Source organism: Hydractinia symbiolongicarpus, chromosome 3 (assembly GCF_029227915.1).
Source record: "Hydractinia symbiolongicarpus strain clone_291-10 chromosome 3, HSymV2.1, whole genome shotgun sequence".
Lineage (NCBI taxonomy): Eukaryota > Metazoa > Cnidaria > Hydrozoa > Anthoathecata > Hydractiniidae > Hydractinia > Hydractinia symbiolongicarpus.
In genome coordinates, this window is record NC_079877.1 from 14,159,371 (window position 1) to 14,211,066 (window position 51,696).

General features: G+C 34.7%; 5 protein-coding genes across 7 annotated transcripts; 4 read left to right on the forward strand and 1 right to left on the reverse strand.

Moving 5' to 3' along the window:
* The first annotated feature begins 824 nt into the window (after positions 1-824).
* Positions 825-15,598, forward strand: LOC130635884 (uncharacterized). Of its 2 annotated transcripts, none has more exons than XM_057445406.1 (12): positions 825-965; positions 1,632-1,758; positions 5,197-5,253; positions 6,087-12,289; positions 12,738-12,823; positions 12,903-12,951; positions 13,187-13,281; positions 13,421-13,504; positions 13,586-13,664; positions 13,754-13,812; positions 13,895-13,969; positions 14,318-15,598. In XM_057445406.1, the coding sequence occupies exons 5-12, from the start codon at positions 12,779-12,781 to the stop codon at positions 15,596-15,598; spliced, it is 1,767 nt and encodes a 588-aa protein (XP_057301389.1). In that variant the 5' UTR covers positions 825-965; positions 1,632-1,758; positions 5,197-5,253; positions 6,087-12,289; positions 12,738-12,778. The 2 variants fall into 2 exon arrangements, with proteins under 2 accessions (XP_057301389.1, XP_057301388.1); XM_057445405.1 differs by lacking the exons at positions 825-965; positions 1,632-1,758 and adding an exon at positions 2,250-3,079 and having other exon boundaries at positions 6,087-12,080; positions 12,157-12,289.
* Positions 15,599-15,714: 116 nt separating this feature from the next.
* Positions 15,715-20,931, forward strand: LOC130635885 (uncharacterized). Of its 2 annotated transcripts, XM_057445408.1 has the most exons (8): positions 15,715-16,494; positions 16,640-16,708; positions 16,814-16,873; positions 17,812-17,877; positions 18,714-18,891; positions 19,199-19,388; positions 19,891-19,944; positions 20,500-20,931. In XM_057445408.1, exons 1-6 carry the CDS (start codon positions 15,715-15,717, stop codon positions 19,267-19,269), a joined length of 1,224 nt encoding a protein of 407 aa, XP_057301391.1. In that variant the 3' UTR covers positions 19,270-19,388; positions 19,891-19,944; positions 20,500-20,931. The 2 variants fall into 2 exon arrangements, with proteins under 2 accessions (XP_057301391.1, XP_057301392.1); XM_057445409.1 differs by lacking the exon at positions 20,500-20,931 and having other exon boundaries at positions 19,891-20,113.
* On the forward strand, positions 20,255-21,991 carry LOC130635886 (uncharacterized). The gene is made up of 2 exons (XM_057445410.1): positions 20,255-20,583; positions 20,925-21,991. The coding sequence occupies exons 1-2, from the start codon at positions 20,452-20,454 to the stop codon at positions 21,300-21,302; spliced, it is 510 nt and encodes a 169-aa protein (XP_057301393.1). The 5' UTR covers positions 20,255-20,451; the 3' UTR covers positions 21,303-21,991.
* Positions 21,992-25,828: 3,837 nt separating this feature from the next.
* Positions 25,829-28,686, forward strand: LOC130636857 (uncharacterized). Its single transcript, XM_057446707.1, has 3 exons — positions 25,829-25,976; positions 26,715-26,840; positions 27,560-28,686. The coding sequence occupies exons 1-3, from the start codon at positions 25,829-25,831 to the stop codon at positions 28,054-28,056; spliced, it is 771 nt and encodes a 256-aa protein (XP_057302690.1). The 3' UTR covers positions 28,057-28,686.
* A 20,350-nt stretch (positions 28,687-49,036) lies between these two features.
* LOC130635887 (uncharacterized) lies at positions 49,037-51,292 on the reverse strand. Its single transcript, XM_057445411.1, has 2 exons — positions 51,141-51,292; positions 49,037-51,058 (listed from the first exon to the last, which is right to left on the reverse strand). Exon 2 carries the CDS (start codon positions 50,922-50,924, stop codon positions 49,176-49,178), a length of 1,749 nt encoding a protein of 582 aa, XP_057301394.1. The 5' UTR covers positions 50,925-51,058; positions 51,141-51,292; the 3' UTR covers positions 49,037-49,175.
* Between the last annotated feature and the right edge of the window lie 404 nt (positions 51,293-51,696).

Sequence of the window (51,696 nt, forward strand, 5' to 3'; positions counted from 1 at the left end):
ATATTACCCAATATATGTCTTTTTATTTCATTCACTAATTTCATTTGTTAGCTAGTTATAAACTGCACAACAGAGAAGCTCAATTGCACAAATTTTGATCTTTATTTAGGTGAAACCAGTATTAGACAGACAAAAAAAAGTTCTAGGACCAAGGTGATTAAAAGGGTAGAGCATTTGCATGTTATTAAAAAAGCGAGTGAATTACGTTTTTCATGTATATTAATTCCTTTTAATTATTTTTCCCTTTACGGATCTTACACGTGTCCATGACACTGTCAAAGTTTTGTAGTTTACATGTTAGTGGCACTGAGTACGATAAATTTTTAACCTGATATATATTATAAATCTTTATAAAATTTTAAATACACAGGAAAGAAATGTTTATTTGTTACTACGATACGAAAACATAGGAACTCAAGGAGTTTTCAATAAATGTATTCTCTTGTGATTTTGAATTCTTAAACTTTCAATGCACCTTATTCATAAGATTTGTTATTTTATAAAATCTATATACATACAGAATGTAGTAACGTAAAAACACATTTGATTCGTGTGAAGTCATCGTTATCTTCAGTTTCTTTGAAAGCAATTGGTTGAAAGTGACGCAAAACGCTAACAAAATGCTTCTCTATTCAGTATTATCCATTATTTTTGCGTTCAATGCAATTCATGCACACGCAAATGTTAAGGTGGTTGAGCTTCCAAACAATGTAACATTAACAGCAACATACGCAAGTTTTAAAAAACATGAGAATATCACAATAGTTGGAAATGAAATTAAAATTTTAAATGTACAAACCAAAGCTCAGTGTGCATCTCACTGCATAAATACAGAAGAATGTAACACCTTTGCTATACGCAAGAACACACCACCACCATTTTATTGCGGGCTGTTCACAGGAAATCTTGATACCAATCATTACTACGTCATGGATGATAATGAATTTGATGTTTATGAAACACAGGTAAACTTAGTTGCTTTCTACACATTTTTTTCATATAGGAATTGGACATATCGATTTGCTTATTAGGTAAACTTTTAGGTGGATTATAAAATGTTGAATGGGTTCTTCCACGGGTTTAAATAGCTAGTTTTATGTACTATTATGCTGACTCTGTGTAACAAAGTCGTTGTGTTCTCAATACCTTTTCTTAAAACACTTGTAAAACATGCCATGTTTTTTTTAAATAATAAATAACTAGAACAAATCACGTGATCAAAAAATGATTTGAATACCTGGGAATTATGACTTTGTTATAAATCAATAAATCGCTGTCGTGTGCGTTTAAAAAGTTTTATCTTCTGTTTTTTTTCATTAAATTGACAACAAACCATTTTTTTAATAATAAAAAAAAATTTTAAGACTTTTTTTACATGGATTCTTCCGTAGATTAAAATTATAAGTGTTTTACTAATTTTTCTTCGTTTTTGCTTTTTTGAAAAAAAGAGACTTGTCCGGAAATTCATTATTATGAAATATTTACAGCTGAATAGTTTTTTTTTACATATATATATTAAAGAAATCAGTGTCTCTAACGCTGAAGAGGTTAGGTTCACCTATAGTTAAACATCCTTGAAAATTTAAATTCTCGTTGACTATGTAATCACGAGAGTTGTACATCACATTTAGAACATGTGTACATTGAATCCATTGATTTGTGAACATGGAAGTGTGTGTATTCCAAACTTCAACAACAACACTTACTTTTGCCAATGGTGTTTTCCACCATACCATGGGAAACATTGCAATCTGACAGGTACGTCCGAATTATTTCTTTTCTTATCATTTATGTTTTGACAGAAGCAGCCCGAGGAAAAAGATCATCTCTCTTCACCTGGCCTAGTGGTCATGTAGTTTGCGTCATAATCACGAGGTTCATGGTTCGGTCCATAGCGTGAATTTGGTTATCAAGTGTCTTTAATACAGCTACGGATCAGGAATGCTGGTGCATACCTAATGTATACATTCAAATAGCAGGACCCCGCTGACAACAGTGTTTTACACACGGAAGTGGCTATCCTGTATAAATATTCAGAATAATAATAATAATAATAATAATAATAATAATAATAATAATAATAATAATAATAATAATAATAATAATAATAATAATAATAATAATAATAATAATAATAATAATAATAATAATAATAATAATAATAATAATAATAATAATAATAATAATAATAATAATAATAATAATAATAATAATAATAATAATAATAATAATAATAATAATAATAATAATAATAATAATAATAATAATAATAATAATAATAATAATAATAATAATAATAATAATAATAATAATAATAATAATAATAATAATAATTATATCAATTTGGTAGTATAATTCCCCTATTAATTTTTATTTTGCAATATTTCACAATACGCTGATCGGAAGAATTATCAATGCTTGAAATCCATTTTAAAAACTAAGTTAGCCTAAATGAAGATGATTTGAAGTCAAACCAGCCCTTGAAACCCTTTTATTTTGGAATAGATTGCTATTCAAAGGGAATTATACTACCATGTTTAGATTGGGGTTTTTAAGAATTCGGGATATTATTTAAGAAAGCAAATGCGTTTTTACAAATTGTTTTAAGAACACTTTTCTTCACTCCAAAAATTTTCAGCAACTTTTAGTATTAAATTATTAAAATTTCGACTTCACCAGAACGTCGAGCTGACCTGTCCCAACTAAACTCGTCTCCGCTCGCTGACACTCATTCTAACAACAGCATGCAGAAAAAAATATTATGACTTCCCGTAAGTGAATACATTTGTGTGTATGTATACACCATCAGAAAGGAAACGAGAGCACCAGTAATTTGGGAACAAGTTTATTAATTTTTAATAATTTCTTGGAGCTTTATAAAAGAAAAGTTTACAAAATTCTGGGAATTATACTACCCTGTTGCAAAATCTCATACACCAAGCGGGCCATTCAAGCCGAAACGGCAAGGGGCCCAAAGCTGTGTGTAGCGCTAGCTTGGTTCATACAAAGCTAAACAGACCTCGCCAGGTCGTTTGCAGGGTTGTGCATCGTAAAGCTGTTGTTTGTGGCATGTTTTTAGGTAAAACATTAATTTTTAAATCCGAAATACACTAATTATATTGTTAATTGGTCGTTTCTTTTATCTATGCTTTTATACTGGTTTAACTAGCTTGTGCAAAAGCTATGTTTGTACTAGGAGAGCTCCCAAAGCATACTGTCCCTTTGTTTTGTACTGTAGCTAATGTAGCTAACCAATTTAAAAGTGCTAGCTAAACACCTTCCTGCACAGCATAAAACAATGTTTTACTCTGTTAAAGTGACTTCTTTTTAAAATAATTCTAGAAAATAAGTGGGAATTTCAATTTTCTGATTTGAGTTAAAGACCTTTTGGGAAAATTTAAACAAGTCATGGAAGCAGTAGCTACAGAATAGCAGTAGTATCCTGTATATGCAATACAAGGATGCTATAAGACAAAATATTGTTTATCTGTTTATCCTTTAAGATTAATTTTTTTATTTTTGAAGATTTAGCTAGGTAGTGAAATATAATGGTCTGAAAAGGCAATGACACTTAGCTACATAGTGAGTAATCTATATGTCACAACAAACATTTTGTGTATTAGTAAAGTGATAAACATAGAAAAAATGACAATAAATGTCCAGATAGTGTGACTATAGCGGTCAAATGTCCATAATGAAGCATCCCAGGTCCTTTTCGTGGAATTCAAAAATTCAAATATTTTGCGTAGAAAAAAGCTTATGGACTTGAAAGTTGTTATGGAGTGCATATAGGTCAATGTAATGAAATTAGCATAAAAAATGTTTTTGCATTGGCTATATATACTTCCTGAGTTTCAGAATTTAGGCATTTCAAAGGACACAGATGAGACTTTTTAAACAAAACAATAGATTTTGACTAAAAATCAAGCAAATAGGTACCAATATTTTTAGCAAAATGATTTGTTTAAAGTCTCTTGATATGCTAAGAAATTTGATTAAGAAATGTTGATTAAGCTCGATTTGGCACATTTTTATATTCCACGACAAGGTATGAGTAGGTTAATACACAAAAACTCAGTTCATTTTGATACTGTTAGATACTATTTTTTTTAAGTATATACCAGTAAAATTTAACCTGAACCTCACTGTTTCTGAGCATGAAGCTGTTCTTATTTCATCAATGACATCAGTGACGTCATGACATCATGACTCACAATTTAAAAGTATGGGTACATATATAGTTTTTAACAGTAACAGCAGCATCTCCAGTATGACAGCAAGCCTGTACTTTGATTGGAATCCTGCTTCACAACCCTATTTAAGATAATTGCAATCTGAATGCATCAGCAGCTATGGACCTCTTTTTAAAAATTTCTCGTTTTTAATATGCACTGACACATAGTTTTGCATGTTACGCTTCACCAATTTGCAGAGCGGAAATTTCCTATGTTTGTTCTCTCTGCTTGCTTAAAAAATCTGCTGATGTGAGGCAAAAAAATATCATATTTGGCTATGTTGCATTGATTTTGAATGCTCTTGTGGTAAAATATTGTAATATGGCACAAAGATAAATTTCAGTTACTAGCAGGTCAGAGAATCCTGACCATCTCTAGTTTATTTAGTTTGGCATGCAAAAACTTATCCACAACACAGTATTTTCAAATTTAATGATTCGAACATAGTTTTGATCAATAGCAACGTAACAGATAAACATTATTTAGTGTTTTATTATTGACAACAAATTAAAAGCAGTAAAAACGAGATTATTGTAGACGTAAGCCTGCACATTAGCTTCCCAACTTCTAAACTGTAACATGACTATTTCTATCCTGAAAGGATGATAGCCAATGTTGTCCCACATATAAATCACTATTATAATATTGCACAACTTAACATAATGCTTTGATTACTGATTAGTGTTGTCATGGCCACACAATTTTTTCTGGAAAATATTGATAGATATTACAGATCAGCCTAAAAATGTTTCTCATATTTTTCAACACTTTTTCTTCATTGGCATTGAAACAATTTCAAAACATGTATATATATACGGTTATTTTATACTGTGCATATCCTTTCATTAATTAGTGATGCACGGAAAAGGTGAAAATGTATATACTTGTACCAAATTCTTGTCTTGTTTGCACATTATTTATCTGAGCTTTTGACAAAATCATTGCATCATTTTATCTTTAGGTTTAATTAAGAATGTTCAAGAATTTACACTAATCTGCGAGATGTGGCAGAACTAAAGTAGGTTTGTTATATTGTAAGAATTATTTTGTGGTTTTTATGTTGTTGTGAATTGCTCAAAGATTGATGATTGCATATACACAATTCTCTGTCCTTAAGCAAGATCTATTCATTCTATTGTTCAAGAGTAATGAATCATAACATTCCTGACTATGGTACTTCTGAGAAAATTACAATTTTATCGCTGGAAAGTTAATTATATATACTTCCAAAAAAAACCCTACCCAACCAATAAGTAATCAGATCACATTGTTTCAAGAAAACCGAATAGCAGGACTTTTAGTTTCAAACTTTTTTTACTGTTGCTTTTTACACATAAGTGTATATATATGTAGTAGGTTGTTGTAGAAAAGCACAAATACATTTACTTGTCCTTAACAAATTTCTTTATAAAATGCTGTAATATCATACAAATACGTATTTTTTTTACCAAGAAACCTATACGTTTGAGGTGTTGTCTGCATGTTTCTTATACTTTTTAGTTTTCCTCAAATTTGCTAAGCCTGACCCAAGAGCTCTGTCAATTATCAGTTTTTTCAATATATTTTTTTCAATATTTCCATACCCTTTGCCTTAGCTTTATGCTATTAGGTATGGTCTCCCTTCAATAGCATTATATATTTTAATTTTGTTACCCTGACTAATTATGATATTTATTTTCTTTTTCTTTATATTTATTTTCTTTTAATTTTAATTGTATATATATAACTGCTATTGATAAATAAAATATCTATCTATCTATCAGGTGTAACAGTTAAAAGTACCCATAATCTCAGCCAGATCTTGTATGAACGAAATAGTGAAATAGTGAAACTCACTTTGTTTTCTTTTAGGCCACATACTCGACACCTGCTAACACAATGTAACCGTTTAATTCGAATATTTGATGAAATAGTACCCATATTTTATGGTTTATATATCAGGTTTAATTTTATTTCTTGGTGTTAGGTATCTCTAATATCAAACAAAATTATTGTGTAAGTTACTGTCTGATTTACCAATTTATTTGGCCGCACCGTGCATTTTGTTTCCATGAATCTATTGAGATGCTTATTGTATGATTTTTTGGATGGCCGCACAGGTGCATTTTGTTTCTTGAATCTATTGAGATGCATCAAGACTGTATTTATCGATCTTGCTCAAAATGGACCATAAATTTTCAATTTGATGCATGTCTGTAGAATTCAGGTCTTATATTGTACTCGATTGTATGATTTTATTTGGATGGCCGCACCGTGCATTTTGTTTCCATGAATCTATTGAGACACATATTGTATGATTTTATTGGATGGCCGCACAGGTGCATTTTGTTTCTTGAATCTATTGAGATGCATCAAGACTGTATTTATCGATCTTGCTCAATATGGACCATAAATTTTCAATTTGATGCATGTCTGTAGAATTCAAGTCTTATATTGTACTAGAATGTATGATTTTATTTGGATGGCCGCACCGTGCATTTTGTTTCCATGAATCTATTGAGATGCTTATTGTATGATTTTATTGGATGGCCGCACAGGTGCATTTTGTTTCTTGAATCTATTAAGATGCATCAAGACTGTATTTATCGATCTTGCTCAAAATGGACCATAAATTTTCAATTTGATGCATGTCTGTAGAATTCAGGTCTTATATTGTACTAGAATGTATGATTTTATTTGGACGGCCGCACCGTGCATTTTGTTTCCATGAATCTATTGAGACACATATTGTATGATTTTATTTGGACGGCCGCACCGTGCATTTTGTTTCTCTTAGTCCAACGAGATATATTAAGACTCCATTACTTGATAAAAAATTTTTATAATAATAATACCCGTAATCTGAGCACGAGAAAAAAAGTTGTGCTACGCACATATGAGGTAGCACATGCGATATATTTTTATCGACTTTGTTGCAAGAATTTATAGGACGGAAAAATTCGTGGATTTTTCCACGAAATACCGATGCAGGAAATTGTACGACAGGCAAAAATTTGAGTGCCGGCGGACGAGCTAGCTAACGGCTAGTCTCAATTAATTGCGCACATTTAATGGACTGTGTTGTGTATGGATAATTTTTTTTCACTGTCTACTTCGCGGGGCACTTTTACTCTACTATCCAAGTCGGCTCTTATAACACGACCTGTGTGTTTTGTACTAATAAGACAAAAACTTCAGCAAAATTTTTGTTAAAAATGTAATTGACACGCTTTTGTTATGGTAATAGGAGTTTGTTTGCCTCGTTTAATCTAAAAGCCTGCTTAAATATTGCTGCAGCCCACGTGAATTTATACTCAAGAAAGTATTTGTTGTTGTTTCAACCACGTTGCTAAACTTTTTAACAGTAAGAAAGTAAAGTAACTACTTATGTCTTATATGAAATTATACTCAGAACGCATCCTGGCGTCGATCCAAAGGCCTATAGCTGTTTCCACGAAATCACGAATTGGGTGAATATATTTAAGAAACAAATTAGTTTTGTTTCAATCATGTCATTAGCCATCTTAAGAATAAATAAAATTGCCAAGTGAGCAATTTGAGAATTGAGATCGGGTTTTTTTCATTGGATATAAAGGGGTTCTGTGACTCTTAAATTTTCTTTTGTGTTTAACGTTATCTATTATTTTAAATCAATTATTACTATAAGTTGAGAAACATGACTCGTTGAATATAAATGTTTTCAGGTGGCCAGATTTCTCACCAATACGAATGCTATCACAGCCAGAATTAATTATGAATTAATTTAGAGCGAAGGGTAGTATAATAAGAGAAGTACTGTGGAATTTTAAAAATGATTCTAATGTTGACTTCAGGTTGTACACTAAACAAGGTTTACAATAAATCAAACGGCAAAAAAGGCATTGATTGATGCAATTTTATATATTTTGATATTTTATGTATTTTCTGTTCCTTTGGGCAAAACGCTTGTCAACAATCCTCCATTAGATACATTTCTGTTCCCGTCATCATGCAATCACATAAAACACCACAATTTTTCATTTTAAATTTCTATCCCTTTCTGAATTAGTAATTCTTGCTATTAGCATTTTGGGGTGCATTTGTGGTAACTATGGCTAGTAATATCCGTATTCTGTCTGTGGGTGAAAACCAGGTCGTGCTAACCACGCCCAAATAAGTGATCCATAAAAACACAGGCGGGAACTTACTTACTTACTTACTATACGGAAAAGATTTTTAGAATCCGTATTCTGTCTGCGCACGTGAGAAAAAGTCATGTTACGGACAAACGAAATAGCAAATGCGATATATTTTTATCGACTATACTACGTCGGGTTTTTCCCCGCGAACCTGTGGGATTTTTGGCACACCAAAGACTAGTATGGTCAAAATAATTATTTGCGAATGTGCACTTACACCATTTTTTTATCATTTTTATATTTGATTAAATGTTTTCACAGGTCTTATTCAATGACAATGACTGAACAGATAAGTGGTAATATTTTTAAAATAAAGTCCTCGGTGGTTTTTTGTAAGAAGAAAACCTTTCCTAAAAATTTAAATACCCTGTCTAAATTTTCTTATCTTTTGATATATCCTCCTAGATAATGCAAAACACTGGAACAGTAGTCACAGTAAGCACCTACTCACCCAGCACCCCTGATTGTAATGAAAGAAAATGCCAAACCATATAGTTAATGTGTGCGCAAGTATCTGGAAAAAACATTCTATAAATTCTATTAGGTTATTCTTATGTCAATTGATTTCCGTCGCCGCTACGCTGGGCTGAATCTTTGAAATTGCCTGATGGAAGATAGAGATATACATATGTATATGGTGGGCTCGAACCACCAACGGGGCTCGATCCTGTAGTGAGAGAAAAGGCAATTGCAAACTCGTCTCACTATCGGAACGATAGCTCAGTTGGCAGAGCAGTGGGGCGCTAACCCAATGTTCGCTGGTTCAAATTCCGCTCGGTCAGGTTTTCACTTTCGCCGATAGAGATCACCTCCGCTTCTGAATATTGTATAATGTATATGTGCCCGGTGCTGTGTTCTACTGCTGTTGTTCTACTACTGTTCTATAAATTGTATGATATGTAATACTACTGTTCTACTACTGTTCTATAAATTGTATAATGTATAATACTGTACCCAGAATACACACACCTTTTAATTTCTGCCAATTTAATGACCAATCTAAAGACCAATTATGTAGCTAGCAAACCAGCTAGGTACACAAAATAGTGCTTTGATTAGAGTGCCTTCTTTTTCTTAAGGAACCATAAACAAACAAACTTGATCTTGCTTTGCAATTTTTTTCCATCGTGGCTGGTAACCTAACTCCTTCTTTGGGAAAAACAGGAGGCTAAAAATAAGTTCCAAACGACACTTTGTGTGTCCATTTATAGTTTAAAGTTGCGGAAATAGTGCCTGTAGGTAAATAAGTGGATGTGTTTGTCATCTTTTAGCAACACGCTTATTCCAATTTAGTGCGGAAGGTCTATCTAGGCTAAATTGTGACGGAAAACGGTACTATAGCTTGCCCCTCTAACCTATGAGTAAAGTTACACTTGCCCCATGCGCCCCTCATTCCTATAAAAAAGAATAAACACCCCTGCATTCGCATAGATGGCTTCAGTGTTGAACGGTGTCTTTTTATGTCAAATGCACCAATCTCCAGTCCAATAAGCGCATTTCTACTATGTATGGTTGTTGAAATAGTGCCTGCAGATAAATTAGTGCGTGCGGTTGTTATCTTTTAACAACACGTTTATTTAAATCAGGTCCAGAATGCATGTATAGGCTAAAATGTGACGAAAAACTGTACTATAACTTGCCCCTTTAACTTATAAGTCTAGTCACACGTGCCCCGTGCGTCCCGTCATTCCCCACAAAGGATAACGATAGGACAAACGACCCTGTATTCTGATGAACCGTGTCAGTGCTAAACAGTGTTTTTATGTCAAATGTACCAATTTGTAGTCCGATACGCACCTTTGCCTCCCAACCAACCCGTCCAGCAACTTATCGCGAGCGATTGTAATTATGGAAAAACAATAAAAAGTATAGCGTTTACATAAGTTATGAGTATAGAGTTGTATTTCGCCTCACAAGTTTGTAGCTTAGAATTCGTGGAGACGCTAAATAGCTTAGTATTTAAGGATGCGCAACCTTGATTGCGTCCAACGAACAAAAGGTTTTCAAATTTGAGCCTCTATATTGGCTAAAACGCCCGTTAAAAGATAAAAAATGTTTGTCCTATGTAATGTGTGTAATGCCTCTTAAGTCAAAAAAGGATGATATAAACTATTATAGGCGGTACATAAATATTGGCAGTCATTTCTTCTTTTTACTTATTAATTTTTTCTTTTTATTTATTAATTTCTTCTAATAATCATTTTTATTTTTTATCTAGTCAGTTGCCCTTTCTTGAGCGTCAAGCAATAGTTAAAAGAGAATTCAAATCTTTATTCCCTCCCCCTGTTTCCAGCTGTGATCATTCGGAAAATTGTTAGTTAATTTCTGTCGATTTAGTTCATTTAATTAGTCAAAACAAGACAGTCCCGACAATTATCTTACTTAAAATTCAATTATTCTCATGAAAACGTGCTTTTTTCTGTATATGTCGTGACCTGTATTTGTAATTACAATTGCAGTTTAAAATAGACAATGGATCAATCTATTGCAAGCTTACTCTCCGTTAGAAAAGATGGTTCCCCAGGAAGAACATATTACCTTCATAGTTCGGACAAAGACTTGCTCATTGGAACCTCGTAAGTCAAAAAAGAATTTATTATTATTTAAACAACAGTCCTCATTTAACATACATGAGTAAAAAAACCGCAACCGCATTTTAATTGTAATTGTAATAAGCGTAATCTATCTACAACCCTGGACACGATATTTGTGGCCGTTTTTTGCTATTTCTCGAAATGGCACAACAGCATGCTTTGGTCAGTCCTTTGCATAAGCTGCAACAGTTTACTTTGCCGGGGTGTAGTAAACAACCTTAGAAATTGCTTGTGATTACGATCTTCGAAGTTACGCCCGCGGATTTTGACTGGAGCCCAAAATAAAACAAGCATAATTCTCAAAACTAGGAACAATCCGAGTCTATATTTTGACGAATGACGCCATTGTTCATAAGCACAATTACAGAGCTGCATCAGCAACAAAAACAACTAATTTTCACATAAACACATAAATTCCAGAGAACTTTAAGAAAACATTTCCATAAATAAGAACAAAATAACGCTAAATTCTGAAGTTGTGCTCTTATACTTCTGGTTAAGAACAAAAGCCAAGATTTCACTGATTCTTATAAAAAAGCGTCATCTCCGGGGTTGGAAATTTATAATAACTTTTGTAACCTCAATTTTTTATACAGAACTTTCTAAACATTTTTATAAGAATCAGAAATTTGCCTTTAGCTGTTTTTTCACATGGTTAAGGTGGGTTTATACTTATTTTGTTTTCCTATCTTAAGCATTTTTTATTCATTTTACAGTACATAACAAATCCTCGCAGTCCGAAAGGTCAATTGATCCCGCAAAAAATAAATTTACCACGGAAGATTTGCCCATGTTTTTTTTTGTTTTTAGGAAGAAAGAAAAATTCAGTAAAATTGTGCCTTCAAATTGTTTTTATTTCTCTCTTTTTCTCCAAACAATCTCAGCCTCGTGTATGGTCTTACTAAAACCCTTTTAATTTCACAATGACTAAAAGCTTTTGTGTTTTTATGTTTTGTTTTGAATAATTGTTGGTACGAGTAAAAAAATTATGATTACCTTTCTTCCATAGTCCTAAAGCGAACATCCAGATAAGCGAGGCAACATATGAAAATATTGACACATACCATTGTAATTTGTCGTTAGAAGATAACGCGGTAATTTTTTCTCATTTTTATTTTCTAATTTTTATCCGTCATTTTACTATCCAATTGATGTAATTCTTCCATTTAGTATATTTTACGTATTACCACGGAAATTTTTCCAACGTTTATCAATGGAGATGAAGTCGCGTGTGCAACACCATTGAAACATGGCGATGTGATTTCAGTAGGAGATAAGAAGTTTAAATTCTTTTATAGCAGAGGTATACATTGCCGCTAGTATATTCAATTTAAAATGCGTGGGTTAACAGGGAAGTATCAGTTGGAGAACTGAATTTTAAGAACCAACTGATAATTTCTTTTTTAACTCTAAATGAGCGATTTTTTACCATTTTCTTTTTCAAGCAGATGTATGCTTTGATACTAAGCCATCTATCATGCATGCTTTTACTATTTATTACTCCCTTATCTATGAAGTATATCTACACAGTTCAAACATTAATATTTAAATTTAACTAAAATTAAGGATAAAAAACCTTTGGAACTAGATCCATTCGTCAGGATTGTTATAAAAAACCGTTTTCCACTGGGAGTTACTTTCAGCAAAAAAACGAAAATACGTACTTTAATCCCATACACCCCATGTGTACTACAGTATGCATCTTTGCACGACTTATGCTTTAAAATTTAATATGTGACTGTGTTCTTTAGATAAAAAATTTGATATACCTCTCGATGAATTGAAATATCTAATGGATACGTTAGAACCGGAGATACACATGATCATGTCGGGAAAGGTAAAAGTTGGAGGAACATTTAGAGTAGCATGCTATGTTGTGCATTTGTGTAATTTGTGTCATTATTTGAAATTTTTAGACTGCGACTGATAGATATACACTGTACATAAATGGTGGCGATGATAGACGTAAGCGTTATATATAAAATTTCATGATGAAAAGTTCATTCTCCAAGATCTTGTTGATAAACATTTCTTTAATGTTAGACATTTTCGTGTTTCTGTGTAACTGTTATCTGTTCAGTTTTGCAAACCTCTATAAACCACACATCTATCGTTATACTGTTTTATGTCATGCTTTACTACATCATATAGTTTTTTATATGTTGATATAAGTCATATGAAGGCTAACTGAATCTTCTAGACTCTCTGGATACCAACAATGGTTTGAACTACTTCTCAGATGGGATGGTAGAATATGTTACTGGCAAATTAATCACTTGGTTTTCTAGCCCCAAGGTAGTTGTTTTGTATTCCTGGTTGCGCAGTTGTTTTTGTCTCGATCGCATTTGACAATCATACTAGTCTGCATTATCTATTTGAGACCGAAAGGTAGTTAAAAAATTCATGTGATGTGTAAAAAAAATACTTGTTTTAGTTCTTTGACGGTGTTATGAAAGTCTTGTTGCCAGACACCCTGGTTTTAGTGTTAAGCAAGATTCAAAACATCAGTTTTAAAAAGGTAATCTGTGTTACGGTATTTATAAAGCTTACAATTAATAGTTACCTAGATAATTAATAATTTTGTTCGATGATTTTGTAGGCGTTGACCCTAACTTTAGATGAAGAAAGCTTCGCAAGTGCTTTATCTGTAGAAGAAAATGAAGATAATTCATCCCTTGGTAAGCAAACATAAGGCTATAAACATAATTATAAACAGGATTTTTTTACCAAATTTAAATTTCACATTATATTTACGTTCTGTTGTTAGTGTCACTTACTACAACTGAAAAACAGTCCATGTCAGAAACAACAAATGCAACACCGGTGGTGAGTACTTTTGTTGATTATGTGATTTTTTATAAGCATGCTCTTAAAAAAAATTGTTCAATAATGGTATTTATTACTACAGCACTGCCCAAGCTCCCCAGACGTACTAATTGGAAAAGACGGGATTGACTTTGATTCCCCGATCGTTGTTAGTAAGGTACAATTCATTTTAATATGCATCTTATCCCTTATACGCAAACTAAAATGCAAGAAAAAGTTTGTTGACGCAGGATTTTGAACACCGCTAACCAATGTTCTTTAGTTCCTTTTTTTTCATGTACCTTGAAATTGCGAGAAGAATTTTGTCATTTGGCACAGAAAGTAAATTTTTTATATTTTCAGAGTAAGTCAATAAATGAATATACCACACGAAAAGAAAGACAATGATCCCTTTACTTACATTTTTGGAACAATATCAATACTTTCTATTTTGTTGCAAATTTTGGGTGCACACTCCTGTCCTTTTTAAGTGTCATTGTGGTTATGCGAACTAATTTTATCATAGGGAATTGAGCCAAAGACAAATCGCATAAAATCAAAAGACGAAGAGAGAAAAAGGAAAAAAAGAAAAGCTGAGGAGGAGATTGAGGATCTAAGAAAACGGTTGCGTAGGGCTGAAAGGGCGGCAGAGAAGGAGTTTATGGACGTAAGCAGCGAAAAAGAAATTTGTCACGAGGAAGCAGAAGGTGAGGAAAGGGTGAAGAATGACCTTAAGTATAAGGAAAAGAAACTTAAGGAAAAAAGAAAAAGGGAAAGGTTGAGAAAAAAAGTTAGAGCAAATTTAGAATTGTACTTGCCTTCACACGATACCGTCAAGCCAAGTCATGTTAAGAAGAAGAGAAAGTTTGAAATGAAATGTATTGAGTGCGGTGAGGTCATGAAAAGCGATAGTTTGGCTGGTCATTTAGTTACTATACATAAGTATAGCAGTGACACAGCTCGCATGAAAGAAAGTGAACTCAGAGTAATGTTTTTATGGGCCTCAAAAGAAAAGCATGGGAGTGAGAAGCCTTTGCCATGTGTGATCTGCAATAAATGGCATATGCTGCTAAGAAACCATTTAAGGTATAAGCACAAGGATTTGCAGAATGAAGACATCAATAAAATTGTGGAAAGTGCAAGGAAAGAGTACTGGTGCACAGCTAAACTTGCTGAAACCGCGAAGAAAGGAGGAGTAAAACATTTAGAACCTGAAAATGATGAGATCAGCAAAAGAAGCAAAGACCGATTTCAGGCCAATTTATATAAAGGACCAGCTGCCTCTTATGCTCCGAAAAATTCTTTTATTTTGACAGAATTCGATAGGCAATTATGGAATTTAAAGGAAAAAGACTTTTTTAATTTTTATTATAAAGACCAAGCATTTCTGATGAAGGCCTTCGAAGAAGATTTAGTGGCAAATGGTAGTTCAGAACGGCAAGCAAAACAACATTGCCAATATGTTGAATACATATGGGATATAGTTGACCCCAGTAGAACAATGTTCCCTCTTCATGCATTTTCTAACCCAATTTGTATTGAGGACAACTACCATCGATTGTCTCTGGAACTTGTTGGAAAAGGAGGGGTTGAGGCAAATACATTGCGCACTAGATTTTCTTCCTTGCGGCATTTTCTGAAGTTTCTGAGACGTCGTCATATCTATGCAGGCCTTACAAGAGAGCATTTTCGTCTTCTGGAGGAATCAATCGAAGACTGGAATATTAGATTACGCCTTCTTATAAAGCAAAGGAAGGTCAATCTGAGACGTTTGAAGACACGGCACTTGTTAACGGTTAGCACATGATAAAGTATGGACGCTCACCATTTACGCAAGATATTGTTGCGAAGCTCAACAATTATAGTACACGTGGCAAAAGCAAGTATACCATTGGCTTTTGTTTGAAAGTACGTGACTACGTAATGACCAATATTTGTATTATGAATGGTTTAAGAGCCTCGAATCTCATAGAATTGCTAGTGAGTGATGTGAAGGAGGCCAGTCGTCACGATGATTATCCTGGACACTGGGTAATCATCAACTCTAATTACAAGACGTCGACGATATATGGGGAGAAGGTTATTGCTATACCAGATGCGATCTTTAATCATCTGAAAATATACATGGACCATTTACGTCCTTTGTTTGAAAATGCATCATCAAAATATCTATTTTTGCCGTCATCAAATGAAGATAAAATGTCTCACGGTTTTGTTGGCAGTGCTTTAACAAGCAGCTTTAAAGATGCCGAAGTTTTTAGCGAGAAAGAATATCAACGAGTTTGTCCAACCAGAATTCGATGTGCATGCGCAACGTTTGCATGTAACCTTGAAGGCATGGACATTGGATTCTTCGCTAAGAACTTCATGAAAAACAAAGAGGAAACAACACAGAGGCATTACAATCTGCATTCAAATGTAAAGCATGCCTTGAGTCTTGCAATGATGGTCGGCGATGGGTTTCAAGTAGGAGGTGAACGTATCACCATTAAACAAAGTGAAAGAGAAGATTTGACAAATCTACTCTTAAAAAAATCCCGACCTTCAGAACTGCCTTCAAAAGAAAAAGTGCTAGAGTGGATAAAGTTGAGAAACTCTGACTTGACAGCAATGGAAATGAACGCCATTGACCAGATATTGGAAGAGCTGTCCGACCCATCCACAATATCTGCAGAAAAAACAGCGAGTTCGTTCTATGGCGATGTAAGTGTTTGATCATTATAGGTTTAAGTAAAAAAAATTGGAAAATTTTGGATTATAATTTAAACTTATACTTTAGCAAACGGCTTTTTTTATTTTTGTTTTAGAATTGCATTGTTACTTGAAAAACTTACTGCTTTAATTATAGTGTCTTGAAAATGAAAATGATGGCAATGTTGAGGATGGCGGTGGAATTGGTGATGATGAAGTTAGAAAGGTAAGTGTGATCAACTTTCTTGGTTTGGTTGAGAATGGCAATCTTAAAGAAGTAAACAAACTGTAGCCTTCAAGATCTATTTACGCATACATCTTTGTTTATTAGATCGAAAATTTCTGTCCACCTACACCTAGTATAAAAAGCAGTAAATCTATATGTAGAGAAGTAAGTATTATAGCTTTAATAATTCTTTAGTATTTATGTAAATTACTAGTGCTAAAACTAGTTTTGAAAGAGACAACTATTGCTCACTAGTTACGTTATGTTTAATAATTTTTTACCGAAAAAAAAGGGAAGAAAAACAAGAAAATCTTTTTGTTTAAATTGCACTAAGACTACGTTTACATGTAGGCGGGATGAAATTTCATCCCGGGATGACTTTCGTCCCGGGATGAAACCTTTTTTGTTTACATCTCTATTTCATCCCGGGGCGAGTTTTGAATAATTTCATCCCGGGATGAAATTATTCAAAACCATTGCGCATAAAGTTCAGAAATAAAGGTAGTTTCATCCCGGGATGAAATATTTTTTCTGTTTACATGGAGATTTGAGAATAGTTTCATCCCGGGTTGAAATTTCATCTCGGTCATTTCGACCGGGATGAACTCGCCCCGGTATGAGATTTCATCCCGCCTAAAACTTGTAAACAGTATAAAGACTTTGGCCAGAGACAGGGATGACCTCATCCCGGGACGAGTTTTATCCCGGGATGAGATTTCCCATGTAAACACCCCCTAATTTAAGTCATTTCTAGTTCTTCCACGAAGATTTATTTTCATGCAAACAAATTTTTGCAAAAATTAACTAACTTATGTAGCATTAATCCTTATTTACCTGTCCAAACAGCTGCATTATTTACTCAATATTTTACGTATACAAATTTTCTTTACTATTTCTGGAAAATATTGACCAAGACGTGTGAAAATTATGTCAAATTATTATCTAAATTTCTGAGTCAGTAGAAATTTCTAGTTAAAATAGTATAAAAACAAGAAAAATCGGCTTCTACAAAATTTCAAAAGTAATATTTTATATAGCGGACATTGAAAATGTGCTGAATTAGCCGAGTATACCCACTGTATAAAGTATTTATTGTGATTTAGCAAGTTAAAGTTACTGAAAGTACAATGAAAACAAGGTCGACGATAAGTATGGAGAATACAGCTTCGGTATGTGCTTTGCTTTGTAGAAATGCAATTTTTTTTAAATATAAACATTGGAATTATTATCTGGTTGTAATAAAGGGCGTTTGATGATATATGTCCTAATAACAATTCATACCGACGTAAAATTTCCATTGTACATTTGATATGAAACATGCTTGCCCCCTTATTGTCCTGTCTTGCTAGCTTGCGAAAAAATGTTAAACTTAATTCAATTTTCCCAGAACAAAAAGTAACGTGATCACCTCTAATCATTGTCTTGTTTCCTCCCTGAATAGAATAAGCAGGATCATGCCTGTTCCAGGCCTTTATTCAGTCTATTTCGTTTTGGTATTACATTAAGTAAAAGAAAGGATTTAGCAAATTTTATTCCTTATCTGCTGTTTACAGAATACTTTTGCTTCTAAAAACCTTCATTTTAAGGGGTCGTGTATTTCAGGATTTTAGAAAGAAAGTTTTGTTTATGACATAAGAACTAATTTTAGTGAGTCTAATCATTAGGTTCTACAACATTAAATTATTCCTTGAATATGGTGGTAGAAAAAAAGTTAGTTAAAATGCATCTTAGAGTTAATAGCTTATGTAAATTTAGTCCGGATTTATAAGTATTGGAGAAGTTGATATGGAAGATGAACAGAAGCAAGCCAAAAGATTTGTAGAACTCGGCATTGACCAAGACGGATTTGAAAAAGTTTTTATTAACGACGACATTGGTATGATAGTTTAGCTTGTGTCAAAGATTAGTTTAATACAGTAGAATATTATTACACGTTACGATTATTATTTTTAGCTTTTTTTTTAACTTCATACCAAGCCACTATGTGATAATTAATTTTTTTTAGGTTTTGGAATATTTTCAACCAAAAGTTTTAAGAAAGGGGAGTTCCTTCTTCAGTACAGAGGGCAGTTACTCTCCAAAGACGAAGCTGAGAAGAACGAAAAGGGATACGAAGAGGATGGTTTCGGCTGTTTTCTCTACTTTTTTGATCATAAAAAGAACGAGAGAAAAGAAACACTATGGTAATCAATGATAGATTTAATTCGTTAAAGAAAAAACATTATATGCTGTACTATACAAAATATGCTACGCTTTACTATACATTATGTGCTTTACTTAATGCTTCTAATCAGATTTCTGTGAGACAAATTGAATTAAATGTTTTAAATTTTTACGGAAAACAAAACAAAAAAACAAACAGTATAAAAATGGCTAAGGTATAAAAACCTTTTTTTGTCCAAAACAAACAAACTGCCTCGGCATCTCAGGGATTTGAAACCAAATCGTTGCATTTGTCTCTTTGAAATATGTTATGTCTCTTTAATTTAGTGTTGACGCAACCAATACGGAATCTATTTGCAAATATGTCAATGATTCTGCGTTTCCGAACTGTGTTATGAATAAAGTCATCGTCAGAAGTTCGCCTTTTTTGTGTCTCTTTGCCGTCAAAGACATACCATCGGGTATAGAATTGCGGTATGACTATAAGGATAGAAAAAATCTCTGGTGGAGAAAAAAGGTAACTTTAATTTGATTTATAACATTGGTTAAAACTTCTTTCAAATGAAGGATATTTTTAATAAAGGATAAATACCGGTAATAGTAACGAAACCTCCCGATATAAAGCTTAATAAGAACGATGTTGATCAAGCATCGAGCCTTGAAGAACACGCTTTGTGAATTAACTGTGGTTCTTCTTTAAAAAAAACACTTAACTTTCGGCATAAATAATGTACATATTACAATATCTTCCTTAAAGCTTTGCGTAGCTTAATTATAAATGCCCAAAATAAAAACTTATATAACTAAAATTCAAAAATAATTTCAACTGGCCAGCTGTTGCACTAAATATGCTTTAAGATACTTATCTTTTAAAATCTAACCTGCTTACTATGTAGATACTTGCAAAACAAAACATATAAGAGATGTAGATAATTAATGCTCATTTGATTATGAAAGTCTTTATCTAATTTTCAGTCGTGTCTGCTACAATTTTTTTAAAGAATTTAATTTTTTTTCAGGAGGAATGTAAATTTCCATTGAAAAAGACAGAGTTAGCTAATGCTCCATCCACGGTTCGTATTACTGATTTCAACAATTACTTAAATACTAGTCGGTGGCCCGTGGAAAAATCCACGGGTTCGCCCGTCCTTTTTATACCGCATTGCGTGCGTCTCGCTACTTGCGGTACCATTTTGCGTGACAGACAGACAGACGTATACGGGTATTATAATATAGACTAGCCGTTAACCCGTGGAAACATCCACGGGGTCGCCCGTCCTTTATATATCGCATTTCGTGTTTCCGCCACGGGACTCGCCTACCGCGGACAGACAGACTAAATACGGCTGTTATTAAAGAGATGTTAAATATCTTAATTCACCTACCTTCGTGTTGATGTACTATTTTGGAGCCCTCTATTTTACGCGAACTCTAGGCCAAGCCAAAATTTTAACGATAACAGAAATCTCAGGCCATTTTTCCATTGCAACCCAGACTTAGTTCAATGCAATCGTGAACTGGTAAACAGCAATAAGCGCTCCTTAAAACTTTTCTATTTTGTACATTTTAAATTTCAGTGCATGCATGTGTGTTTTATAATATTTAATTGTTACTTGCTTAATTTTAAGGATGAGTCAAATGATGCGTACAATCCAGAGTCCCAAAATGTGAGCGAAGACCTTGACTCTGAGAACGACGAGGAGCTTGTTAAGGTGTTTTTCCCCGCACTTTTTTCTCTTCATTTTTTTCTTTTGTTTACAAAATTAAAATAGTTCGGTGGTAATTTGTAAACTTGGAGGCTGTGCATATGGAGGCGAGTTATGGATCGCGCATATGCAGGTTCGGTTGACTTGGCTAACTCGGCATCTTGCTATTGTTCAGAAAACCTTATAAAAAACATGTGTTCAAAAGAGAAGCGAGTCAGCCCGTCTTTCCAAGAAATATTTTGAAAAATTTATAACCACCCTAAAATAATAATTAAAAACTAACTTGAAAAAAGTTTTTGTAGAAATTTATAGATTAAAACTGTCTAACTTTATTATAATATCCATAGCCGTTACGGAAACAAAAGAAGAGAGAACGCCTGGATGACGAAGATATGGCCAAACCTGACGATTTTGTTCCGTCCAGAAGATTTGGGAGAAAAACATACTTGGCCCTAACAAATATTTTTCGTGATATCGTCGTTCGTGCTGATTACGCAAACGAGTATAATATGAAGTCGTTCGCTATTTCAGAGCTACATGACAAATTGGCAGTATCTGACCATCCGTGGCTTGACAACATAAAGAAAATGAACGTCAATGATTTGAAGTACTGTGTGCATACGCTGCGCAATAAATTTAGAAGTGCAAACGCTAAAACGTTGAGAAAATGGGGAAAATGGTGCGAGGATGTTGAATCATTTTATAGGCAACAACAAACCGTTTAAAGGTGTATACCAATGATCTTTCGTGAAGACAATTTTTTTACGGTACCTTCCTGTTATTTTAATATTTATTTCTAGTTGTTACTTTAACGTGAGTAATTTTAAAGATAGGTTCTAGTTCTTCCTTTATTTTGCAAAGGATTTGGTGCGCAGAACGATTTGCGAAAGATAGATCTTGCAAAGTTTGATGAAATTTGAAACTTGAGTGACTCGATAAAATAGCTAATGTTTGCAAAAAAAATTGACATCATGGAAATGCGTTAGAATCCATATACACAAAAACCCCGGAATAATCATCATAATCAGTGCTTCTTGTTTATAGATGGGGCGGCTTACGAAAATTTGAGGAATTTACATGGCACATATTCAAAAGCGTTGGGTGCTAATTCGAATCACTAGAGCCGGCCTCCTCTTACAACCGCAATCACGGCGATCTATTGTTTTTATTTAGCAAAAAGCGAAAGCCAGCGCGCATATTTTGTACGTCTGGAAGTGAAAGTTGTTTCAACTCTTGCGTCGAGACGCTGTCGTGACACCAATCAAAATAAACAAAAATTCCCTAAATCTTAATTTAACATTGATCGCTGTGATCGCGCGTGTAAGTGGGGGCCGGCCTTTACTTTATTTGACGGCTGATGTTATTTTAGTGGTGTTGAATTTTCCATTTAACAGTTAATGGATAAATCAAAGTATTCTAGAAAAATGCCTTTTCTTTTTCTTCGTTGCGAGGATTATCAGAACACGTTTTAATGTCGACTTATGTCGTTGATGGCTTAATGTTTTTTCTGCAGCGGTAAAATTACAAGCGCTCACCAAAAAAGAGAATTACTTTGCAAAAAACGTGCATGTGTGTGTGTGGCCATTTACAGTAAGATTTGGCCATTTACAGTGAGATTTGGCCATTTGTAGTGAGATTTGGCCATTTGCATGTTCAGAGTACCAACAGGAAAGGCTGGGGAAATGTTTATTGATAATCTTAGCATTTGGTTGCAACAATTCAACGCCAATACAAAACTTAATGCAATAGCGATTAAAGTGTTCATGATACTGCCGACGTTGTTCCAAAGCAAAAGACCATCTAGCTTGTTTAACCAGGAGATTGGAGCAATGGCAAAGTGGGAACTTTGAGGTTATAATGCGGGAAGTAAGGCAAATACAGCGAAAATTTGGTACATAAAAAAACCAGAGGACAGCGAATGACATTTCGAGAATTTTTTCGAAATTGGTCATGGAAGGAAAAATATCGGCAGCATTGAAATTTTTAGATAAAGAGTCTTCCTCTGGAGTTCTAAAATATACGCCTGAAATTTTGCAAGACCTCAAAACTAAGCTTCCGGATGCGGCAGAAGTTCAGGAAGACAGTCTCCTTCATGGTCCATTGCAAAACATACCGCCCTACTTCTTCGATGCAATTGACGAAACGCACATCTTTAATGTTGCACTACGAACGAAGGGATCTGCAGGTTCGAGTGGAATGGATTCTGATTCATATCGCCAAATTTTATGTTCCAGGTCCTTCGGAAGTCAGTGCAAAACACTTCATGAAGAAATTGCAAATTTCACCAGAAACGAAGCCGCACGCTGTTCCAACCCGGACTTGTTGGATAGTTATGTGTCATGTCGTTTAATAGCTCTTGATAAGAACCCTAGAGTGGGGGAAGTTTTACGGAGGATTGTTGGAAAGACAATTAATCACCATTGTAGACAGGAGATAAAGGAATCCGCGGGTCCTCTTCAAACATGTGCAGGGCATGGCGCAGAAGCAGAGGCAGCCATACATGTCATGAGACTTATCTTCCAGTAGGATGAAAGTGACGGTGTACTACTCATCGATGCTCAAAATGCGTTCAATTGTTTAAACGGAGCAGTTGCTTTACATAACATTCGAATAACTTGCCCAATTTTATCGATGTATTTGATTAACACATACTGTCAACCAGCGACCTTATTTGTTTCGGGCGGAGATATTATTTTCTCAAAAGAGGGGACGAATCAAGGAGACCCCCTTGCAATGCCGTGGTACTCCTTGAGTACAGTGACAATTATCGATGCATTGAGACAGTGTGAACCATCCATTAAGCAAGTTTGGCTTGCAGATGACGCCAGTGCAGCTGGTAATTTACGTTCACTGCAGATGTGGTACAAACAACTCGCGAAAATTACGGTTACTATGTTAATCAATCAAAATGCTGGCTCATTGTCAAATCTGACGACTTAGCAACAGAAGCAGCTACAATATTCGGTGAATCAGTGAATATTACTACTCGTGGAAAAAGGCACCTTGGTTCCTGTATCGGATCAGAGGACTATCGACGAGGAGATTGTGGAGATTTGGTCGAAAGGTGGACTAAAGACCTTTAAACATTGTGTGAAATCGCCGACACCCAACCACAGGCTGCTTATGCAGCTTTTACGAAAGGATGCAAATCCAAATTTTCTTATTTCATCCGGACAATCTAAGGATTTGAGCAATTCACTGAACTACTGACTCGTTGCTTAGTGACAAATTCCTACCCGCCCTGTGCGAAGTATTTAACAATCATAGAGACTTGCTCTCCTTGAATCCATCAGAAGGAGGACTCGGAATTAGCACCATTTCAAAAATAGCAACCGAACAACACCAAGCCTCCGTTAAAATTACATCATGTCAATGCAATTTTAAGTCAGAAAAATGTAATATCTGAAACCGATGGTAACCGAAAATCGGTAAGCGAATTAAAAGCAGAAGTAAATTCAAAACGTACGATGTCGAAAAAGATGAGGTTAATGCCATTCACGAAAAACTACCCGATAACTTAAAATCACTGGTAGATCAGGCATACGACAAAGGAGCTAGTGGATGGTTGAATGCTTTACCCATTAAGGAGCAGAACCTAGACCTTAACAAAGAGGAATTTCGAGACGCCCTTCGCTTAAGGTACAATGCGCCACTCAAAAACTTACCAACATATTGTGCGCGTGGCGAAAGATTTAATGAATGTCACGCAATGAATTGCAAGACGGGTGGATTTGTAGTAAACAGATACGACAACATTAGAGATTTTTTGGCAGTGTGTTTAAATAAAGTCTGCAATGACGTAGAAACAGAACCGTGTTTAATGCCTATCACATATTAGAAATTTTCCTTGAAAACTGCCAACACCAGCGACGATGATAGGTTGGATGTTAAAGAGAAAGGTTTTTGGAGGAAGGGAGAAACTGCATTTTTCGATGTTAGAGTCACGCACGTTCATTCAGAATCCTTCAGAAACCTTGATACGCAAAAACAATTTAGAAGACACGAAGAAGCCAATAAATGCGAGTACGTTGAACGAGTACTGGACGTTGAGCATGCCTGTTTCACGCCACTGGTCTTTGGGACAAATGGTGGTGTTGGTGACGAATGCGGACGTTTTCTAGCTAGCTTTGCAGCAAAAATCTCTGCTAAAACTGATGACAATTACGCAGCCATAGTGACATGGTTACGTACACGACTCTTTATGGAACTAACACGTGCCTCTTTGCTTTGTTTAAAAGGGTCAAGGACTCCATTCAGATCGTACAATACTGAGAAGACCCGTTTGGACAATGTTGTTAGTGGCTTAGGCTAGCTTTTGTACTTAAGGTGGCTAAAGATTTATTTACCACAACCTGGTTTGTGGTTTCAAGTTTCTATACGCCACGCGATTTGTTCCCTTTCTGATAATCAAGAGTCGTGTGCTTTCACTGTTTTCTCGACTGAGTCCTTCCTGTGCTTCCCTCAGAACACCAAGCTTTTATTTTTATCTAGTGTTTAATCCGTGTATAATTGTGTGTGTGTGGAAAAGGATGGGGAAAGGGGGGGAGGGGGTAGAAGGGGGTGTAAATGAATAAACATATATTGAGAATACACCTCCACGCTTTTTTATTGTCATGATCAACTTGGGATCGGACCAGAATCTTGTGTTTGCTTGCTCAATTAGCCTGGTAAATTGACATTGTCGTTGTATGTAACATGAACTTTCACACAAGGAAAATCTTGGAAGCAATTGCTGTTGTTTAAATTTCTGTAATTTGTCCATTTATTTTTATTTTTTTATTTACTCACTTCGGGATCGGTGTTGGACAAGTTGCTTCGTGTTTTGAAGAATTTGACCTTATGTTGCTTACAGCTTGTTACTTACATAAAAATGCGTGTATTTCCAGAACAATAAATATAATACCTCATCGGGGAATAAAAAAGTAGGGGGTAAAGTTAATCGGTGAAAATTTCACTCACCATTACATAGAATTAATTAGTTTCCCCAGAATAAAATTGGGTCTCAATAAGGAGAAATATATCTACTTCCTTGCTATATTTTCCCGTCTGTAATCATTAAAATTCATTAGTTAGTATGAAAACTAAGTCGATTAAAACAAAATTTAAACATTTCAATACAAAATACGCCGTTAGTAAATTACTTGTAAAATTTTTAGTCGAGGATTAAGGAAATCGGGGAAAAATTAGTCACCAACCCTTAAATTTAGTCACTTTTCCCCGGTTTCTTTTCCTTGATAAGGTATATTTCCAAATGAAATATTTTAAATTTTATCCACTATTTGGTGGTCTAACGAAATTTTCTCAGCCAAAAGATTTTCTAAATATGCATAAATACACATTTTCCGAATTATTTCTTTCATATTTCGCAGTTTTTTCCAACTCTTTTAAGGAAAATGAATGTGATTTTAGAAAACCTTACCTGAAGTTTAAAAAGGACAGAAATTTTCAAAATCATGCAGCAAATAAATAACCTGTTACGACGATTTATTTAATTTTATTACACTTGACCACTGCTTCAAACCAGACGTATTATGAGAAGTCGAAAATTTAGCAGACTTTGACCGTGACAATTACACCACCGAAACAGTAATTCCCAAAGTCCAAATAGGCTTATTTAGCCATGCTTAGTCCAAAAACAATAACATAAAATCATAAATCTAAAGTTTCAAACATATAATTTTAAAAACGTGTAATAATTCCAGAATAAATTAAGATTGGAATAATTTAAAATCAGAATAAATTAGTGAATCCATACACACAATAAAAAAATAGCGAAAATATGCATTTAAATATCTTAATCACGGAGAAATGACCTAAAATAGACAAAAGAGTAATTAGGAAATTATACTACCATTTACGCGTCAATTGCGAAGAGGAATTATACTACCATAATTTCTATACTACCATTTCGGGAATTATACTACCACCCGGGAATTACACTACCTTTTCGGGAATTATACTACCACCGTAATAATAATAATAATAATAATAATAATAATAATAATAATAATAATAATAATAATAATAATAATAATAATAATAATAATAATAATAATAATAATAATAATAATAATAATAATAATAATAATAATAATAATAATAATAATAATAATAATAATAATAAAAAATAATTTTAGATATTCTAACTGGTAAAAAAGTATCCTGCAAAAGTTTACGAAAATATTTTGGTCCACTTGATGTTCAATCTTATGATTCTTATCCATGGCGTGATCTAAGAAAAGTTCGTGTTGTGTGTTCATCAGGTAAAACTATGAATAATTTTTCTTAATTGTATTTAAAAGCAGACGAATGCATCTTCTGTACTCATCAATTCAAGATTGTCCAAGTATAAAGCTGCGTATTACAGTTATAAAAAAATATCGGTAGAAGACAAGTGTATCTTGAAAGATACCAGTGTATCTTTCTCCTTTCAAACTTTTTTACAGGTACAAGATTAAAACTACATTCTTCAATCTCTAGCTTGTTAAGAATATCTCCTGAACGATTTAACCATTTACTTGTGCTAGTTTCCACACTCATCAGAAAAAAAGACACCAACTACAGAGAAGCTATTTCTCCTGCTGAACGACTAGCTTTATGACCTTACATTCTCTGACAACCGGTGAATCTCAAATTTCATTAACCTCTCTTCCCTGAATGGGTATAGCTACAGTAGCAAGTTTTTTCCTGTTATGCTAGCAGCCATGTTTGCTTTACTTGCCAAACAAATTTCTCATTCTGTCAAAACGTCGACGAGATGGGAAAAAACCTTTAGTGTTGAGTAAATTAAATCATTGAAAGCATTGCCGATATATTTTCTCTCAGAGCGCAAAATGTTTTGTTGTTAAGTTTAGTGGGTAAGTCTGTGCCTAAAAGTAAAAACTAAATTTCTTTGCATACAACTATACCTCTAAATCAATTACATTTGGAAGATGTTGAATACGAAGTTAAATGGTGTTCAGTGTTAACCTTTACATTATAGCTGGAAGGACACGGATAGCTAAAATAAAGATGGATAGAAGCGGACCTATTAATGACTCAATTTCAACTCTTAAAAAGCTGTCAAGTATTCAAGGAACACAAGTCAGAATCAGCACAACGGTGTTAAACATGCTCTATAAACTGACGCGGTTTAAAGAGTTTGTATTTTTTTGCGATGATGGCCTGGATTGGAAAAGTTTTTCTGTGCGATCTTTTCCTACTCCAAATCGTGTCCGTATGTTGAAATACTTCATTGGCGAGTTTAAAACTTTACCTGATGCTTGCCACACAATTGAAAACGGCATAAGTTGCGAAGACATGGAAAACGAAAAATGGTCAACAGAAGGTATCGATGTTGAAAGCAGAATATACAACCAAGTGTTTCGATATGGTTCAGATGTGACGAAGGGGTTTAGTATGGCGGATCATAAATATGGATGTTTTAATCAGATCGGTGCTTACAAAGCCGAAAATACTTATGAAATATGGGTTGAATAAATCTAGCATCTAATATTTGACTTTCACATATGTTATGATTTATATTGCATCTTATTTATTACATTATTGCACAATTTAGGCACCTCGTAGCACAACAATTGTAAAATAAATAAAGTCAAGTTTCAACTGGTTCAAAATATAATCAAGCGAACCGGCTCGTGTCCCATCCAAAGCGATTTTCTCATTGGATTAGTTTGCATGTATTGACCAACATTCCATATATAGAGTGACATGTGTTTTTTTGAGCATTTTCATTGGATTCGTAAAATACAAACCTTAGAAAACTTTTTATGATTCTTTTTTTTTTTTGAAAAATTTTTTTATCATTCTCAAGACTTTTGACGTAGAAATTTTAATAATTATGCTGATTAATGGATGACGTTATTTCTTTAATATAAATTAGGCGCTGTCATATTCGGTCGTATGTTTTACCATATCCAGCTTAGTTTTTTTTACATTTTTACGTAAATTAGATATACCTAGTTATCCTGATAATCATTCAGGCCACCAATTGTTTCTCAGCATTTACCTGATGCTGTCATAAGATCTTACCAAAAGATAAACAGATTCACGTACAGAATTTCAAGCTATTTCGCATGGAATTATTTTGTTTTGCTTTTTTCGCGGGAGGCGAGCTTAAATGTTGTAAACATTTCAGACACGAAAAGACAAATTTAGATTGAAAAAAATAATTTCTCTTTAACACTGTTGGGATTTTGATCAAAGAGAATCAAAATCATTTCCGTCGTCAGAAATAGCTAGAGTATATTTTGTGGTTTAGGTTATAATAATTTACCTGTTAACGTGTCAGAATGAATTCAATTTTACGGAAAATAAATAAATTTAATTCGCTTCATCATGTCTTCAGCGAAAAGTGAAGGCTATGAATGTCGCTTTTTTTATCGTGGAAGTGCACAGGTTGCGACAATAAAAGAGGGATTAACATTAACAATAACAAACCTGAACATTTAAATCCTTGATTTAAAAAAAATAAAAGAATAAAATGGTTAAAAAGAATGGATAGCCGTGAGCAAACAATAATAAAGTTTATCCATCAACAAGGTTAAAATTTTATACAATTTCGGACTGGTTAAAAATCTCGCATGAAACGTATTGTTATTATCAACTCTTAGATTGTAAAGTGTCAGAACAATACCTGAATACTCTCGTATTAGCTGTAACTTGTGAACACTTTGGGATATGAAATGCAGGTTTATAAAAAAGAGAAGAAAAAAAAATTACTTTCTGGCTGTGCCAAACATCGCCATTGTTGCAGCAACAAAATCAAGCCCAATGGTAAAAATTGTCGCAAAAGAGAACAGAGATATTTCTATTTTTTCCAAAATTACTCTGGTAATTAAAGATTAATATTAATTGAGCTAATTAACATGTATTTTAAACTGCATATAACAACGCAAATAGATGTTTTTGTATTTAGCTATAAAGTATGGACGAACTTTATTCAATATACTTTTACCATACAGTTTATCATGGTCAAATTAATTACAATCCAGAAAAAAATGTCTTTCAATATAACGATTTAGCATTTCCAAAGGTCTTCCTGTGGCTTTAGCATTGTGTATAAAGAAATAACTCAGTTAGCGAGTATTTGTAAAAACTAACATTCTCTACAACAGTAGCCATTGATATTTACGCATTTTAAACTATTGCGTAATTTTGCCAGTCGTCAGCAAAATTTAAAAAACATAAACGATAATAAATCTAGAAATGGCGAACAACAAAGAGGTATGTGTTTCTCTGGACGAAATGAACTTGAAATGACTATGCTGTATTATCAAATTTGCAGCAACAACCAAACTAGTCTAACGAAGAACAAACTACTGTTGATGTTGCGGCAATAAGACGTCAAGAGGGTTATGATATAGAAAGTTTTATCCTGGATATAGAATCATATCCATGTTTATTGAATACTACCACTAGGTCTTATCATGACCAGAACTACGTAATACTGCTTGGGAACAGTTGTCCAACCGGCTTGGAAAACCAGGTCGGTTTGCTATCTATTTATTCTTAGCCAACCAGCTCTAACTATAAAGTAAAAGTTACACCCAACTCTGTTTAAAAAGAAATAAATGTATAAATGTAAAAATGTTTAAAAGAGAAAACAAAATAAATTTCTAATCATGAATAGTTCACGAGATAAATATATAAAGCCCATCTCAAAGGTTTTAAACTATGTCCCTTTTATCACGGTTGCTTATTTCATTTTAAGGGCGGGAATAATAAAAAAAATAATGAAATAGACATCTATGGAACAAACAACAAATTAAGTTGTACTTTTTATTCACAACACAATAAATTTATATTGAAGAAGAACTACGTAGTGTAGTGGGTTCGTCTGCGGCTCCCAGTTCTGGGGACTGCGGATCGAATCCCGCTCACTGCTTGGCAGTATGTTAGTGATGAACAAAGTAGTCCTTCTTCAATATGACTTACACGCATTATACTCGCCCGTCATGATCAGAGGTCTGATCGGGGTGAAGCATTCTCTGTTGAGAATGAAATACGGATGTGCTATGATAAATATTCACCTATATACAATAAATTTAATTACAAATATTTCTCAATCAAAATTAAACTACACGTTCCTCAAAATCGCAACAAGATTCTTAAAATCGCAGCAATTTCGCTGTGTTTGTAGTGTTTTCTTAGGAAAAATTGTTGTTATAAAAAATACGTGTACATTTCCGTAAAAATCAGCTGTATGGACATTTTCCATTTTTACTTGCCCAATTTTATCAATTTTTTTTTTGATAAACTGTTTATCTCCTTAATTTCTCTTTAGTATCATTTTTAAAATGCCAGTGGAAAAACCTAAGGGACAATTTGAAGCGTTGCAAATATGCAAAAGTCAGGAGCAGCAGCACACACACTGCCAAAGTGAAAGTACTTCGCACAATTGCTGTTTCTACAACAGAAAATTCCGAATAAGCAAACCCACAATGATTTTAACCCTGTGCCAGCTGCTAATCCAACATCACCCTCTTTTCAGTTGAATAGTCAAGCATGTTCTTCTACATTAAACCCACCTGATAACTGCCCAAAAAAGTCAATCTCTTACTACACCCACCAAGCCACAGAAAATAAAGCGTAAAAAACAAACAAATGAACTTGATGGAGAACTAATTAATGTCATAAAAGATATAAACACAGCAACAGAACGTTTAATTACAGAAGGCAGTAATGAGGCACAGGATAACGGAAACATGCAAGTCATAAGGGGTAGAAATGACTTGTTTATTTTTTAATTAAAAATCAAAAATATTCATCTATTACTCTGTTAGGTTAAAATTGACTATGTAATTCCCAGCACACTTTTTTCCAGATAGTAAATAACAAGCGATATATTTATAGACTTGTTTTTACCTCAACTAAACGATAACTAAACTAATTATCTCTGAATGTTTAAAAACAAGTATGGAGCAGTTCTAAAATCCTTAAAATAACCAGTCAATTATAAAAAAGGTCTTGTTGCAAGTAGTCTTACGTAAACATGAAATAGATAGATGATGTTTAGGTTACACCCTTCCGACTACGAAAGACGTCAAAAAAAAATTCTGAAATACTCAGGTAAGTGGTTATAAAGAAGCAAATTTCATGTGACGTAAAGAACGAACAAGAATTTTAGACTTGTGATGAAGGTCCCAATGAAATCAAATGTTCTGGTTATTGGAACTATATATGTTTTTGTTGAATGTCCTGGTGAAATCAATTGTTCTGGCACTCAGTCCTGATGTTCCTTCAGCTTTACAGCGGAAATTTTCCCTCTTTGTGGCTCAGTCTGATGCAGGCTAAAAGGTACGTGCGCTTACAACAAACCCATCAAAACATTTCACTTTTTTTGACGTTTTTCTCTTTGATAGGTTTGATCTTCAATAGGCTATAATTCATGGAATATTTGAATCCATTTTCCGGTATGCCAGGATTATTACAGGTTTTTGAATTAATAAGGCAGAATTAATTCAATTAGATCGAGCGGCGGAGGCCTAAACACAGGGACGAGCTTCCGACCAACCGGATTTGGTTTGTCACGTCATATTGGCGATGCGGTGGCAGGTATAAGAGATGTGTCGTTTTTTTTCTTTCTGAGTAGTAAAAATTTACAGCTGACTAGCGTTCTAATGTTTTAATGACTTTTGCTTAGGATGACAAGGTTAGGTACTTAATAATAGCGGTACATAGTATCAGTGGGTAACATTGCCATATCCAACCTGAACGCTCAGTGTTTTAGCTACTCCTCAATAAAATCATGGGACTAACTTAAGCATTTCTTTTGCTTTTTTATACTAATAATAAACAGCTAGCTATACCTGCATGCTTCTAGCCTTGGAAGAAGAAATAGCTCTAGACAAATGTCAAATAGGCCGCGCAACCTAAAACTTATTATGCAACAGCCGTCCAATTACCAAACCACAATCATTTCGCAACCATATCGTAAAGACTATTGTATGCAGTGCCGTAATCACAGTTTTAATATTGAGGGGCGCTATATAAAAAATTACGTATATGAAATCGCTTTATATAGTAGCTACCCGAGGCGCCATATAGTGGGCGCAGAGTGGAAAATTTTCAAATTTTACATCTCTACATTTGCGGAAAATGCCCTTCCAGGCATCAAGGATCTCATGGTTCAATGTTGAGAATCACGATAATTGTTTCCATAATTTAGTAATTTAGAAAAGCTGCAGCGTTTAATTGGCACCAAAACTTAGATAAATATTTCCATCAGAAACCAAAAGGTAGAAAGAGATACATATTTACATTACACGACTATTTATGCGGTTGAAAGCTGAAAAACATCGTTCACTAAGATGATTTGTCGCAGGCATAACTAAAATCAGTTTTCCCACTTTTACAACTTCAAACAAAAGTAGTTTTCTTGGGTTATCTAACTTTTGGAGAAATGACACTAAATCTGTTTCTTTCTTTCTTCCTCTCTCTCTTCCTTTTTTTTTTTTTTTAGTAGGAAAATTATGGGGAGGGGCTTGTGGCCCCCTCCCCCCACTTCCGGCGGTTACGGCACTGGTCTATATATAGTTAGAGAGTGAGACAGTCAAGGAAAACTTAAAATTAAATGATAACAGATTATTTGGACAGTTTAAAGAAACATATACATGGTCGTTCAGCATTATATACTATATCGTAATATTTCGACCTCCGTATTGGAGGTCTTCATCAGACTATACAACATTTTTTAACTGTTGTCATTACATTGACATGAAATCGACGTTACTGCAACAACTTCCGTTTAAGGTACGCAAACATTGGCTTCGAGAATTTCGTCGTCACATACTGACCATCGTCTAGATTAAGACCATGTTAACTACGCAGTGATGTGTCCTGGAACTGTATTCCAATGCTTCGCGTACCTTACGATCAAATTTATTAAATTCTTGTTTTAGCATTTTCGCAGTGTCCCAATCATAATCAGCATTACAAGAACTAGAGTGAAATGAAACTCCTGATGCGCTCCACTTTTCTTTAATGATGGTGTCTTTGTGTTGTTCGAAGCGGGTAGCGATTTTCAACTTCGTCTCCCCGACATATTTTTTGCCGCATTTGCATGGGATAATGTATACGCCGGATTGACTTAGTGGTGGTAGTTGGCATTTGTTTTTCGCTGTCAATATTGTCTGAAGATTAGCAGAGCATTTAAAGAGAGTTTTACAGCTGGCTTTGCGAAATGACTTACCTAATTTTGGATTAATCCTGGTATCCAGGGCAATGATACTATCCTTAAATTTTGTTGCTGCTTTCCGTCTATGTTGTCTTGCTTTTCGTTTCGTTTTTGTCGATAAGAACTTTCGATTTTTGTTAGTTCTATTTCATCATACCCATTTTCCGTAAAACACTTATTTAGAAATTGAATTTCCTCTTCCAGATGTTGTCCTCTGCAGATTGTATAGGCTCTGTTAAGAAAACCTATAAAGATACCCTTAAAGAATTTAGGGTCGTGCCCAGAATGCAGTCTCACCTGTACATTGGTAATAGCATTTTTTCTGTGGATCTTGAATTTGTAGCATCCATCACAATTTTGAATGTTTAGGTCTAAGGACTGTCGTGATTTTGTCAGGTCTTAAATTTCTATCGTGTATTTTATGTTGTCATTTTGCTCGTTCAAAATGTTTTGAAACGATTTGGCTTTTTAAGATTTTCAAACCTGGCATGGCAGTCGTCAACATATCTTTTAAACGATTTTTTGTGCAACAGGTGGATTACGTTAGAGGGCAACACTAATTACATTTCTTTCGCTTGGCCAATTGGACCCGAGTTTTGAAGAAGGCAGATTTTATATTCCCATAGGAAGTAACACTTAGACAGGCATAATTCAATTAGGAAACGTATATCTTCCAGATTCAATTTCGTTCTCATACGTATTTCATCATCAGCAGCTATAAATTATATAATTATAATTATATTTCACCGGTACTGAGGGATACAGATATACGAAACTTGTACTTCGTCTGGCGTGATCGTCCAACCTTTTAAAGTTTCGACAAACGTTCTCAAATTCTTCAATCTTGTTTCGTTTTTATTCAGAGTTGGTTGTATGATCTTGACTAGATTGGACGAAATTATTTCTATTTACCCCTATGATGAAGGAGCTGGAATGGTACGAATTGAGAAAAATGAAGCAATCATGAAGATAGAAGAACAAATCGGCAAAACCAAAATAATAACAGATGAACCGACGCCATACCTTGCTCGAAAATTTCGTTCTAGTCTCTTAAAACTTAAAAAACAACTTACTACAAACTACAAACTTAAAAATTTCTTTATAGGTTTCTCTTTTCATAGTTAATTAGCAAATATTTCTTAGGTTTAAGGCAATAAATAACAAATTAAATTTCATAAATTTTCTCCCTGATATTTGTAGAGCATCTTCAGATCACAACTAAAAACGTCTTTCAACATGCATGTACAAAATGTTAAAAATTCTCTTGATGTAAATAAAATGTATAAAAATCGTTTATTAGCAATAAAAGTTGTTAAAAATTATAATATGTTTAATCAGATTGGGGTTGTTTAATCGCTAATGCCTCTTTAAATTTTCTTTTAATAAAATTGTTTTTACTATAGAGAAATTCTATTTTCTCATAGTTCATTATGTGTTTTGTTTCTTTAATGTGTTTGGACATTCCAGAGACTATAAAGAATTCATTAAAAACAAGTATGGCGAGAATATTGTTAAACTAGTTGTTAGCCCGTGGAAAAATCCACGTTCGCCCGTCCTTTTTATACCGCATTGCGTGCGTCTCGCCACTTGCGCAGGTAGCTACCATTTTGCGTGACAGACAGACAGACAGACAGACAGACAGACAGACAGACAGACAGACAGACAGACAGACAGACAGACAGACAGACAGACAGACAGACAGACAGACAGACAGACAGACAGACAGACAGACAGACAGACAGACAGACAGACAGACAGACAGACAGACAGACAGACAGACAGACAGACAGACAGACAGACAGACAGACAGACAGACAGACAGACAGACAGACAGACAGACAGACAGACAGACAGACAGACAGACAGACAGACAGACAGACAGACAGACAGACAGACAGACAGACAGACAGACAGACAGACAGACAGACAGACAGACAGACAGACAGACAGACAGACAGACAGACAGACAGACAGACAGACAGACAGACAGACAGACAGACAGACAGACAGACAGACAGACAGACAGACAGACAGACAGACAGACAGACAGACAGACAGACAGACAGACAGACAGACAGACAGACAGACAGACAGACAGACAGACAGACAGACAGACAGACAGACAGACAGACAGACAGACAGACAGACAGACAGACAGACAGACAGACAGACAGACAGACAGACAGACAGACAGACAGACAGACAGACAGACAGACAGACAGACAGACAGACAGACAGACAGACAGACAGACAGACAGACAGACAGACAGACAGACAGACAGACAGACAGACAGACAGACAGACAGACAGACAGACAGACAGACAGACAGACAGACAGACAGACAGACAGACAGACAGACAGACAGACAGACGTATACGGGTATTATAATATAGACTAGCTGGGAAACCTGGCGTCGAAACGCCGGGATAAGCCACAAGTCAAGGTGTGACCATGCGGTCAAGGTGTGACCTGAGGAGTGCTTAATAAGAGTCGTAAACTGTGCCACACGGTCAGGCGGGTGCTTTATTACAGGTATGCAGTATGCCGTAAATCAAGTAAAGCGCATACACCATTATAATGTTGCAACTGTCACATATTTTTCAAAAAGTAACTTTCCCGCAACAAAAGCTGAAATAAAAACAGAGTTTACAAACCGTTGTTACTCAGTCATAGCAAAAACAATTAGTCAATATTATTTTATTTTAAGTAATAAGTTTCAGTAAGCGTTGAAAAATTAATTCTGGCATCGAGCTAAGCGTTTAGTACAGTTAAACAGAGTTGAAGAGGCGTGTAGGGACAATACCCTTTTGAAAAAACTTTCTCGCACAGTCTGTTTAAATAAAAACACAAGAAACAGTCCATTACCAACACGGGGTTGAGCAGTTAGTCCAGGTAAACAGTGTTGCACACCCGTACAGACGTGATTCCCGAGAAAGTTTAAAAAGTAATTATCACAGTGGGCTGACCCCTTAGTACAGGTAAACCACATCGCACATGCTCTAGGCGTAACAGCCTTTTCCAAAAAACAGTCCATTGTTAACACTGAGCTTAGCACTTAGTACATGTAAAATGTGTCGCACATGCCTATAAGCTTAATAGCTTTTTCCAAAATACTTCAGTTGAAATAAAAACACAGGAAACAGTCCGTCGTTTAACAACACGGGATAGGCATATAGCACAGGTACTCTGTGTCTCATTAATAAACTTCTGACTTTTGCTAAATTTTATATTACAGTAAAGTAGTAGCTAACTACTTAATTGAATTTAGTATGAAAAAGATTACTTAAAAATTCTGTGGCAGCCAACTGTATATGGTTACTTTGACATTTTAACTAGAGGTAGCTAACCCCAGTTCACAACCAAGTAAAAATCAGATTGGCAAAGTTAACACAAAAATCAGAAATGTTAGCTAACATCTACGTTGGTAGCCAGAAACTTAAAATTGGTTTTGTTTAAGATTAATATATGGCTAGAGAACGTGACAGTAAGAGGCAAAAAAAAACTAATAATAAATCTTTAGGTGGCTGAATAGGTAGCTTAAGTAAGGACTAAGTTTTTTTTAAGTAAGAATGTATTTACTTTAACAATAGTCTGTACATTTAAAAATTCATACACGAAAACAACCAAAAAGGCTTTCTTGCCGCTTGTAAATAAAGTAAAATATATATACTACTTTTACAAAACTATTTACATAAAAAGGCACGAAGAAGAATCTTCACGCTGGGAAACGGTTAAGAGAAAAACGGTGGGGCTTATCTTCATCATAGCACATTTGATAGCATTAAAAGAAAGAATGACTTGCTATAATTAATAGTTAATAATAAATAAGCCAAGTCTGTGGAAACAATATATTAAATCAAACAAAATAAACAAACAAAAAACAAAAGAATAAACAAGAAAAATAAAGAAGCAGTCATCAGGACAGTTTAGCTACATGTTTTCCTGTAGAAAACTTTCTTGCATTTTATGTGCCAATAAAGTTTTGGAGGTACAATTACTGATCACTGTATTATGCCTATTCCAGTAATTAGGTCCATAGTAAGAGAGAGGGAAAGTGCCAACGTTTGAGGGGACAAATAGACCCTTGTGTTGTGCTTGCCTTGTGCCATGACTATGAATAGAATTATTGGTTTTAAAGATACTGGTTAGATGTGGTGGTAGGTTATTGCTATTAAAATCAAAAATGAATTTACAACATTCTATAGAGTATAACTGATTATATTAAAGCAATGGATTATAGAACCCTCTCTATTACAATTTAAAAAGATAGGACAAAGAGTTTGTTAATTTGTTACATTGGCTTAGACTTTTAGTTTTTGGTGAACCTCAGCAGAATAACCCATACTGCAAATGAGATTGTACAAAGGCAGAATATATGGCTTTTAGACTCTCATTTGGAAGAGAATGTTTGAGTTTTTTGAGAAAACCTAACCCCTGGGATATTTTGCTTGCCACCAATTTAATGTGCTCTTTCCAGCTAAGTTTATCATCAATGATTGTACCTAGGTACTTAGTAAAAGTCTTACGTTCCAAGGGGACTTTACTTATTTTGATTTCAATCGATTCTGTTTTATTGTTTTTGTTAAAGTATAAGAAATTGGACTTCTTAATATTAAGACTTAGAGCATTTGCCACAATATTAGACATATTAGACATCACATATTTTGGATAATTCTTGGTTAACTATTGATTGGAGTTCTTTTTTTGTATATGTTTGGCAAGTAGCGAAGTGTCATCAGCAAACAGTGTAAATTTAAACTGTAAAGAAGATTCAGTAATATCATTTATATAAATTAAAAATAGTATTGGTCCAAGAATAGAACCCTGTGGTACACCACAAGATACTTTCTCAGGTCCTGACATGTTATTTACTACTGAGACACTTTGATATCGATTTGTTAGATATGATTCAAATAATTTATTCGGAATACCTCTTATACCATTATGTTCAAGTTTTTTCAACAAAATCTTATGGTTCGCTGTGTCGAATGCCTTGGCAAAGTCGAGAAATATAGCACAAGATACACAATCAATACTTTGTGCTTCAGTTATTTTAGCTAAAAGGTCAACAACAGCAAGACTTGTGGATCTACCTGATTAAAAACCATATTAAGAAGGGTTTAGGATTTTGAACTTTTCTAGAAAGGAGACAATTGTGTATGAATTACTTTCTCCAAAATCTTATCAAAGAGAGGAAGAATGGATATTGGTCTGTAGTTTTTAACATCATACTTGTAGCTAGCTAGCTAACCATAAAGTATAGGTGAATAAACATGTAAACAAATAAAAAAAAATACCCGAAAGTAAAAGAAACTGCAATCTTGTTAGAATACAAATAGAAGTATCAGAAAGAAAAATTAAAGCAAACAGTTAAGAAACTTTTCTTTCTCCAGCAATGAGTTGGTTCAATCTGCTTGCCAAATTTCGGACCGATAACGTAAAAATCGTTGCTAAGAAATATAAAGAGCTTTAGTTTCTGATTGGTCATTTATATAAAACTTCGCTCCTGATTGGACCTTTATTTTAGCGGCAATTGTCCCTGTGCCGGTGGGTGCCCGACGGGTTTCTCGTCCCTGCGTATTTTGTATTTCGTGCGTGGTTAACGTGAAATACGGCTATTATTATAGAGACTAGTCGTTAGCCCGTGGAAAAATCCACGGGATCACCCGTCCTTTAAATTTACCCGTCGCAACAAAATGGACAAAAATATATTGCATTTGGTATTGGTGCGCATTTTGAAAATTTCGTTTTCCGTTACGGGACGCAGCTTTCGCGGAAACACAGACAAAAACGGCTATTACTAAAGAGACTAGTCGGTGCCCCGTAGAAAAACGCACGGATTTGCCCGTTATTTTTATACCGCATTACGTGTGTCTCGCTACTTGCGGTACCATTTTGAGTGACAGGCAGACAGATGTATATGGATATTATAATACTAGTTCTTAACCCGTGGAACAATCCACGGGAATTAGCCGACGTAATTATTTCGTGCATCTGTTAATAAAAATTTAGCCCATCTGTTAATGAAATTATTTCGCGCATCTGTTATGAAATTATGTCGCGTACCTGTTATGAAATTACTCTGCGGTAGTCATGGTCTCTAAAAATATACACGGAAGCAGTGCAAACTACAGTAGACGTCCGTTAATTCGAATGCCGCTTAATTCGAACTTTCTGTTATTTCGAACAAATTGCTAAGTCCCTTGAGTTTGGATTAATAAAGTCTTATGTTTTGAGTTGCTTAATTAAAACTCCGCTAATTCGAACATTTGGCTAATTCGAACAATTTTTTAGTCCCAAGGCTGCATTATGCTCGTTAAGTCGAAAGTTTGTGTATCGATAAATAACATCTTATGGGAAAATAAAAAAAACGTTTTCATTTTTATTGCATCAATGGTGGCAAAATTTCCTTCAATTTATCGATTAAATTGGCATTTCCAATAAAATGAAGTTTACATGGAATTTGGAGGCCTTGCCCATCGCCAAGCAAACAACGTTAAAAGATTTTTATAAAAAGTTGTAGCAAAGTTGTAATAAAGTTATATTAGCATAAAACCTTTAAACTTTTATTAAAATTCTTGTGTTTTCTGAACTTCCGATAATCCGAACATTCGTTAATTCGAACAAATAATTTAGTCCCTTGCGTGTTCGAATTAACGGACGTCTACTGTACACTCCCTTTTTTATAGCATAGTTTATCGAAAGTAGTGTTACGCCGCTTTCTCGTAAAATTTATGTATTTGACAATAACTTGTGCATTTTTACGGCCTAAGTTTGATGTAAAAAAGAGGCTCCTCCCTGCAAATAACTTTTAAAAAACTAAATTTGACGTTTTCTTACACTTTTTGTTCAGTTTAAGTTTTCAGCAAAAAAATAAGCACATCCAGCTTTATTGTGTCATTAAAAGTATAAATGGTTGAAGATGAAACAAAATTTATATAATAAATTTCACGTTCCTGTTTAGAACCAACCTCGTTCCCAGGGCATTTTGCCTTGTTGATAAAGCTGATAGCGGCCCGAAATAACGGCTCAGGGGCTAAAAGACCCTGGGGACGAGGATGGTTTAGAACAAACAAAAAAATCACTTAAAAAATCTTTCTAAAATTTATTGTTCTCCTTCTCTTATCGAAAGTTGTTTCTGTTAATTTCCTTGAAAAGGCGCGAATAATTAAAACTTTTTCAATGAAATAGACAACGCATCGACCGTAGTTGTTCATAACAAAGAAATTGCATCGAAGGAACAATAAAAGTTAATTAACTATGAATTTTGTATAAAAACATTTTTAAATTAAAATTTTGTGAAACTATGCAAAAAAAAAAAAAAAAAAAAAATTTTAAAATATCGTAGCAAAAAGATCAAAGAGCTGTGCGCAATTTCGTGCGTGTTTAATACAAGTCGCTTTTGACGCACGAACAGACAGACGGAATACGGCTATTATTAAAATGACTAGTCGTTAGCTCGTAGAAAACTCCACGGGTTCGCCTGTCCTTTAAATTTAACCGTTGCAACAAAGTGGACAAAAATATATCACATTTGATATCGGCGCGTAATTTACAAAATTTCGTGATTCCGTTACGGGACGCTGCTTTCACAGACAGACAGACAGACAAAATAAGAGACTAGTCGTCAAGCCGTGGAAAAATCCACAGGGTCGCCCGTCTTTATATTACACGCTATTTCGTGTGCTCGTTGCACGTCGCTTTTCTCGCGGGCAGACAGACAAAATACGGCTATTATTATAGAGACTAGTCGTTAACCCGTGGAAAAATCCACGGGGTCGCCCGTCGCGCTCACTCGTTCTTTAAATTTAACCGTCGCAACAAAGTGGATAATAATATATCACATTTGACATTTGTTCGCATTTTAAAAATTTCGTGTTTCCGTTACGGGACGCCGCTTTCGCGGACACACGGACGACGGCTATTATTAAAGAGATGTATAAATAAATTTCAGGATGCTGGCAAAGTGGTAAAAATTCTCAATAAAAAATTGAATTTTTGTTAGAATGCAAGAGAGCGGGTATTACACCAATACACTGTAGAATTGGAGGAAGACGATCGGCTTCAACAGTAACGAAAAAGTTCATAAAAGACACTGAAAAGAAATTATTGAATCGTTCGATCGTAAAAAATTAAACGCTGGAAACAACAACAGATGAAACAAAAAAAACGAAACTCTAATAGAAGATACATTATCTCTTACTGATTTTGCAAACCTACTAAAACTCACAAAGAAAAGACATTCAAAGAAAATTGAACACAAAAACATGCATCTGTCAAGAAAATTCGAAATATTACTAAAAAAAGGTCAAACAAAATAATGAGATAACACCAGGAGAGAAGAAAGAACACCAAAAAAAACGCCAATAATATTTTTATGCTATTGAAATTCCTGATGAATTTATTCCGTTATTGTCAAAGGGTCTCGAATTCAAAATTTCAACGGAGAAATTACCTATAATTGACATGATTTGTGGAATCAAAGAAGCAGCAAAATTATTTTCTTCACCTTCAATGGCAAATGGATTTCGATTTGAATGCAAAAGAATTATGGAAGAAGGAAAAAACACTAAAATTAACAAATATTACAAATGAGCTGTGTAATGGGTTAAATGAATGGTTGAAACAAAATAGACTTATTTTAATCAAAAACGACAAAAGCAGAGCAACATGCATAATTTTTTAGTAAAGAACTTAAAGGTCTAACAACATCAGCAAAATCATACATAATAGACACGGAGCAATTTGTTAACAAAGTAAAAGAAATTAATTTGGACGAGAATGAGAAGTTGTTGAGTTTTGATATTGCAGATATGTACCCTTCCCTGTCAAAGTCTGAAGTCATACATGAAGTAGAAAGGAGAGTCAGAGAAGACACTTTTAAAACAATTTTAATAACGAAGCCTTAGTACGTCTCGTGAAAATCTCAGTTGAATTTATGACCTTCAAAATAGGAAACAAATTCTATAACCAGGTGGATGGTCTCTTCATCGGATAACCTGCGTCGCCATGTTTTGCCGAAATCTACATTCAAGGAATAGAAGAAAATAGTATCTACTCAATGTTATACGCACCAAGAATTTGGCTAAGAAAAGTAGACGATACGTTCACTGTTACAAAAAATAAAATCGAGGACACCTTAAATGAGGTGAATAGCATTCATTCAAAAGTAAAATTCACAGCATATGAAGAAAAGGATGACCTGATCCCATATTTGGATTGTTTAATAATGAGAAAACATGATAATACAGTGAAAACAAAAGTGTATAAAAACGTACGCATACGGGACAATACATTAATTATACGTCAAACCAACCTTTACACGTAAAATTATCGACTATTAAAACTTTAACGAGAAGAGCAAAAACCATTTGCACAGAAGAAGCAGACCTCAAAGAAGAATTGAATTATATACAAAAAACTATGCAATTAAATTAGTTTCCCAAGAACATCGTAACAAAAACGACAAAAGAAACATTAAACAAAGAATGTAATGAAGGAAACCAGACAGATGACGACGCGAATTCAATTCGATTGTTTTTACCCTATGAAAAAGGCATCTCAGAACAAACCGCCAGAGTATGCAGGAAATTAAATGTAAAAATAACACATACGAAAAACAAAACGCTAAAAAATGTTGTAAAAGGCAAGAAAATATTGAAAAACGGAAACCAAAACAATGAATCAGGTGTTGTATATAAAGTAACGTGTGGAGATTGTGGAAAATATCTGGAAATACTACATAGGAGAAACAGAAAGGAAGTTGACAACACGAATAAAAGAAAACAAAAATGGCGCAAAAAACGATAAGGAAAACGTCTCTGGAATGTCCAAACGCATCAAAGAAACAAAACACGAAATGAACTTTGAGAAAATAGAACATTTTGTACATGCATGTTGAAAGACGTTTTTAGTTGTGATCTGAAGAAGCTCTGACAAAGGTCAGAGACAAATATTTGCTAAAAAAAACTTAAAAAAGCCTAGCTCTAATGGTTGTTATTGCAGAGGCGTTTCTTCAATATCACGAAAGAAATGTAATTAGTGTTGCCCTTCAACGTAATCCACCTGTTGCACAAAAAATCGTTTAAAAGATATGTTGACGACAGCCATGCCAGGTTTGAAAATCTTGAAGAAACCAAATCGTTTCAAAACATTTTGAACGAACAAAATGACAACATACACGGCGGAAATTCAAGACAAAATCACTACAGTGCGTAGACCTAAGCATTCAAAATTGTGATGGATGCTACAAATTCAAGATCCACAGAAAAAACGCTATTACCAATGTACACCGCCCTCTGGGCACGACCCTAAAATCTTGAAGGGTATCTTTATAGGTTTTCTTAACAGAGCCTATACCATCTGCAAAGGACAACATCTGGAAGAGCAAATTCAATTTAGAATTTGTTAGTAGAACTAACAAAAATTTGAAAGTTGTTATCGACAAAAACGAAACGAAAAGCAAGACAACAGAGACGGACAGCAGCAACAAGATTTAAGGATAGTATCATTGCCCTGGGTACCAGGATTGAGTCCAAAATTACGTAAGTCATTTAGCAAAGCCAGCTATAAAACTGTCTTTAAAAGCTCTGCTAATCTTCAGACAATACTGACATCGAAAAACAAATGCCAACTACCACCACTAAGTCAATCTGGCGTATACATTATCCCATGCAAATGCAGCAAAAAATATGTCGGGGAGACGAAGTTGAAAATCGCTGCCTGCTTCGAACAACCCAAAGACACCATCATTAAAAAAGGTGGAGCGCATCAGGAGTTCATTTCACTCTACTTCTTGTAATACTGGTTATGATTGGGACACTGCGAAAATGCTAAAACAAGAATTTAATAAATTTGATCGTAAGGTACGCGAATCATTGGAAAATCAGTATGTGACTTCTCAGTATGTGACGACGAAATTCTGGAAGCCAATGTTCGCGTACCTTAAACGGAAGTCGTTGCAGTGCATCGATTTGATGTCAATGTAATGACAACAGTTAAAAAATTTTGTATAGTCTGATGAAGACCTCCAATACGGAGGTCGAAATATTACCATAATCAATATAGAAAGTGTTGCGGAGAGGTTGCCAAGGCAAAGCACGGCAAGGAAAGGGCACGGCAAAGGCAGGCAAGGAAACAGGAAGAGGAATCAGCAAGGCATGGGTAGGCAAGGCATAGAGGCACAGGCAAGGGCATAGAAGCCAGGCACCAGAAAAGGCATAGGAAGGGTAGGCAAAAACAGGCAAGGAAACAGGAAGAGGAATCAGCAAGGCAGGGTTAGGCAAGGCAAGGGAACGGCAAGGCAGGGGCAGGCACCTTAATAGAGAATCCCCCTACAACTCAAAGATTCGTATACTCGATATATCTAAGATATGTATCATATTAATCCAGGAGTATAGAAAATATTGAGATGCAAATATTTCAAATTCAGTAGCTCAAACAAAGCTCTCAAATTTATATCCGGTCAATATATATACAGTGAATCATGTTAGCAGAATTATGTGCCAATACAAATATTTAAGTCATAACGCCAAAAAAACTATCAATTTTTAATAAATCTGAGATTAAAAGTTAACTTGGTTCCAATGACAACAACATTAAAAAGTCAAGATATAGAAATAATTAGAGAAGTCCACGAAAAAGGCGAAACATTTACCTGGTTGTTGTAAGTGCAAGATAATTATGTTTTTCCTAGCCCTGTCCAGGCTTTGAACCTGGATCTCTCATTTGCATGAGTGTCATAGCCATTAGACCAACAGGGCATGATTATATATATATGAAAAACTTTACATGTGCATCTTATATATGCTCACAGTCTTTTTACTTAAAAATATGGCACCTAGTTTGGTATATTTAGCACGAGGGTGCCGATAAGCCGCATACGCCGTAAAAAGTGCGGGCGTTTTCGGGCGAGTTCGGCTTTTTTGAAAAAAGGTCAGGTATTTGCCCGAAAAAACCCGCATAGTCCCGAACAATGCCCGAAAAAAAAAAAGATTCACCACAAATGACTCTCGAAGAATTATTTAAAAAAGTATAAAAATTAAAATGAACTAACTATGTGATAGCGAAGTTCTTAAAAGAACTGTTTTTTATGATTTGTGATAAGATTTACTTGATAAATAACTTATATATAAACTTTATTAACTCCTTTCTCTTCAAACGCATTTTTTTAACTGTCGTCCGCCATGTTTATGTTACAAGGTGTTGCATTTCGGGAATGTTCTGGGCAAGTTCGGGAAAGTGCGGGCGGTTTCGACCGACAACCGTCAATTTAATTCGAAAAGTCGCCCGAACTCGCCCGTATATATGCGGGCGTTTGCGGCTTATCGGCACCCTCTCTATTGAGCTAGAAAATCTGAGCCACTAAATTATGTTTTATGCTTTAGTTAGGGAGCTTTTTAGGGGTGTGAATGACCTAAAAGTGAAAAATAGTGATAGCTCTACATAACCTTCCATTTTCACTATATTTTTCAAAATAAATACTATGGACAAGGTTGCAAAAAACACATTATGGAGGTTGCATTTATTCTTTTATTTATAAAAAAAGTCCAGGCTCTTCTGCTAAAAAGAATATATGTCTATACCAATGTTCTTTTGCTGATTTGGCTAAAATTTTGGTTCTTAGTTTTTTGTCTAAAATTGTTAAAACCAACATATTTTGTGGATAATTGTAGATATTTGATGGTACTTTCCTAATCAGAGCATAATTAACTCATTGTGCAGTATGTATGTCTTAAGGATCATTTAAATCTAGCTAAATAGCTAATTTTATGCCGGCCAAGTAGCCAGTTTTATGTCAGATAAGTAGCTAGTGAGAAAAACAGTTTTGTGCTGGTTATCTACCTAGTTTATGCTGCTAGCTAGCCAATTTGGTAGTGTTATACCAGCTTATTTTGCCACATATGTTGGTAGTTATTTGCTAGTTGGGTGTGGGTGAGAAGAGGTTCATTACATGTAAAAAATAGTGATATACTAGCTAGCTATTCATACTTCCCTCTTTCGTTTTCTTGAAAATATCAGTTCGTCCCCATTTTCCGAATTAACGGAAAGGCAGTCATTGCCCTATTTTTTTTTAAATTTTTTTTTGGACGCACGCACCGTGGGCTTGGCCAGATGCGCTTTAGGGGCCTTAAACAAATGCGTGCGTAGCGCGTAGTAAGAAAAACAGAAAAAAAAGGAATTGGAACATTTTACAATAAAGTTAATTTTTTCTTCTTATAATAATAAGACGAATCTCTCTTTTCACCGCACTCCCATAGGTTTAGATATAAAAACAACAAAGCATTTTGTGTTATCTTGTGTTTTAAAAAGTTTAACTAGATAGTTGGTAGATCACTTTATTTTATTTTGATTTATTTCCAGTTAAGCAACAAAATGATGATGATCTAAAAAACATTTAAAAAAATTAAAAATAGTGTAAGGTCCCTAGAAATAACTAGAAATAACAGATAAATGTCATCAGCAACGGACGTTGACTGCTAAATCGGCTTGTTCCGCCGTAAACGAAGCGCATTTGCAATGATTGCGGACATCGTGTACATTGCACCCAGTCAATTTCGTTGTCTTTGGGTTTTTTTAGACATGCCTGAAATCAAGAAGAAGAATCATAAAAATTCGAACTCATTACGACAATTGATTGCTTGTGTACTCATAAATATGAATACAAATGCACCCGACACATTGAATGTTCTTTCTGAATATTCTTCCATGTACGTGCTGATGGAATACAATTTCCGACAATCGTCTTATATATATGTCTTCTAAAGCCCATTGGATCGCATTTGTCAGTTAGCTTGCCACCTTAATGAAAGTCATAAAATTTTATTAACAAAACGTTAGAAGGTATTTAAATTATACGTCTTCATTTCTTAATTTCGCTTAGACAAGTCCTATAAATGAAACACCTGACATTATCTTTGACGCGTAGAAGCAGCAGTATAAACCACAGCTGCGTGCATCTTTCTGCATCACATGTTCTTCTGTTTTGATGGATATGTTGGTTACGTTTTTCCAAAATTTCTTTTGGAGAATTTTCATTGCCACTGATACCGCATCGCTATGGGATTTTAGATTAGGATTGTAGTCGGTTGTCATGGGGTCGAGTACAATGATAGATCCACTTTTCACATCCACAACTGTCAAAATCCAATGTGTGCCGCCGTCGTTGTATGGTATAAGCATGTACTTGATATTATCTAAGTCGATTTTTGAAAATAAGCCTCTGATGGACTTGAAGCGATCTATAGCAAGTACCTCTGCCGGATCACGATATATCATGTCGGTGTTTTTACAGCGTAGGTGAAACAAATAAGCTGTAATGATCTCATCTTGTAGCCAACCAGGTCTAAAACCACGTTCGAGATTCTTGAGTTCGCGCAGTTCAGATTCAGTGAATGTGACCTCCAAAGACAACAATGAAAAAAACGTAATTGTGACACAATCAAACTTCAGCAATGGTAATCGCATATCGTCAAACCCTGACACCCTGGGCGTCACATTAGGGTTAGGGGAATTATTTTTAACGACAATTGTTGACAAGCCGATGCTTTTGTTGGAGGTTGATTTTTTTTTTCCGTTCCTTGATGTTTTTAGATGATTGAACGGTAGGTTTTTGTTTTTCCAATGGTGCTGGAACAACTGTAGGTACATTCATGTAGGTGTTAGATTTAATGCCATCCACAATAATCTGTTTTTTTCTCGTAAGACGGATATGAATAATTACTTCTTCGCTTTAGTGGAACCTTTTTGGTCTTTTCAAAACGCCCAGGACGCAACTGTGTGTCGAGATTTTCATTAGGACTAATTTCCCGTTCTGTTTTGCTGTAAATAGGTGTTAAAGCAGCCATAGAGTCAACGGAATCAGCGGAAAGCATTGCTACAGCTTTGCACTGCGTAATAATGTCTTGCAGTTGTTTGTTGATGTTGGGTAAGCGTAATGATGCAACAACAGGGTTGTGAACGAGTTCTCCTAATTTCACTATGCTCTCTTCATATTTCTCAATTTCAGATCTTCCTATTTTTTGTGGAGTTGTTGCGATAGGTTCCACAAAAGCGAATTCCTCGTCCTCCGTTGATAACGCAGTTGGAACTTTAGCGGTCTTGACGTCAGATGTATATATTGCTACCACTAGTGAATGGACATTATGAATATGTTTGCATATCAGTTCTGTGTCCAGACAATTGCAGGAATATAAATAAGCGCACAATCCAAAGCAAGGTAGCTCCAGGCATATTGAGCGTGAAATAAAAGAATGTTATTACAAAATATATAAATGTTATATTTCGCATTAGGAAACAAACAAATGTATGAAATCATTTTACAGCGAGTTTTAAGTTTTTAAATTTCTCCTCAATCTTCAAACTTCTAACCTTTAAATTTTGTTTTGTTTTTTTTGTATTTCGTATTATAACATTTTTTACTCACCTATCCAAGCAATCGTTGTCGGTGCATTTGTTTTCCAGCATCCTCACGTTGTACTGACATCCATCGCGACTTTGGGACTGTACTGTCCATTCACTTTCTGACAGCTTTTCCACTTTAGCGTCTGATATGTTTAAACCTTTGGTATGCCTTGAGTCCTCAATAGAAATATTTTTTAAATTTCCGTAATAAGTCAGGCTTCTCTTTTTACGCCAATAGTCCTCTTCTTCAATAGTTAGCAGCAAATTGATGAGGTCGTCAATTCTTTTATTCGGTCTTCTTTCCATAAAAAATGTTTTCAGTTTGTTATGAAACGATTCAACAAACATATTAGTATCTGTGTTGCAATGTTCAAACTGCCTGTAACACATCGCCCATTTTTCGGCCCTTCGAACATAGCGGTCCTGAAAGTACTTGGCAAAAGCAGGAGCAATTACAGAACATTTTTTGAGGAATCCCCTTTGCAGAATTTTAAATTGTGAAGCATCTTTTTCATTTAAAATAACCAGAAGGTGTTGCATTACTTCATCTTGCTGACTTTCTGGAACTAATTTCAGATTCCTGCGCCAAGCCCGGGTTATGTGCCACTTACACAGAAGGTGCTTAGTTTCTCCAAAAACAGCAGAAAATGCGTTCCATCCGGAATTATCATCGTCTGTCATCAAACAGTTAACTGTGAAGTCGTCAGGACATCTGCTTTTTATTTCTTCTAAGAATGGCCGGAGAGTTAATTCGTCATTTCGATTGGATATCAACCAACCCACTGGATAACCTTTATTAAATTCATCCGGCACGATCACAGTTGTCAATGGGAACTCATACTTGTTCGTGCTGTGGGTGCCATCTATACAATGTACTTTGTTTGCACCCTTAATGAACATTTCCAGCTGTTCCCTTGTTTGAATTCCGATTGCAAAGAGATCCTTTTTGATATCGATATCATCGTACATTTTTGGCCCAATAGCAACTGACTGTCCCTGTGGCTTATACACAATAATGCAGTTGTAATTTTCCATTTCTAATTTTTTCACCAACAAGTGAGTTGATGTGCTGTCATCAGGGTGTAGCCTTCTACCGTATTTCATGTGTCTCTTTATGTCAGTAACATTGCTCTTACTGACCAGATGTGCCCGCGTTATTTTTGAGTCGTTTTCCCTGGTATTACGGTTACCCATCCCGTCAAGTAAGTCCTTGTATACTTCGTTGACTGGTATACCAATAGACAGTTTTGCCTTTATTTCCTGGCGGATGGTTGATGGTATGGGTTGAAAAACAGTATTTTCTAAATTGACTGCGTGGCTATGAGATGTGATATACTCTACTCTAATTTCTTTATTAACTTTGTCCATGTGACAGGTCAATCTAGCTGGGCAAAAGCGTCCTGTTTTAATCTGACCGGGTTTGAATTTTTTCTCTGTTTTTCGAGCTGGTTCACCTTCTTTTCTATGCGATCTTCCGTCCCCGTCATGCTGGCAAACGTAATAAGCGTATTTCGTTAATTTAGAGTCGCCATCCCCTCTTTGTTTTGAAAAATATATGTGTTTATCTAATTCTTCTTTTTCTTTCCATTCCATGAACATCTGTTCGTCCTCAAATACCAAGTTACGAACGTTTGTCTTCGTACCATGGAATGTGTTTAGGTGTGATATCATTCTACTTTTGTGGTAAAAAGTCTCTTCACAACCAGGGAATGTACATTTTGAACGCTTACCCTGATCAGTTAACGTAGTGTTATGTTTCTTCAACATATGCGCTTTTAACTTATTTTTGCGTGTATAGTTTGCGTCGCATTCATCACATTGAAAGGTGGTTACATTTTCTGTGATGACCTTTTCAGGGAATTCCGTATTAATTCCATCACTTTGCTTTTCGGCAGGTGAATCTGAAAACATGAGTAAAAAGGTTAGAAAAAAAGGAAAATATTTATCATTTAAAACATTTACATTATCGTATTTTTTACTTACCCGATCTTTCATCATGGGTAATTATAACTTCATCTTGAAGTGCTTGAAGCTTCTTTTCTCTTCTGCGCTTGTATCTTTTAGTTTGCTCTAAAATAATAAAAACGTGCCTTGCCTAAAAACTCAGAATTTTTTACTTATTTTCTCGCAAGGACGCTACTTTCTAGACGTATTACAAATACAAAAGGTAGTTGGGAAGTGCATACATAACTTACTAGAAACTTCTTTTTCAACATCTGAAAATATTTTATTTAGCTCTGTGTTGCATTCATCTTCTGAAGAACTGTCAACTAAAAAAAGTGTATAATGCTGTATATTGGAAACAGTTTGGCGATTATTTTTAACATTGAGGATACTTTACTCATCTTACTCACTCACCGATTATTGAGTACTTTGCTTTGTTTATATTTTGCTTCAAGCAACCTTGTGAAAAATATTTTTAAAAGACTAAAACATTTTGTGACAGTGTCTATGAAGTAAAAAATTACATTTTAGAGACCTTACCTAATTCTTCCCTAGTTTCCCTTATAATGGCTTTGTATAAACGCTTCTCCCCGAT

Excerpts from the sequence above, each read along its gene's own strand:
- LOC130636857 (XM_057446707.1), top strand. The coding sequence starts at position 25,829 with ATGAAATATTTTAAATTTTATCCACTATTTGGTGGTCTAACGAAATTT. Across the intron at positions 25,977-26,714 it reads CTCTTTTAAGGAAAATGAAT|ATATTCTAACTGGTAAAAAA; the intron begins GTGATTTTAGAA and ends AAATAATTTTAG. Across the intron at positions 26,841-27,559 it reads TCGTGTTGTGTGTTCATCAG|CTGGAAGGACACGGATAGCT; the intron begins GTAAAACTATGA and ends TTTACATTATAG.
- LOC130635887 (XM_057445411.1), bottom strand. The coding sequence starts at position 50,924 with ATGTTGAAGAAACATAACACTACGTTAACTGATCAGGGTAAGCGTTCA.
- LOC130635885 (XM_057445408.1), top strand. The coding sequence starts at position 15,715 with ATGACCAATATTTGTATTATGAATGGTTTAAGAGCCTCGAATCTCATA. Across the intron at positions 16,709-16,813 it reads GTGATGATGAAGTTAGAAAG|ATCGAAAATTTCTGTCCACC; the intron begins GTAAGTGTGATC and ends TTTGTTTATTAG. Across the intron at positions 18,892-19,198 it reads GAGAGAAAAGAAACACTATG|TGTTGACGCAACCAATACGG; the intron begins GTAATCAATGAT and ends TCTTTAATTTAG.
- LOC130635884 (XM_057445406.1), top strand. The coding sequence starts at position 12,779 with ATGGATACGTTAGAACCGGAGATACACATGATCATGTCGGGAAAG. Across the intron at positions 12,824-12,902 it reads ACATGATCATGTCGGGAAAG|ACTGCGACTGATAGATATAC; the intron begins GTAAAAGTTGGA and ends TGAAATTTTTAG. Across the intron at positions 13,665-13,753 it reads TGAAGATAATTCATCCCTTG|TGTCACTTACTACAACTGAA; the intron begins GTAAGCAAACAT and ends TTCTGTTGTTAG.
- LOC130635886 (XM_057445410.1), top strand. The coding sequence starts at position 20,452 with ATGCATGTGTGTTTTATAATATTTAATTGTTACTTGCTTAATTTTAAG. Across the intron at positions 20,584-20,924 it reads ACGACGAGGAGCTTGTTAAG|CCGTTACGGAAACAAAAGAA; the intron begins GTGTTTTTCCCC and ends TAATATCCATAG.